Below are 72,089 nucleotides of genomic sequence, written 5' to 3' on the forward strand. Positions count from 1 at the left end.
AGAATAACAGAATTCCCAAATGAAGTCTTCACGGGCTCATTGAAAGAACACAGTAGATATTTACTATATGTGTTTTATGTGAAAACCACCATAGAAGATATAACGATGAAGCTGTGTTCCAAAATGTAACAGATATGTTTACAGTCCTGTTTACAGTCTCAGTACAGCTCTGGTTCTCCTGAGTTCTTACTTCTGAAACATTTGCTAAGTTGTGGCCAACTCTTTGTGAACCTATGGACTGTAGCCCGCCAGGCGCCTCTGTCCATAGCATTTTCTGGGCAAGAATACTGGAGTGGGCTGCCATTTCCTTTGGCAGGGATCTTCACAACCCAGGGGTTGAGCCTGCATCTCCTGTGTCTCTTGTATTGATAAGTGGATTCTTTAATACTGAGCCACCTACAGAAGACTAAATGGGACGTAGTAGCAAAGTAACAGAATTTATTCTCCTGGGTCTCACTCAGGATCCTGAGGGGAAAAATTCATTGCTTGTCTTGTTTTTGCTGATCTACCTTGTGACAATGGTGGGCAACTTGTTCATTATGGTGACTGTTTTTGCCAGCCCTTCTCTGGACTCCCCCATGTACTTCTTCCTTTCTTATCTTTCACTCATGGATACAGTTGATTCCACTGCCATTTCACCCAAATTGATTATAGACTTACTCAGTGGTAAAAAGACAATTTCTTTCCCAATTTGCATGGGACAGCTCTTTCTAGAACACTTATTTGGAGGTTCTGAGGCTTTCCTTCTGGTGATGATGGCCTATGATCACTATGTGGCCATCTGTAAGCCACTGCACTACTTGACCGTCATGAAGCGACAGGTTTGTATCCTGCTGCTGGAGGTGGCGTGGGTGGGAGATCTTGTGCCCTTCATGGTTCAACTCCTCTGTCATTGACTGCTTCATCTGTGACATGTACCCATTTTTGGACCTTGCCTGTACTGACACTTCCGTTGCAGGTCGCGGGGTGGTTGCTAACGGTGGAGCAATGTGTACGATTATCTTCATCCTCCTGCCAGTGTCCTATAGGGTCATCCTAAATCCCCTTAGAGCTCGCAGTCAGGAAGGAAGGCACAAAGCCCTATCTACCTGCAGCTCCCACATCACAGTGCTGGTCCTCTTTTTATTCCCTGTATTTTCATGGATGTGAGAACTGTTTCCAACTTTCACATTGATAAATCCATAACTTTGGTTTATACCATCATCACTCCCATGCTGAACACTTTAATATACACCTTGAGAAATTCAGAGGTGAAAAGTGCTATGGCAAAACTCTGGTATAAAAAGTTAACTGTAGGTAAAAATAAGACTGCGTCACACACTTTGAATGTATCTGTTACTAATCCTAAAGCAATAAATGGGCAGTCGATTCTACAAATGGATGATTTAGTCAATTCAACGAACTCTACAGAAGGATTTTTTCCATTTATACAAAAGCACCCAAAAAGTAGAACTAATCTATTAGAGAATCAATCTAATAGAGAAATTCCTCAAGATGAATAAAAGGCACCAGTGTTTGTGCTATTAGCAGAAAAAAAATAAAGTTCACCTTCTAACTTAATTTTCTCAGTTTTTATTAAAATCAGACTTTAGTAGAAAGAATTCCTTCTTTTCAGAAGTGAAAAACAGGCTAATCTTGAAAATACATTTTTTATCCAAATTAATGGCTGGATGGCATCACCGACTCAATGGACATGAGTTTGAGTGAACTCCGGGAGTTGATGATGGATAGGGAGGCCTGGCGTGCTGTGATTCATGGGATCACAAAGAGTCGGACACGACTGAGCGACTGAACTGAACTGAACTGGATGGGAGAAAGTCATTTTGGCTAATAGTTAGAACATAGTTCTGAGGCCAAAAAAAGTGTTTTTAAAATTTTAAAATGTTAAACTTATTCTTTCAGCACAGTAACTTTCTGTGGATGCATTATGCATTTGTATTTAAGACAATTTCTATTCCTCAAGTCAATGTCTATGTGTTTGCAGTTCAGGATATTTAGACAGGAGAAGATGCTGTGTTTGGCTAAAGATATTTGTGTTTCTCCTTACTATTATATTACTTGATACAGAAAAACCCAAGGTAACAACTGTGAAAAGAGGAAATTTTTATTCATTTATAGCTTCAATAGGGATGCTTGTGGTATTCTTCTATAAAAATGTGTGTATTGGGAGGAGGGAGGTGGCAGGGGGGTTCAAGAAGGGGAACACATGTACACCCGAGGTGGATTCATGTCAATGTATGACAAAACCAATATAATATTGTAAAGTAATTAACCTCTAATAAAAAAAATAAATAATAAATATGATAACCCCCACCTGTATGTCAGTGTGCTGACAGGAACAGATACTAGTCCTCAAAGAAACAACGGAAAGCTATTCACAAAGTTTTCAAGATTAAGAGACTTTTAAAAATGATGATGTACCTACTGCTAGCAACAGTGAGAAGTCACTAGTATCCAAGCTATGAAGGGGCCAAAGGAGGAAATTTTTTTTTTTTTTTTTTTTTTTTAGAGGATGGTAATGCTGCTGCTACTGCTAGGTCTCTTCAGTCGTGTCTGACTCTGTGCGATCCCATAGACTGCAGCCCACCAGGCTCCCCCGTCCCTGGGATTCTCCAGGCAAGAACACTGGAGTGGGTTGCCATTTCCTTCTCCAGTGCATGAAAGTGAAAAGTGAAAGTGAAGTTGCTCAGTCCTGTCTGACTCTTAGCGACCCCACGGACTGTAGCCCACCCGACTCCTCCGTCCATGAGATTTTCCAGGCAATAGTACTGGAGTGGGGTGCCATTGCCTTCTCCGACAAATTGTACTAGGAGTTACTATATTTTTCATCACCATGAACTTGTTACAAAAAATCAAAAAAGCAAGCTTAACTTAAAGTGTCCTTAGTGACAAAATGGGAAGCACACATAAAGCATTTCTGCATACTGAAGTACAATAGTTATGTGGAAAAAGCACTCATATGATGAGTTGTGAGTTGAATTAGCACTTTTCATGGAAAGCCATTTTTGCTAGAAAGAATGACTAAGTTATTCTGAGTTGGGCATTTGGTGGACATTTTCTTGAAAATGAATGAAGTGAACCTGTTACTGCAGGGAAAACAACAGTTTGCTGCCAAAGATAAAATTTGAGTTTTCAAATGAGAATTAGAAATTTGTTCTCTTTGAGCCTGACATCTTCCCAACCTGGAAAGATTTTTCTGATGAGATCAGTGAAGTAACCAATGTGATTTTTAAATAATGTCTAATGGAATGTGTAAATATTTGGAATATTTGTATAATTCAGAGCATCAATATTTTTCAAATAATCAAACCATGGATGATGTCACAACATGGGTAAAAAATTCATTCAGGAGCAAGAAAGACTAATTGAATTTAATGTAAAAAGAGTACAAAAAATTCATTACATAGTTTCAGATTCCATATTGCAACTTTTAAGAAACTCCCACTTAAGTCTGGTATAATACCAAAGAAAACTACCCACAATAAAGTGAAAAGGTAAAAATACTCCTTTTTCTAACTACATTTTCTGTGTAAGGCATGGTTTTCTTTATATACTTCTATCAAAACAACATATTGTAAAGAATTAAATGCAGAAATGAGCATGAGAATCCAGCTATCTTCTGTTGAGCCAGATAGTAAAGAGAACAGCAAAATTTTAAAATAATGTCACTCCTCACATTTTTCTTGGAAGTTATATTTCATAAACATTATTCATGTTAATATGCAATGAGTTTATTTACGTTATTAACTTAATATTTTTAAAAGTTCTTAGTTTCAATTTCTAATATGGTAACCTACATAAACAAAAATTTAGTCCTCAATCATTTTACGAATGTAAGGAGAACTGAGACCAAAACGTTGGACAACTTCTGCTATTATGTTACTAATGCTTCTGATTTGCTAGAAAGTCTCTGCTTTAATAACAGTTCTACTCATCAAGGGGCCAGTTTCCTCTTTATCCACCACAGGTTCTACACCGATCATTTGATTAACTGTAAATGATTACTTTTCTGATTTATGACTTCATAATGCACAGTTTAAGGTGTAAACAAAAACGTGAAGCACTGGATTCTTTTCAACAAGCATGCATAAATTACACATTTTTCTGAAAACAGTTTTCTCTATGTAAACGATGAATTCATATAAAAAATCTGTCAATACCTGCTTTGTTGCATCGCGTCTTAAAAATGTCAAAAAGTTGGCCTCTCTTTGCATCTAATCGGCATTTTTATCTACACTATTACTTCAAAGTTTTGTGAGTCTGGGGACTAATAGCTATAACTAAAGAATAAGGGTCATTGACAGGAGCCTTGGCTTGATTAGACAGGTATGATCATTCCAAATCATGGCTCTTAAGGGAAAGTGCTAGGGAAATTAAAACATTGGTGATTTTAATTTTCACTTTCAGATCTCCTATTTGCTCCATGAGTGGGATCTAACCAACAGCTAACTGGCAGTTTATAGGCATAAAATGCACTATATAGGCACTTTGTAGACATCAAATTCCTAAGGCCCAGAAAAATTTGCAAAGATTAGAATTGCATCTGTAGGAGCAAATGTAGAATGTATCCCTAATGGTCAATGCTTTTTGCTCTTATCATTCACATTTTGACTATTGGACAAGAAGTAAAGCCCCACCTCAAACATGGTGAAAGTACAAGTTCCTTTAACTTCCTTGCCATCAAATAATTTCAACTCACACATACTCACACCTCATATCTACATTGAAATATGAGCCATCGATGTTCTTCATATGCAGTTTAGTTAAGTTCACTCAGTCGTGTCAGACTCTTTACGACCCCAAGAATCGCAGCACGCCAGGGCTCCCTGTCCATCACCAACTCCCAGAGTTCACTCAAACTCATGTCCATCGAGTTGGTGATGCCATCCAGCCATCCCATCCTCTGTCGTCCCCTTCTCCTCCTGCCCCTAATCCCTCCCAGCATCAGGGTCTTTTCCAATGAGTCAACTCGTCGCATGAGGTGGCCAAAGTATTGGAGTTTCTGCCTCAGCATCAGTCCTTCAAATGAACACCCAGGATTGATCTCTTTTAGAATGAATTGGTTGGATCTCCTTGCAGTACAAGAGACTCTCAAGAGTCTTCTCCAGCACCACAGTTCAAAAGCATCAATTCTTCGGTGATCAACTTTCTTCCCAGTCCAACTCTCACATCCATACATGACCACGGGAAAAACCATAGCCTTGACTAGATGGAGCTTGTTTGGCAAAGTAATGTCTCTGCTTTTGAATATGCTATCTAGGTTGGTCATAACTTTCCTTCCAAGGAGTAAGCGTCTTTTAATTTCATGGCTGCAATCAGCATCCACAGTGATGTTGGAGCCCCAAAAAATAAAGTCTGACATTATTTCCACTGTTTTTCCATCTATTTGCCATGAAGTGATGGGACCAGATGCCATGATCTTCGTTTTCTGAATGTTGAACTTCAAGCCAACGTTTTCACTCTCCTCTTTCACTTTCGTCAAGAGACTTTTTAGTTCTTCTTCATTTTCTGCCATAAGGGTGGTGTCATCTGCATATCTGAGGTTATTGATATTTCTCCCGGCAATCTTGGTTCCAGCTTGTGCTTCCTCCAGCCCAGCGTTTCTCATAATGTACTCTGCATATAAGTTAAATAAGCAAGGTGACAATATACAGCCTTGATGTACTCCTTTTCCTATTTGTAACCGGTCTTTTGTTCTATGTCCAGTTCTAACTGTTGCTTCCTGACCTGCATATAGGTTTCTCAAGAGGCAGGTCATGTGGTCTGTTATTCCCATCTCTTTCAGAATTTTCCACATTTTATTGTGTGCCTGCTGCAATGGACTGTGCAGAGGCGCGGCTGAGGAGCTACCCATCGCCCAAAGTCAGGGGCCATGGCCGAGAAGAGCTACCCCACGTCCGAGGTCAGGGGCGGCGGCTGAGAAGAGCTACCCCAGTCCGAGTTTGGGGGCCGTGGCCGAGGGGGGCTACCCCACATCCAAGGTCTGGGGTGGTGACTGAGAGGGGCTACCCTTCATCCAAGGTAAGGAGCAGTGTCTGTGCTTTGTTGGCACAGCCGTGAAGAGATATCCCATGTCCAAGGTAAGAGAAACCCAAGTAAGATTGTAGGTGTTTCGAGAGGGCATCAGAGGGCACATTGAAATCATAATCACAGAAAACTAGTCAATCTGATCACACGGACCACAGCCCTGGCTAACTTAGTGAAACTAAGCCATGCCGTGTGGGGCCACCCAAGATGGGCGGGTCATGGTGGAGAGGTCTGACAGAATGTGGTCCACTGGAGAAGGGAATGGCAAACCACTTCAGTATTCTTGCTTTGAGAACCCCATGAACAGTATGAAAAGGCAAAATGATAGGTTACTGAATGAGGAACTCCCCAGGTCGGTAGGTGCCCAGTATGCTACTGGAGATCAGTGGAGAAATAACTCCAGAAAGAATGAAGGGATGGAGGCAAAGCAAAAACACTACCCAGTTGTGGATGTGACTGGTGATAGAAGCAAGGTCCAATGCTGAAAAGAGTAATATTGCATAGGAACCTGGAATGTTAGGCCCATGAACCAAGGCAAATTGGAAGTGGTCAAACAGGAGATGACAAGAGTGAACGTAAACATTTTAAGAATCAGTGAACTAAAATGGACTGGAATGGGTGAATTTAGCTCAGATGACCATTATATCTACTACTGTGGGCAGGAATCCCTTAGAAGAAATGGAGTAGCCATCATGGTCAACAAAAGAGTCCGAAATGCAGTTCTTGGATGCAATCTCAAAAATGACAGGATGATCTCTGTTTGTTTCCAAGGCAAACCATTCAATATCACAGTAATCCAAAGCCTATGCCACAACCAGTAACACTGAAGAAGCTGAAGTTGAATGGTTCTATGAAGAGCTACAAGACCTTTTAGAACTAACACCCAAAAAAAGATGTCCTTTTCATATGCAGTAGCAGGAGAAAAACAGAAAAGTGGAAAGGGCTAAAGAAACAAATGGAATTGAACATGTTTCTGAGTGATAGGGAAACCTAAGTTCAGTGAATTTCAGGATTATGGGTTCATTGTTTTGCTGTGATGCAATGTGAGATAACATTTCTGTTTTATATATCACAGAGTGTATGTGTCAATCCCAATCTCCCAATTTACCCTTCCCCAACTATACCCCTCTCTATAACCATAGGTTTATTGTCTACATCTGTAACTCAAATTCAGTTTTGTAGATAAGTTCATTTATAGTGTTTTTTAGATTCTACATAAAAGTGATGTATGATATGTTTCTTTCTCTATTTGACTTCACTCAGTATGACAATTGCTAGGTCCATACACGCTGCAGCAAATGACATTTTGTTCATTTTTTGGCTTTGTAATGTTTCATTATGTATATATATCACATCTTCTTTATGAATTCCTTTATTGATGGACAGTTAGGTTGCTTCCATATTCTGGCTATTGGGAATACTGGTGTAGTGAACATTGGGTGCATGTATTGTTTCACATTATGATTTTCTTCAGCTATATGCTCAGGAGTGGACTTGTAGGGTCATATGTTAGCTCAATTTTTGGTTTTATAAGCCGTCTCCATATTGTTCTTCATAGTGGCTGTAACCAATTTACATTCTCACCAAGAATTTAGGAGGGTTCCCTTTTCTGCACACCTTCTCCAGCACTTAATGTTTGTGGGTTTTTTTTTTTTTTTTTTTTGATGATAGTCATTTTGACTGGTGTGAGGTGATACCTCATTGTAGTTTTGATTTGCATTTCTCTGATAATTGACAAGATTGAACATGTGTTCATATGCCTCTTGGCCATCCAGGGTACCATACACAAGACATGGAAGCAACCTAAATGTCCGTTGACAGAGGAACAGATAAAGATGATGTGGTACATATATACAAAGGAATATTACTCAGTCATTCAAAAGAATGAAATAATGCCATCTGCAGCAGCATGGATGGACTATGAGATTGTCATACTGAGTGAGGTAAGTCAGACAGAGAAGGAGAAATATCATATGGCATCCCTTGTAAGTGGAATCTACAAAGAAATGATAAAATGAACTTGCAAAACAGAAAAAGACTCCCAGATTTACGGAACAAACTAATGGATGCCAGGGGAAAGGATAGGGGGAAGGGATAGTTAGGGAGTTTGGGATGGACATGTGCACACTGCTATAATTTAAATGGATATGACCCAGACCTACTGTATAGCACATGGAACTCTGTTCAATGCTAATTCGTTCGCAGCCTTGATGGGAGGGGAGTTTGGGGAAGAATGGAACATGTATATGTACGACTGAATCCCTTTGTTGTTCACCTGAAACTATTACAACATTATTAATCAGCTATAGCCAAATACAAAATAAAAAGTTTAAAAAAATTACTGTGATCGACTCTTTTACACGATTATAGCTATGCTGTATCTTGGAATTGCTACGTCCCTCTTTTCTTCTCAATACTCTCTGCAAGTTCTCTCTTCCCTCTCAAGCTTGGACCATAAACTCCAGATTGCACTGCTGAAATTTGATGCTTATTTATTTATTTAGAATCAATCTGGAATTTGTTTATTCTCAGTGTCTCAGTTACAATAAAGTGTTAGTTATATGTGATCTTATGTGCCTAGTCAATTGCGCTGTTTGTTTTAATAGACCATGTGTAGAGAGATTCAGATTTAAGGACTGGTTTCTATACTTCATTATAGTAATTTATAATGTCTTTCAAATTGTAAGTCCTAGTTACCTATTTCTCATGATGTACACTGCATATAAGTTAAATAAGCAGGGTGACAATATACAACCTTGACGTAGTCCTTTTCCTATTTGGAACCAGTCTGTTGTTCCATGTTCAGTTCTAACTGCTGCTTCCTGACCTGCATACAGGTTTCTCAAGAGGCAGGTCAGGTGGTCTGGTATTCCCATCTCTTTCAGAATTTTCCACAGTTTATTGTGATCCACACAGTCAAAGGATTTGGCATAGTCAATGAAGCACAAATAGATGTTTTCCTGGAACTCTCTTGCTTTCTCCATGATCCAGCGGATGTTGGCAATTTGATCTCTGGTGCCTCTGCCTTTTCTGGAGATCCAACCAGTCCATTCTGAAGGAGATCAATCCTTAGTGTTCACTGGAAGGACTGATGCTAAAGCTGAAACTCCAATACTTTGGCCACCTCATGTGAAGAGTTGACTCACTGGAAAAGATTCTGATGCTGGGAGGGATTGTGGGTGGGAGGAGAAGGGGACGGCAGAGAATGAGATGGCTGGATGGCATCACCGACTCGATGGACATGAGTTTGAGTGAACACCTGGAGTTGGTGATGGACAGGGAGGCCTAGCGTGCTGTGATTCATGGGGTCGCAAAGAGTCAGACGTGACTGAGCAACTGAACTGAACTGAGTTACCTATTTCTGCATTTCTTTTTAAGAAAGATTACTTTATTCTGGACAAAGTTTGATTTCAAATTTTGTATGTGGATGTTATCTAAGTTAAATGGTACTTTAAGTCAAGTGATTAGTGAGAATCTTATTAAATATGTCTATCATACAGAAAGACAGACTTTTACTTTACTGCCATCTTAGACTTGAGAGTTTCAAATATACACTGATTAACTGAAAACAAAGGATTCTTGTTTAAGCAACCTTGTTGCTGCTACTGCTGCCAAGTCGCTTCAGTCGTGTCCGACTCTGTGTGATCCCATAGACAGCAGCCCACCAGGCTTCCCCGTCCCTGGGCAAGAACACCGGAGTGGGTTGCCATTTCCTTCTCCAGTGCATGTAAGTGAAAAGTGAAAGTGAAGTCACTTAGCGACCTCATGGACTGCAGCCTACCAGGCTCCTTCATCCACGGGATTTTCCAGGCAAGAGTACTGGAGTGGGTTGCCATTTCGTTCTCCGTTAAGTAACCTTACTGCTTTGCTATTAATAAGAGATGAGCATGCGTGCTAAGTCTCTTCAGTTATGTACAATTCTTTGCAACCCTATGGACTCTAGCCTGCCAGGCTCCCCTGTCCATGAGATTCCCCAGTCAAAAATACTGGAGTGGTTTGCCATGCCCTCCTCCAGAAGATATTCCCAACCCAAGGATGAAATCATCATCTCCTACATGTCCTGAATTGGCAGCTGTGTTCTTTACCACTAGTGCCACCCAGGATTTCAAAATAAGGCTTATTCTTTGCTATTAGAAGGCTCTCTTTTCACTTCAGTTCAGTTCAGTTCAGTCGCTCAGTCGTGTCTGACTCTTCGCGACCCCATGAATCACTTAATTAATTCCCCTAAAATGATTGGCCAGGAGAAGCCTCTGAAAATATACTGTGCACTGAAAAAAATCTCTCAGTCCTCTAGAGCATGATTCCTCAGTGAATTTAATCTGGAACAAACCTTGGGGAAAAACTGTTTTTAACAACTCAGTGAAGTGACTTATTGTTCATTGTTGATTAATTGCCCATTCTTATCTTCCCTTACCTGGGAGATTTCTCCTTGGGTATTAATGTCACAGTCGGGATGTAAAATAATATCTGTTAGTTCACTAGCCATGAACCATATTAGAATGGTCAAATAAATGTTTTAAAATATCCAAAATAAAGTCTGTTTCTGTAATACTCCAGTGGTCTACAGTTTTGACTAAAACATTGTTAAAATTATTCCATTTATTTATTCATGAAGTTTTAAATGTGTTCTTGATATATTTTCAATGACAACTTTCAAATTCAATGACATCAACTGTATAATTTTGAAGCCAGTTCTGAGTAATTCTACAATCCAGAGTGCAAAAAGGTTATAAAAGTTGAACAAGATGTTCATTCTTTGTGCAGGCAGAGAGATGTATCCTATATAACAAAGCACTTTCAGTTGCAGGCACTAAGTGTGTCCTGATCTTTTCTCTGCACTCACTCCTGCCATATTTTCATCAAACTAAACACCCATTGTCAAGAACCAAAGATAAAATTCGATAAGCCTGTATTTGGAACAGAGACAAAAGAAGAAATAGAAAACCCAGGTAACACATTCATAAAAATCTTCCTTGCTATGAAAAGAGGGCAAAATAGAGTTATTTGAAATTAATCATGTGTATTTCTTAAGGAGCTATTTTACTTATTATTTGACTTTAATTATTTTATGCCAAAAGTTCCAGGAATAATATAGTATGTACATTTACTCCATTTTACAAAATACTATTGGAATAAGTCCAATGACAATGTTCGCCAATATTTTGTATTAAGGTTGTTTAAATTCAAACTGAAATAGAATCTAAATATAACAGAGTATAACAGGACATGCATATGGTCTGCACAATAATTTTTTACAATGTTTCATATAATTCAGAAAATCAAATAATTATTTATTTTGCATCTTCATATATTGAAGATAATGATAATAAAGATTATGATAGCCTTTCCCTTCTCCAGGGGATCTTTCCAACCGAGGGACTGAACCCAGGTTTCCCACATTGCAGGCAGATTCTTTACCAGCTGAGCCACAAAGGAAACCCAAGAATACTGGAGTGCATAGCCTATTCCTTCTCTAGCAGATCTTCCCAACCCAGGAATTGAACCAGGGTCTCCTGTACTGCAGGTTATGAGCTCTGAGGGAAGCCCAAAGATTATGATAGTTCTTTACAAATTGCTACTTTGTACAGAGCATATTTAATGTTCTTGTTCTGTGTAGATATTTAACTCCTTTTCATATTTTTTTTTTTTTAGTTGTGGTAAATTATACAACACTCTCAATCTAACGGAATTTTTCATCATCTCAAACTGAAACTCTATGCATAAAAAAGTAATTCCCTGTCTACTCATTCCTCCAGTCCCTGTTGTACTGTGTACTTTCTATCTCATTGAATTTGACTATTCTAGGTACCTCATAAAGGGGAGATCATAAAATATAAGTGTTTCTGTGTCTGGCTTCTTGTGCTTAGCATATTTTCTTCAAGATTCATCTGTTACTTTAATTTCATCATCTGTTACTGTTAATTTCTTCAAGATTCATCTGATAGCATGTATCAGAATTTCCTTCCCATTTAAAGCTGTATGATTCCATTGTCTGTATATACCACAGTTTGTTTGCACATTCACTAATTGATGGCCATTAGAGTTGTCACCACCTTTTGGCTATTGTGAAAAGTGCTTCTATAAACACTGGTGTATAAATATTAACGTCTCTGCTTCCTATTCCTTTGTGTATAAACCCCAAATAACATTTTGATATGTAAATCAATAGCCTCTTATTATAAAAGGGAACTCAAAACTTGAAATGTAAAAACTTACATTCAGAGACCTTTAGTTACTTGTTAGACTCATCAATTTGTACTTATACCTAGCTGGAGAGTGAATTTTAGTGTCTGTGGAAATACAATTATTGAATTATGTTATATACAAGGCCTATTAAAGTCTTAGATAAAATATCAGCATCTATATCTTCAGGGGGTTAATGAACTGGATATTTTCTCACTTTTAGGGTCTTATGAATATTGTGAATGAAACAAGAGACATGGCATTATGCAGTCAGCTGACCTCATAATTTATGGAAAGAAGATCCCTCAAGTTAAATTTAAATTTATTGATACATTTCAAAGAGGAGAGTGAGATATGGAGAAAGACATAAAAGGGAATTTCCATACCATCATGTGAGTAGTAAAACTGGACATCTTCCAAAACTGCATATGATAATGACCCAGTCAATCTCTCCATCCCTCAGGAAAGCCTCTTTGGATAGTTATATAAAAGTGCAGATTTTGAGAAAACTCAAGTAAAACTAATTATAGAGATTTGGCACTAAAGTTAAATGGCGAAACAAAAGAATAATAAAAACATATTTTGAACTTATTTCATGCCTATTATTTGCTAGAAAATTTTTGACAATTTTGAAGATCTTCATTTGCATTATTCTATTGAAACCCTAGTATGTTAGATTCTATTATGTTTCATTACAGAGATTATGTTGAATGATTTACCCAGGTCACAAACTTTGTAAGTTCAGATTTTGAGGCTCAAATTCCAAACTAGAGTTTAGAACCTGCACTCTCAAAAAGTACATTGCAAGCATTCAGGGTCACAATGTTTTTAAAACAAATTTTATATTTATAAAACAAGGCAAAACTTATAAAACTATATATAAGTTAGGCAATATGACATCTCTGATAGTTTTATTTTGTGTGTGTGTGTGTGTATTTGTTTCCAACGTTTGTTCAACCATATTCAGGGTTTAGAAGTAACACTTTTATTATAAAGAAACTGATTTTGAAAATGTGATATTTCTTTAAAATTTAACTCTTTTTAACCTAATGAACTTGTTAGGCATTTTTTAGAACCTCAACATTTTTGCTGCATCATTTTAGTGGTCACTATAACTGACATGGGAAGCAGGTTTTACTATGACAGTGACCAGCGACAGTGTTAGTCTCTCAGTTTTGCCCAAATCTTTGCGACCCTGTGGATGGAGCCCGCCAGGCTCCTCTGTCCATGGGATTTCCCAGGCAAGGACACTGGAATGGGTTGCCATTCCCTTCTCCAGGGGATTTTCCCGACCCAGGGCTTGAACCCAGGCCTCCTGCATTGCAGGCAGATTCTTTACTGACTGAGCTACAAGGGAAGCCCCAGGTTTTACTATATAGACACTTAAAGAAAGACATATTTAGGCATGAATTGCAATCACATGTTTCAAAAGGATATGTACTAAAATCTCAGAAACTGAAATTTCAGTCTATAATTTCCAATATATTGCTGAATTAAAATGTTTCTTAGTATTTTACACTTTGCATATCATGTAGATGTTTTGTTTTTCCTCCTTATGTTGTTGAATTTGTCATTGTGTAGGCCTACTTAGTTTATCTTATTTCATTTATCATTGTGGAATAGTTATGGATTTACGTGTTCTGAGAATTCTTTAAAGATTTATTTGTTCCAGTTGATTATATTAAGAAGTTTGAAGACTATCCCAAGTGTTTGAAGCAGATATATTTATTTTAATAAAATATTTATAAAGTATAGAATTTTGTATCATGTCTTGTCAAATTTATGGTTTAAACTGTTTAGAGGAATAAATGTGTTCATAAGAATATTTTAATAGTGAACTATTTCTTGATCACTTAAAATATATGAGTCACACTCAGATTCCAGAGAAACAGTTATTAAGACACATTTATTGTCCCAAAAAATTCAACAGATGACAACAGAAAACCAGCTATAAACACATAGATGTTTTAAGTGCTCAGCAGGTCAAAGGGTTAGACTCTCCTACTGGAAGTTATGTTTTGAATGTAAGACAAAGTCTAAGAACTGCGAGTATTTGTTTTCCGTTACAAATAAATATGTGGCTATGTCACTGCGAGTGGAGATATTTAACTATGTATGTATAAAATGAACAGCCAAAACCTTGAAGATGGAACTCTTTTAGGCAATTGGTTTCTTCAATTCACATATGTTCAGAATTTTATTTTATTTTCTTTATTTAATCTAGAAGTATAAAGATTCTGAGAGGCAAATCCTGATGCTGATTCTGAGTTACCCTCCAATCCATCTCTAGCAGGACAGCTCAGGAAATCCTCCACTCCCTATTCATTCAGTACCCCAATCCAAACTGTTGACTGATTTCAAAGCATATTTTGTTTAGTTTCTAGTCTTTGCTGTTTTGCATCTACCTTTTCTCAGTCATCTCTTATTTTCTCTCTTCCACACTTTTATTTTACCTCTGATATCTGAGCATAAATTGAATTGCCAAATGCACAAAGAAGAGAACCATCTTCCATCTTTCACAAATGGCAGTCTGTAAATTAGACACTGAGATGGAGCACATTTAAAATAATTTTGCCAAAATGAAGTTACACACATTACATGTAAAACTGGCCATGGATCTATTTTCCTCAAGTGAGAAGGATTGTCCTGTTTTCCACATTGACTCAAAAAACGAAGAACTTACAATATGAACCAAATAATGAGCTTAATTTATTGATTACTATAAGAGTTAAATAGCCTTCAATACACATTCATTAACTCTGGTTAACATAAAGATGATCTACCAGCAAAAGTGTTAGCATGTCATTTAGGATAAAGGCTTCAACGACAAAAATTCAGAAACTCACAGCATCTGGAAATATCTTTCATAGATAAAAATCTTTTATCTATCTGTCATAATAAAAATCTTTCCAAGAAAAGTATGAGTTTTCCTAAGATGCCTGAGCAAAATCAAATAATAGCTCTAGATTTTTGGCATGGAATTTTTTCTACTATACCAAGATTCTGCCTAAAATTTTTATTTTGGCTTTCTGAATTGAGCTATGGCTAGCAATAATCAAATCTAAACAGTTTTGTAAATCAAGAAACATGCCTATGTAGTACTCATTAACATAGATTTGCATTGTCTATTGTTTTCATTCAATAACCTAGACTATAATAAATGTCTATTTAGTGTGTCTTTGGAAGGGCTGGGGCAGGGTGGGGGGAGCTTCCTAGGTGGCTCAGTGGTAAAATATCTACTTGCCATTTCAAGAGAAACAGGAGACATTCCTGGGTCTAGAAGATCCCCTGGAGGAGGAAATGGCAACCACTCTAGTATTTTTGCCTGAGGAATCCCATGGACAGAGGAATTTGGCATGCTACAGTCCATGGAGTCACAAAGAGTCAGACCGAACTAGTGACTGAGCACACAAGTTGTGTGTGTATGTGTGTCTCTCTGTGTGTGTATTTACAAACAAAATATTGCTTTCATTGTACTTTCTTGGATGGGAAGAAGTTCATACATTTATCTGTTCTCAGTTGCTTTCTTATGTGTTTTGAAATTCATTGTAATTAAGTGGAATCTTATCAGCATTTATTGAGCACTTATGATGTCCTTGGTTCTTTCACTGCAGAGGGAGACTGACTGATTCTGGAGCTCATAGCAACTCAGAAAGGCTGCTATTTAGGCATCAGTTTACAATTTTATGCCCCATGCCTAGGTATTACTTTATATAAATATGTAAATAAAGCTATTAGGGATGCGATTGTTTTCATGGTATATTTCAGAATGCCAAAATTGCTCAAAAAAAAAAAAAAAAAAGAAAGAAAGAAAGAAAAGGAAAGAAATGATATATAAAGTTAAAAATTTGGTCTTTGTGACAGGTATTCTAGAGAAAGAAACTTTCTTGTCATTTGGTACGTCAACTCACACCCACTCATATATACTTCCCAGTTAGAATACTGAAGTCTCACTACTATAGTTGAAGCAAGGAATTTGATAAAATGATTGAAGTACTTGTGGGAAAAGAGTTCAATTCTGATATTCTATAATTTTTCTGTGTGAGATCTCACGGAGCCAACATTGTTGATCACAAAGCTTGTGATCCTCTGAAAGTCATTACTGGCCATTTGTTTGCAGCCTCTGACACTCGATTCACAGCTTCAGAAGAACACATGGAAAATAGGAACAACGTGACTGAGTTTGTCCTCCTGGGGCTCACACAAAACCCTGAGATGCAAAAAGTTCTATTTGTCCTATTTTTATTCATCTACATTGCAACAATATCAGGCAATCTGCTTATCATAGTGACCATTGCAGCCAGCAGGTCACTTGGTTCCCCCATGTATTTTTTCCTGGCTTCTTTATCATTTATAGATGCTGTCTATTCTACTACCATTGCTCCCAAAATGATCACCGACTTGCTTCATGAGAAAAAGACTATTTCCTTCCAGTCTTGTATGACTCAAGTTTTTATAGATCTTTTATTTGCTGGTGCTGAAGTCATTCTTCTATTGGTGATGGCCTATGACCGGTATGTAGCCATCTGCAAACCTCTTCATTATTTGATCACCATGAGTCGGAGGGTGTGTGTCCTCATTCTGCTGGTGGCCTGGACTGGAGGCTTCCTGCACTCACTGGTTCAATTGCTTTTTATTTATCAGCTCCCTTTCTGTGGCCCCAATGTCTTTGACAACTTTGTGTGTGACATGTACCCTTTACTGAAACTTGCTTGCGCTGATACCCACCTCATTGGACTCTCTATGATAGCTAATGGAGGGGCAATTTGCACTGTTGTCTTCTTCATCCTCTTAATGTCCTATGGGGTCATATTACACTCCCTGAAGACTCATGGTTTGGAAGGGAATCACAAAGCCTTCTACACCTGTGCATCCCATATGATAGTGGTCATTTTATTATTTGTTCCCTGTATCTTCCTGTATGCCAGGCCTAATTCAACCCTACCCATTGATAAATCCATGACTGTGGTTTTAACTTTCATAACTCACATGTTGAACCCCTTAATCTGCACCCTGAGAAATGAAGAAGTGAAAAATGCCTACAGGAAACTTTGGAGTAAAAATGTGACCTTAGTTGGAAGAGGTCGTGTAGGACACAATATTCTTTTTTTTTTTTTAGAGAATCAAAGAATATTATCAATATCAGTGATTACAACTAAAAACTAATTTTCTCTGGGTCACTTAAATTGCTTATTCCTGAAACAGCTATATGAACTAATCCTTATCCTAGTGGAATAGTTTATAGATCTTAAGTATCAAGAGAATTGCATAGCTTCAATCTCTTTTAGATGTAATCATACAGTGTTAAGATTCTATAGTGGAATCTGATAAAAAAAATAATTTAAAATTTCACACACATGATCATAGCTGCATTTTCAAACTTGTGAAAAATGAAATTTGTTAACATATACTATGATTGTGCCATATGGTTGATTTTGTATATTCTGATCAAATTTTGAACTGAAAAATTAAATTGTTCAACCCCAGTCTCTGTATCTGGATCACTTGGCCTCCTCCAATTATTGGAATACATATTTAAGTCATTCACATCACATAAGGCCCTGGAGTCTGCCTGCATTAAATTAAAATGTCTGGGTACATGTTTGTTTAGCGCAATGAATGTTGAACATTTTGGAAACAGATTATTTTGCTTTATATAATGAATGCTAATCTGATTCTCTGTAAGCTGTATGCTCTTGATGTAAATAATTAATTAAAAGTTGTGTTTCTCTTTGCAATTGCTCTATATCAGACTTGGGGATCAGATACTATATTATAAACATTCTATTTAAGACTCTAGAATTACATGTTTCCTGTTAGAACTCAATTTACAGCATAGATACTAAGCCCTAAAATATGCCTTCATCCTTTTCTAATTCTAATTGGATTCATCTCGTGTACTTAGCAATATTAATGCCTCCACATACCTGACACACATTAAATAAAATTTCCTTTATTTCTCAGTGGAAGAAACAAACAAAAAAAATGCTTTAGATCTTTTAATCAGAAAGAAATCTAGGACACTAGCTTCAGGATCAGGAGATGTGGGTTTTAATTCTCACTATGTCATCATTTTATTCCACAACCTTTAAAATTCTAAAAGTAATTTACTTTACTTAGGTGACTTGGAAGCTGTTTCCAAGTTCTGTGATTCTTCCATGTTATTAATTTGTTATAAATATTTTTATATTTGCTTATATTTCTATTAGAAGTGAAATTATCTCATTCCCCCAAACTTTTCTATTTCTGATAGATAACAAAAGAAATACCCTCCTTCCATTCTGTTCAGTCACTCAGTCATGTCCGACTCTTTGCGACCCCATGAATCCCAGCACGTCAGGCCTCCCTGTCTATCACCAACTCCCGGAGTTCAAAGTGTCTTAGGATTGGATTAAGACGTGTTGCCTCTGGGTGACAGGATGAAATGGTTGGATGATATCACTGAAGCAATGGACCTGAGTTAGAGCAACCTCTGGGAGATATTGAAAGATAGGGAAGCCTGGTGGGTTGCAGTTCATGGGGTCGCAAAGAGTGAGACATGACTTATTGACTGCACAACAATGAAACATACAAACTCTGCTCTTGAGTGCTTTGTTGTTTTGAGAAAATGTTCTTGCACCTATCCAAGTGCATAAAGCTGCCAAGAGAACACTTTGGCAGGTACCTGGTTTTTGTGAAATTAGTCCCTGAGCCTATCAAAGGTCAAAGCACAACTCAATTAGTTTCTGATCAACAGTGATGAGATCCATATATAATCCCTCCTGCTTTCATTCTGTTTTACCTTTCAAGTGTGAGAATCTGTGTTGCTGTCTTTTCACAATTTTGAACCATTCTGTCCTTGGATTTGTATTCGGGGAACAAACTTTCCTGAAACTCCTTTTTGAAAAAATATTTTCATGGACATGAATGGTCAATAAATTAAAAAATAAAATATCATAATGAAAAATAAAAAAATGGTTACCCAGTTCAGTTCAATTCAGTCGCTCAGTTGTGTCTAACTCTCCGCGACCCCATGAATCACAGCACGCCAGGCCTCCCTGTCCATCACCAACTCCCGGAGTTCACTCAAACTCATGTCCACAGAGTCGGTGATGCCATCCAGCCATCTCATTCTCTGTCGTCCCCTTCTCCTCCCGCCCCCAACCTTTCCCAGCATCAGAGCCTTTTCCAGCGAGTCAACTTGTCGCCAATACTTTCGTTTCAGCTTTAGAGTCAGTCCCTCCAATGAACACCCAGGATTGATCTCCTTTAGAATGAACTGGTTGGATCTCCTTGCAGTCCAAGGGACTCTCAAGAGTCTTCTCCAACACCACAGTTCAAAAGCATCAATTCTTCGGCGATCAGCTTTCTTCACAGTCCAACTCTCACATCCATACATGACCACGGGAAAAATCATAGTCTTGACTAGACGGACCTTTGTTGGCAAAGTAATGTCTCTGCTTTTTAATATACTACCAAGGTTGGTCATAACTTTCCTTCCAAGGAGCAAGCGTCTTTTAATTTCATGGCTGCAATCAGCATCTGCAGTGATTTTGGAGCCCCCCAAAATAAATTCTGACACTGTTTGCACTGTTTTTCCATCTATTTCCCATGAAGTGATGGGACCAGATGCCATGATCTTTGTTTTCTGAATGTTGAGCTTCAAGCCAAGCTTTTAACTCTCCTCTTTCACTTTCATTAGAGTCTTTTTAGTTCCTCTTCACTTTCTGCCATAAGGGTAGTGTCATCTGCATATCTGAGGTTATTGATATTTCTCCCAGCAATCTTGATTCCAGCTTGTGCTTCTTCCAGCCCACCGTTCCTCATGATGTACTCTGCATATAAGTTAAATAAGTAGGGTGACAATATACAGCCTTGACATACTCCTTTTCCTATTTGGAGCCAGTCTGTTGTTCCATGTACAGTTCTGACTGTTGCTTCCTGACCTGCATACAGGTTTCTCAAGAGGCAGGTCAGGTGGTCTGGGATTCCCATCCCTTTCAGAATGTTTCAGTTTATTGTGATCCACACAGTCAAAGGCTTTGGCATAGTCAATGAAGCAGAAATAGATGTTTTTCTGGAACTCTCTTGCTTTCTCCATGATCCAGCGGATGTTGGCAATTTGATCTCTGGTGCCTCTACCTTTTCTAAAACCTGCTTGAACATCTGGGAGTTCACGGTTCACACATTGCTGAAGCCTGGCTTGGAGAATTTTGAGCATGACTTTACTAGCGTGTGAGATGAGTGCAATTGTGTGGTAGTTTGAGCATTCTTTGGCATTGCCTTTCTTTGGGATTGGAATGAAGACTAACATTTTCCAGTCCTGTGGCCACTGCTGAGTTTTCCAAATCTGCTGGCATATTGAGTGCAGCACTTTCACAGCATCATCTTTCAAGGCTTGAAATAGCTCAACTGGAATTCCATCACCTCCACTAGCTTTGTTTGTAGTGATGCTTTCTAAGGCCCACTTGACTTCACATTCCAAGATGTCTGGCTCTAGGTCAGTGATCACGTTATCGTGACTATCATGGTCGTGAAGATCTTTTTTGTATAGTTCTTCTGTGTATTCCTGCCACCTCTTAATATCTTCTGCTTCTGTTAGGTCCATACCATTTCTGTCCTTTATCGAGCCCATCTTTGCATGAAATGTTCCCTTGGAATCTCTAATTTTCTTGTAGAGGTCTCTTGTTTTTCCTATTCTGTTGTTTTCCTCTATTTCTTTACATTGATCACTGAGGAAGGCTTTCTTATCTCTCCTTGCCATTCTTTGGAACTCTGCATTGTATGCAATATTAAATATTCGTACTCCATATTTAAGCTCACTTACTATCAAATATCTATTGGAGAAGGAAATGGCAACCCACTCCAGTGTTCTTGCCTGGAGAATCCCAGGGATGGTGGAGCCTGGTGGGCTGCCATCTATGGGGTCGCACAAAGTTGGACATGACTGAAGTGACTTAGCAGCAGCAGCACTATCAAATATCTAATTTCATATATGGTAAACCTTTTTTTTTTTTTTTCCTCTCATCATGTTTTGTTCTCATGTAGACATCAGGACATAGATGTATGCTGTAAAATTCTTCTCTGATGTTCAGTTACCTTACTTGAGATAATTGGCTTGTTGGCAAGGCCTGGTAATGATGGTGAAATATCCCTTGGGTTTAATTATTCACAGATAAGTAACTTAATGGACTTTGCTGCCAAACAGGATATGTGGTAGCACTTTTAAGGCTCAAGAGAAAGGTCTTCTCCACAGGTACTCCTTATATCTCAAAAAAAAAAAAAAAGAAAAAACAAAACTTATTAGTATCTGAATTAGTTGACGCTTTTAATATTGAAATTTACATCTTTCTTGGTGCACTAACAGTTGCCTGGGGCCCTGGCTGTAGACCTGTCAGACAAGTTCATGGGTGAGATTCCCCCCTACCCTGCCCCCTGCCAGGAAATCATAGAGTCATAGCATATCAGGTTTAAACAGATTTTACAAATCATATAATCACTTCTCACCCCTACCAGTCTAAGATTTAAATCTCTTTTAAGCATGTCACACATCAAGAAAAATAGATTCAACTACAGTGCTATCAATTTAGAAGTAAAAATATTTCAGACTTTCTCTTGCTGATATTTATTTAACACCTCTGTTAAAACTACACATTATTCAAAACTATGCAATGTATTTTAGTTATCCACTTCTCCAATGTTGAGCATTCTGTGTGGTTTCTAAATTTTCCACAGCTCTTAATAACTGTTTTGAACATATTTGAACATTTAATTTTTCTGTTTTTAAAATATTTTCCATTAGGTTGTTTCTAGAAAGAGTATTTTGGAGTCAAAGAAAAAAGGACAGAATAATTTCTATTTTTTCACAGTTATGTCTGAATAGCTTTTATTAATTACGTCTAGTTCTTACTTTCTATTCACTATACTTTTTATGGTCTGCTGAGAAACTCCACCTCAGGATAAGGAAATGCAATGAAGCTGTTGTACTTTGTTTTTGCATATGTATAGAATTTTCATCTTGGAAAAGGAGTAGTTTTATTATTATTATTATTATTATGTTCATGTTTATGTTTTCTTTTTTCTTTGAAAAATTTATGTCTCAACTTTCCTCATCCTATTAGCAATGCAGTATCCTGTAACCTAGAATGATTGATGATGAATGCTATGGGAAGATAGGAGAAGAAGGCAGGGGAATGCCTGTAACAGAAGCATAATGGAGTGGAAGGGTGGCTCATATCAAGGATGGATGCCCTGCTGTTTGGAAATGAAACATCAGGGAAGGGGTTACAAAGACATTTAGCAGGCACAGTTTTTATGCTCTGTGTGAACACATATACATTACTGTACATAGTCATATCCAACAAATATTTGTTGGATGAATGAACTTGTAATATTAATAATTACTTATACTAACAGATTTTATATGTGTTTGAGTATATATGCATAGTACTTGATCTCATCCAGCACAGTCTATTTTTCACATCAAATCTCTAGTTTTAAAACTTTGAAAATAATGATTTTCTTTGCTTGATAGATCTTATTTTATTGCACACCTATGTCACAGTTTTTTGTATGTCTACTGAAGCTGTAAATTTACTGAATGTGACCATGTTAAATTGTATGTGGAACAGGATTTTGAAGAATTAAACATATTAATGAATAAATATTGTAATTATCCTGAAAGTAAAATGACCCAGTAATACACTCTTTCCTAGAGGCAATTAAAGAGAAGGCAATGGCAATCCATTCCAGTATGCTTGCCTGGGAGATCCCATGGACAGAGGAGCCTGGTAGGCTACAGTCCATGGGGTCGCGAGGAGTCAGACACGACTGAGTGACTTTACTTTCACTTTTCACTTTCATTCACTGGAGAAGGTAATGGCAACCCACTTGTTCTTGCCTGGAGAATCCCAGGGACAGGGGAGCCTGGTGGGCTGCCCTCTATGGGGTCGCACAGAGTCAGACATGACTGATGTGATTTAGCAGCAGTAGCACCAGAGGCAATTAATATTTTCATACTTACCCCATAAAGTGTGTCAGAAATTATTAAAGTGGAATGCAGCTTCCTTTCAAAGGTTTATTTATGTTTTTCATAAAAAGTAATGATAAACAGAACTGGAGGATAAGAACACTTGAATTCCTCCGGGATTATAGTCTAGGGAAGAAGGCTACTCTTACCCATGAAGAACAACAATTCAGAAAGCATTTACTCATCATCTAACAGGTTTCAGACACTGCAGACATCATGCCAGGCACTGTGGTAGGCACAGTGAGTAAACACACTTGAATAGCATATGCACTTTGGTAGGTAAAAGGGACAGTGTGTTGCCAAGGACTTATGTTCATTTCCCTAAACTGCCTTCTTGTGATAGATTTATTGATGTGTCTTTCTTTGCACAGTTAGACCTAAGAATTCAAATGTAGATCCTCGCGGAAAAGAGAATAGCTCTAACCCCTGCGGGACACCTCTCAGCTTTCGAGATACATCTGAAAATTACAATTTGTAATCTCACGTACGCAAAGGAGGACTTGAAATCAAGGAACACCAAGATGACATGGCAGAGTTGCAAGCAGCTGAAATCAGGAGGAGAATCCAGGTCTCATGTAGGGAGCCCAGTGTTTTCTCAGTAAATTACACATCACGTGTTTCCCTCCAGATGTTTTACAGGTGACAGATGCTGGGTGTCTGAAGAGATGGAAAGCATCATGAAGAAAATAAGAATGATTTGAAACAATTACTTGGGCAAAATTCCCAAGGACTTAAGCCACAGATATAGTGATTGCTCTGTTTTGTTCTAAGAAATTCAGACCACAAACCTGTCATGATTAACAGGTGCCACGTTTTATTCCTTTGTAGGAAATTCAGGCCCCAAGAAGGTATTACTTCCTAAATGGATGTTCTTATACCCCCCAACAATGTGACTGAATTTGTTCTCTTGGGACTCACACAGAATTCACACTTGCAGAAAATACTCTTCATTGTCTTTTTGTTGATTTTCCTATTCACTGTTCTGGCCAATTTGCTCATTGTCATCACCATCTCCCTCAGCCCCACACTTTCTGCTCCCATGTACTTCTTTCTCACTTATTTGGCCTTCATAGATGCCTCCTACACATCCGTCACCACCCCTAAATTGATCACTGACCTGCTGTACCAGAGGAGAGCCATCTCCTGGGGTGGCTGCCTGACTCAGCTCTTTGTGGAGCACTTCCTGGGAGGGTCAGAGATCATACTCCTAATCGTCATGTCCTACGACCGCTACGTGGCCATCTGCAAACCTCTGCACCACACGACCACCATGCGACAGGGGCTCTGCCAGCTTCTGGTGGTGGTGGCCTGGACCGGGGGGCTCCTGCACGCCACTGTGCAGATTATTTTCATGGTCAACTTGACCTTCTGTGGTCCCAACATCTTTGATCACTTCATGTGTGACCTCTTTCCACTGTTAAAACTTGCCTGTGGTGACACCTACAAGCTCGGTATGGTGGTGGCAGCAAACAGTGGGGCCATGTGCTTGCTCATTTTTGTCCTGCTCCTCATCTCCTACACAGTCATCCTGAGCTCCCTGAAGTCCCAGGGCTCAGAAGGACGGCGCAAGGCCCTCTCTACATGCGGTGCCCACTTTACAGTAGTGGTGCTCTTTTTCGTTCCTTGTATATTCACCTACATGCGTCCTGTGGCCACATACCCTCTGGACAAGTGGGTGGCTGTGTTCTTTGCAATCCTCACTCCCATGCTAAATCCTATCATTTACACAGTGAGAAACACAGAGGTAAAAAAGGCCATGATGAATTTGATGACGAGGAGAATAACGTAGACTGTTCATGAAGCCAATAGTGTGATGATTTATTTATGTAGAGAGGATTATATCTATTGTAAAATATGAAAAAAAAAACAATTAATAAATTTTGCAGATCATTGACATGAAAAAAGGCCCAGAAACTAAAATTTGTTGAATGCTTAATGGATAGGTACTTTGCTAGGTGCTTTTTATAACGTTTAATGTACCCTGCCAAGGCTTTAACATTCATGTGCATAGATTTAGTATGTGCAATAGAAAAAAAAAAAACTATGAATCCCTAGTGAGATGATTATAGAGTATGTATTTCTACTGTACTAAATTCTTCATACAAATGTTGCTTGGATGAAATTGGCTTTTCCCTAGGGCGTGCCTTCATTTCAGATCTTTTATTTTTACTTAACCTGTGGTAAAGCAAATAGATCCTAGAAATTCTTAGATATATAGGGAAAGGATACTTACGGAGTGAAAGAATCACTGTTGAATTTTTTTGGTACTATGAATTTATCAAAAGCAAAAATAGAAACACTCACTAAAGGAGGAAGGAACAGTTCTCAATCTATCTTTAATTCTTTTTGTAGTATAAAAAATAAACCAGAAATTTAAAAATTATTCTTAATTTGGTCTTATTTTCTTAAATATCCTATCACTTACAGTTTCTTATTGAATATAAAGGAATTGTTCTCTTTTCTTCTTACCAAGACTTGAGGAGTCTTTTGAATAAAGCTGTGATTCATGGGGTCGCAAAGAGTCGGACACGACTGAGCGACTGAACTGAACTGAACTGAACTGAAACATTCTTTAATCACATGTCAGCAACAAGCAGAAAACATATCTAAGAGTTTTAGCTACAACATTTCAATCCACGTGTTCCAAATCTCAGTTCTACTTTCTTCAAATAAAACACAGTTTTCATTGATACCTTTCAGTTCAGTTCAGCCACTCAGTTGTGTTCAACTCTTTGCGACCCCATGGACTACAGCACGCCAGGCTTCCCTGTCCATCACCAACTCCTGATACATTTATGTTTATAGATAAGAAATGTATCTGTAATGTTAATGATTCACTTTCTCCTTTAAGACAGTCAAATTTGCTGTAGCCTTGTCACATGTAGGGCAATATAAGAATACCTATGCTTGGAAATATTTCCACTAACTGAAAGAAATCAGAAGAGAAATTTTGCTCTTATGAACAAAAGCATTACTGTACAAATGTTGGCCTTTTATGAAAGCAAAATTTGACAAAAGTTTTCATAACACAAACTTTAGGAAAGTGATGATACCTGTAATGCTCCTCTAGACACATGGAGAATACCAGATCATTCTACATTACCTAACACTTTATAAGTCAAAGCTTCTCTGACTATAACACTCCAACTCGTGCTATTTCAGAAATATTCTCTCAAACTCAGTAGTCATCTCTAGCCATTTTTTCACCATAATTTGACCATATAGTGATGCCAGAGCATTCACACCTATTTTTGGGTTGACTGTTTACTAGCTCATGCATGGTGCCTCAAATTCATAAGAAATAAAAGCTTTTCCCACAACGTCTAGGCTTGGAAGATAATATTATAAGCACTTAATCTATTAAAGATGATCAATTTTGCAGTTGATGGTGAGAATTAAGCACTGCAATAGAACCTACACTAAATAACATACTGTTCATTTTGCCTTATGAGTGTTAGATAGGAGTTGAGAGTAACTCAAGGGTAAAAATAGAAAAAGTATTAAGTAGATGTCATTTCTACTCAAAGATGAAATGAATGATTTGAAGAGGAAAATAAGACCGAAGGGGTTATACCAAGGGCTCAGTGTCAACAGTAAACCTGGAAGAAGAAGAAAGAAATGTAAGGCACTCTCATCTCAGTGTATGGAATTTCGCTGATTTGTAAATAATTCTAGGGAATTTAAGATATTTCTTTGCACTCATCATAAAAAATCTTACAAGGTCAACACCATTTGATTATGTCTGACTCTTTAAGAAACATAAAGAAATATGTCTCTCCTAAAAATCAATGAGATAAATAATGTTTGCATCTGTTGTTAAGAATATTTTCATTTAATCTGGACTGTTAATTTAATGAAAGTATCAGGCATTAAATGAGGAAGGTGAGCTCATTGTTGAAGGCCAACTATGAGGCATACATTTTGATAGGTTCTTTACATACTTTAACTCTCTTAATGAAGCAACATGTATTATTAGAGAGTTTGATACTTCATTTTATACAAAAAGAAAATGTGACAATGAAATTAAGCAATACCAAACCTTTGAAACTCTGCTTCCTCTACTCTTTCCACTTCACAAGATTTTTTTCCTAGCTTGATGTGAAAATATAAAAAATACAGATCTGATCATTGGCCAAGTTGTGAAGATTGTCATTGAAGTTTTCAGCCTTTATTTTGGGATGAGGGGAGGGATGGGGTATTTTCTTCCTCTCATTTCTGCATTGATCTTCACTTCCCAGGCTACTTGCACCTTCTTGATTCCTCTTGTATCAGAGAAAAACCAACTGATCTCATTTGTGCAGATATGTTACCCTTTATGCACATCGTGAATAGCGAAGTGTAATGGACTTAAATAAAAATCAAATAGTTGAATTTCGAAGAAGAGTGGCACTCAGATGAAAGAGATATCTGTACAAAAAATGAGTAGCTCAGTCATTGAGGAGACTGATGCTTTGTTTGAGCATGAAGGTAGTACCTTGAGCAACTATAGAGGTACTGTTTCCTCAGGGCTTTCACATTGTTCTCCCATAGTGTTAACAAATACTACTGGAAAAATGTCTCCACGGGCAATCCAGCTTAGGACATCTTGACATATTTAATTTGTCCAAATAATGCTGTCTAGTACCTACAGTATGTGAAAGAGTTATAGGAACTGGGTATACAACTATTACAAATAAGAGTTGTATTTGTGTGAATGCTGTCTAGTCCCTACAGTATGTGAGAGAGTTATAGGAACTGGGTATACAACTTTTACAAATAAGAGTTGTATTTGTGTGAAAGTTAAATTCCAGTGGGGAGTAGATGTATAATAAATAAATAAATGAAAAATATATTATAAGAGGGTGCTGCAGGACAGAAGAATTGGATAGAGATCTGTGTGGTTTTTAAAGTCCAACTAGAATTGTAGCTAGGGCCAAGTTTAAATAATCACATTATTCTTCTCACCCTTTTAAAGAATAAATAGGTTACTCTAACACATACATTTGAAATGAAAAAAATATATCCCTGAAGCATGTAAAAGTGTTTTCTTAGAGGATGAAAATGTCAAAGTTTTTATATATAAAACACAGAGATACATAAAACAGACAAATGGGCAGTATATTTGTGGTTATAATATTTTAAGGGGAGTGATTAAGGAAAAATGTTTAAAATGTGCCTTTAAAAAGCACTATTGATAGAAGATTAAGGACTACAGCCCTAGCTTATGTCGGAATGGTTAGGTAAGATAACTACTCATGGAGCATCTAGAAAACGCCCTCCAAGCACAGAGGTTGGCCCATCACCTGTGCGGATCATATTCAGTAAAACTGAGAGGCTCTTCCTTCTCAGGAGGCTTCCCAGAGTACATTGTCAACTACGTTAACAAACAAGTTGTAGTCTGTGAAGCATATTATATATGCAAGATATTTATATTGCTAACTATCAAAGGTTGAAAATAAGGAAGGCCATAACCCCAAATATTTCTAAATTCAAAGGATGTCGATTGAGAATACTGTTACAGAGTTAGAGTTTAGTCCTTATTTTTTTCTGGCTTAGAAACATTTTCAGTTCAGTTCAGTTCAGTCGCTCAGTAGTGTCAGACTCTTTGTGACCCCATGAATCACAGCACGCCAGGCCTCCATGTTCATCACCAACTCCCGGAGTTCACTCAAACTCATGTCCATTGAGTCGGTGATGCCGTCCAGCCATCTCATCTCTGTCGTCCCCTTCTCCTCCCACTCCCAATCCTTCCCAGCATCAGAGGCTTTTCCAATGAGTCAACTCGTCGCATGAGGTGGCCAAAGCATTGGAGTTTCAGCTTTAGAAACAGTCCTTCCAATGAACAGCCAGGATTGATCTCCTTTAGAATGGACTGGTTAGATCTTTAGAATCATTATAATGGCAACTCTCCTGAAGTTAGACGTGATATAACTTTAACAAATAGTCTTGAAAGATGTAGGGAACACCAGGTTAGGCGATACAAGAATTCAGTCTTGATACTGAAAGGTTGTTGCGGAATGACACAAAGACACTGGGATTATTGGCCTCCGGAGGAGAAAAATTCAATCTGGGGTCAGGGACGGGGCTTGATCGCTCAGAGTTTTTGTGTAATAAAGTTTTATTAAAGTATAAAGGACTGATGCTAAAGCTGAAACTCCAATCCTTTGGCCACCTCATGCGACGAGTTGACTCACTGGAAAAGTCTCTGATGCTAGGAGGGATTGGGGGTGGAAGGAGATGGGGATGACAGAGAATGAGATGGCTGGATGGCATCACCGACTTGATGGACATGAGTTTGAGTGAACTCCGGGAGTTGGTGATGGACAGGGAGGCCTGGCATGCTGTGATTCATGGGGTCGCAAAGAGTCAGACACAACTGAGCGACTGAACTGAACTGAACTGAAAGTATAAAGGAGATAGAGAGAGAGCTGAAACAAGATGGCGGAGGAATAGGACAGCGAGACCACTTTCTCCCCCACAAATTCATCAAAAGAACAATTGAACACTGAGTAAAGTCCATAAAACAACTTCTGAATGCTGGCAGAGGACATCAGGCACCCAGAAAAGCAGCCCATTGTCTCCAAAAGAAGGTAGGAAAAAACATAAACGATAAAAAAGAGAGACAAAATAAGTAGAGAGAGAGTCCGTCCCAGGAAGGGAGGCATAAAAAAGAGAGAAGTTTCTGAAACCAGGAAACACTCTCACAGGTGGTGGCGAGCCTTGGAACCTCAGAGGACAACACAACCAACCAGGAGAAAAAGAAATAAATAATTAAACCTCACAGCTTACGAGTCCAAAAGTAACTCCCAGCGGAGAAGCAGAGCAGGCATCCACATCTGCCGTTAACAAGTGGGGCCTGGGCAGGGAGGAGCCAGCTGAACTGCTTAGAGAGAGGACCGGGCCTGAATGCAGTGAGGGCAGTCTGGGGGAGCTGACTGGAGATAGCAGAGCAGACTGTGGGGTAGCTACCCTGCGAAAAGGCGAAAAGCCCTAACTTAAGACTTTGCCAACCCCGCTCACAGAACAAAAGACTGAGCAGAGCTAGCTGGCTGCGGACGGCCCATTCCCTGCAGACACAGGCAGGGGAGGGCAGTCAGAGCCAGAAAAGGGGCAATCACAGTCCCAGAGAGGCATCCGATACCAATCTGCAGGCAGGCTTCAGAGTTAACCAAGATTTTTTGGGTTTCTGGCTGCTTAACATCCGCCTGAGAAGGTGCGCCGGTTGTATACACAGAAAACCGAGCGGGAGGGAACGGGGAGGTGATAAGTCGCAGCGACTGCGCTCTCCAAACACCTGGTCACTTGAGCTGCTCGGTCCGGGGAAGGCACAAAACGCAGGCCCAACCAAGTCTGTGCTTTTGTGGGGTACCCGAGTATCTGAACCTGAGTGGCTTAGACCTGGGACGTGCATGCAACCCAGCGCCAGCCTCAGACAGTTATCAGCAGAGCAACTTAGAGCCTGTGCAGTATAGACTGGGACAGCTCACACGCCATGAGAGGGGGCAAACCCAGTGTAGCTGGGACACTTCGAGCACTCCCCACAGATGCCAGAGATATTTCTCTGCAGTGTTCCTCCCTTCCCAGAACAGGACTGAACAAGTGAACTTTAAAAAGTGTCCACCACCACCCCCCAGTGTCAGGGCTGAAATTAGACACTGAAGAGACCAGTAAACAGAAGCTAAAACAGAGGGAACCACCTTAAAAGTGACTATACAGGTTGTTCAAAGTCATTCCAAACCTATTGACATCTCATAATTCATTATTAGTCACTTCATTGCACTCCAGAGAGAAGAAATCCAGCTCCACCCATCAGAAGACTGACACAAGCTTCCCTAACCAGGGAACCTTGACAAGCCACCCGTCCAACCTCACCCATAGCAATGAAACTCCACAATAAAGAGAAATCCACAAACTGCCTGAAGACGGAAAGGCCACCCCAAACACAGCAGTATAAGCAAGATGAAGAGGCAGAGAAATACCCAGCAAATAAAGGAACAGGATAAATGCCCACCGACCCAAACAAAAGAGGAAGAGATAGGGAATCTACCTGATAAAGAATTCCAAATAATAATAGAGAAATTGATCCAAAATCTTGAAAGCAAAATGGAGTTACAGATAAATAATCTGGAGACGAGGATTGAGAAGATGCAAGAAAGGTTTAATAAGGATCTAGAAGAAATAAAAAAGAGTCAATATACAATGAATAATGCAATAGATGAGATCAAAAACACTCTGGAGGGAACCAATAGTAGAATAACGGAGGCAGAAAATAGAATAAGTGAGTTAGAAGATAGAATGGTAGAAATAAATGAAGCAGAGAGGAAAAAAGAAAAATGAATTAAAAGAAATGAGGACAATCTCAGAGACCTCTGGGACAATTTTAAACTCCCCAATATCCGAATCATAGGAGTCCCAGAAGAAGAAGACAAGAAGAAAGACCATGAGAAAATACTTGAGGAGATAATAGTTGAAAATTTCCCTAAAATGGGGAAGGAAATAATCACCCAAGTCCAAGAATCCTAGAGAGTCCCAAACAGGATAAACCCAAGGCGAAATACCCCAAGATACATATTAATCAAATTAACAAAGATCAAACACAAAGAACAAATATTAAAAGCAGCAAGGGAAAAGCAACAAATAACACACAAGGGGATCCCCATAAGGATAACAGCTGACCTTTCAATAGAAACTCTTCAGGCCAGGAGGGAATGGCAGGGCATACTTAAAGTGATGAAAGAAATAACCTATAGCCCAGATTACTGTACCCAGCAAGGATCTCATTCAAGTATGAAGGCGAAATCAAAAGCTTTACAGACAGGCAAAAGCTGAGAGAATTCAAGATTACCAAACCAGCTCTCCAACAAATGCAAAAGGACCTTCTCTAGACAGGAAACACAGAATAAGTGTATAAACTCGATCCCAAAGCAATGAAGAAAATGGCAACAGGATCATACTTATCAATAATTAACTTAAACGTAAATGGATTGAACGCCCCAACCAAAAACAAAGACTGGCTGAATGGATACAAAAACAAGACCCCTATATACATTGTCTACAACAGACCCACCTTAAAACGAGGGACACATACAGATTGAAAGTAAAGGGCTGGAAAAAGATATTCCACGCAAATAGAGATCAAAAGAAAGCAGGAGTAGCAATATTCATATCAGTTAAAATAGACTTTAAGACAAAGGCTGTGAAAAGAGACAATGAAGGACACTATATAATGATCAAAGGCTGAATCCAAGAAGAAAATATAAAAATTATAAATATATATGCACCCAACATAGGAGCATCACAATATGTGAGACTAATACTAACAAGTATGAAAAGGGAAATCAGCAATAACACAATAATAGTGGGAGACTTTAATACCCCACTCACAGCTATGGATAGATCAACTAAACAGAAAATTTACAAGGAAACACGAAAGTTAAATGATACAATAGACCAGTTAGACCTAATAGATATCTATAGGACATTTCACCCCAAAATAATGAATTTCAGCTTTTTCTCAAGTGCACACGGAACCTTCTCCAGGATAGATCACATCCTGGGCCATAAATCTAGCCTTGGTAAATACAAAAAAAAAAAAAAGAAATCATTCCAAGCATCTTTTCTGACCACAATGTAGTAAGACTGGATCTCAATTACAGGAGAAAAATTATTAAAAATTCCAAAATATGGAGACTGAACAACACGCTGCTGAATAACGAACAAATCATTGAAGAAATCAAAATATGCATAGAAATGAATGAAAATGAAAACACAACAACCCAAAACCTGTGGGACACTGTAAATCAGTGCTAAGGGGAAGGTCCATAGTAATACAGGCATACCTGAAGAGACAAGAAAAAAGCCAACTAAATAACCTAACTCTACACCTAAAGCAACTAGAAAAGGAAGAAATGAAAAACCCTAGGGTTAGTAGAAGGAAAGAGATTTTAAACATTAGGGAAGAAATAAATACAAAAGAAACAAAAGAGACCATAGCAAAAATCAACAAAGCCAAAAGCTGGTTCTTTGAGAGGGTAAATAAAATTGACAAACCACTAGCCAGACTCATCAAGAAACAAAGGGAGGAAAACCAAAGCAATAAAATTAGAAATGAAAAGGGAGAGATCACAACAGACAACACAGAAATACAAAGGATCATAAGAGACTATCAGCAATTATATGCCAATAAAATGGACAACTTGCAAGAAATGGACAAATTCTTAGAAAAGTACAACTTTCCCAAACTAAACCAGGAAGATGTAGAAAATCTTAACAGACCCATCAGAAACATGGAAATTGAAACTGTAATCAGAAATCTTTCAGCAAACAAAAGCCCAGGTCCAGATGGCTTCACAGCTGAATCTACCAAAAATTTAGAGAAGAACTAACACCTATCTTACTCATACTCTTCCAGAAAATTTCAGAGGAAGGTAAACTTCCTAACTCATTCTATGAGGCCACTGTCACCCTAATACCAAAACCTGACAAAGATGCCACAAAAAAAGAGAACTACAGGCCAATATCACTGATGAACATAGATGCAAAAATCCTTAACAAAATTCTAGCAATCAGAATCCAACAACACATTAAAAAGATCATACATCATGACCAAATGGGCTTTATCCCAGGAATGCAAGGATTCTTCAATATCCACAAATCAATCAATGTAATACACCATATTAACAAATTAAAAAATAAAAACCGTATGATTATTTCAATAGATGCAGAGAAAGCCTTTGACAAAATTCAATATCCATTTACGATCAAAACCCTCCAGAAGGCGGGAATAGAAGGAACATTCCTCAACGTAATAAAAGCTATATATGACAAACCCACAGCAAACATTATCCTCAATGCTGAAAAATTGAAAGCGTTTCCCCTAAAGTCAGGAACGAGAGAAGGGTGCCCACTCTCACCATTACTATTCAACAGAGTTTTGGATGTTTTGGTTACAGCAATCAGAGCAGAAAAAGGCATAAAAGGAATTCAAATAGGAAAAGAAGAAGTAAAACTCTCAGTATTTGCAGATGACATGATCCTCTACACAGAAAACCCTAAAGACTCAACCAGAAAATTACTAGAGCTAATCAATGAATATAGTAAAGTTGCAGGATATAAAATCAACACACAGAAATCCCTTGCATTCCTGTACACTAATGATGAGAAAATAGATAAAGAAATTAAGGGAACAATTCCATTCACCGTTGCAACGAAAAGAATAAAATACTTAGGAATACATCTACCTAAAGAAACAAAAGACCTATATATAGAAAACTATAAAACATTGGTGAAAGAAATCAGAGAGGATACTAATAGATGGAGAAACATACCATGTTCATGCATTTGAAGAATAAATATTGTTAAAATGAGTATATTACCTAAAGTAATTTATACATTCAATGCAATCCCTATCAAGCTACCAACGGTGTTTTTCACAGAGCTAGAACAAATAATTTCACAATTTGTATGGAAATACAAAAAGCATCGCATAGCCAAAGCAATCTTGAGAATGAAGAGTGGAACTTGGGGAATCAACCTGCCAGACTTCAGGCTCTACTACAAAGCCACAGTCATCAAGACATTATGGTACTGGCATAAAGACAGAAATATAGATCAATGGAACAAAATAGAAAGTCCACAGATAAATCCATGCACCTATGGACAGCTTATCTTTGACAAGGGAGGCAAGAATATTCAATGGAGAAAAGACAGTCTCTTTAACAAGTGGTGCTGGGAAAACTGGTCACCCCCTTGTAAAAGAATGAAACTAGAACACTCCCTAACACCATACACCAAAATAAACTCAAAATGGATTAGAGAGCTAAATGTAATACCAGAGACTATAAAACGCCTAGAGGAGAACATAGGCAAAACACTCTCTGACATAAGTCACAGCAGGATCCTCCAAGACCCACCTCCCAGAATATTGGAAATAAAAGCAAAAATAAACAAATGGGACCTAATTAAAATCAAAAGCTTCTGCACAGCAAAGGAAACTATAAACAAGGTGAAAAGACAGCCTTCAGAATGGGAGAAAATATAGCAAATGAAACAACTGATAAAGGATTAATCTCAAAAATATACAAGCAACTCCTGCAGCTCAATTCCAGAAAAATAAACGACCCAATAAAAAAATGGGCTATAGAAAGCACTAAACAGACATTTTTCCAAAGAAGACATACAGATGGCTAACAGACACATGAAAAGATGCTCAACATCACTCATAATTAGAGAAATGAAAATTAAAACCACAATGAGGTATCATTTCACGCCAGTCAGAATGGCTGCTATCCAAAAGTCTATAAGCAATGAATGCTGGAAACGGTGTGGAGAAAATGGAACCCTCTTACACTGTTGGTGGGAATGCAAACTAGTACAGCCACTATGGAGAACACTGTGGAGATTCCTTAAAAAACTGGAAATAGAACTGCCATATGACCCAGCAATCCCACTCCTGGGCATACACACCGAGGTAACCAGAATTGAAACAGACACATGTACCCCAATGTTCATTGCAGCACTGTTTATAATATCCAGGACATGGAAGCAACCTAGATGTCCATCCTAAGACAAATGGATAAGAAAGCAGTGGTATATTTAAACAATGAAGTACTACTCAGCTATTAAAAATAATACATTTGAATTAGTTCTAATGAGGTGGATGAAACTGGAGCCTATTATACAAAGCGAAGTAAGCCAGAAACAAAAACACCAATACAGTATATTAACACACATATATATGGAATATAGCAAGAGGTTAACGCTAACCCTGTATACGAGACAACAGCAAAGACTTGGATGTGTGGAGCAGTCTTTTGGACTCTGTGGGAGAGGGCGAGGGTGGGATAATTTGGGAGAATGGATTGAAACATGTATATTATCATATGTGAAACGAATCTGATGTGGTTGGGGGCTCCCCACCTCAACACTCTGTGGATTTAAGAGGCCGTTTCTTCCGTAAGTCTGTAAATTAGCCTGGGATAGAACCTGCACACTGAATTTACTAATTAAGAAATGAGAAACCAGAACTATAAAGGTAGCATAGAAATACAAGAAATTATTCTTAAGTGATTTTTTAAAACTTTCAACAGGGTTACAGATTTTGCCATTTGTTATAAACTGGTATATGTAATTTAACCAGAACCATGAGAAAGTTGGTATTGTGTGAATTCTGAGGCACTTTCAACATGTTGTAGGAGTGATGTGGACTTTTTGGAGTTTTACACTGTGCAGAAAGCTGATCGCCGAAGAATTGATGCTTTCGAACTGTGGTGTTGGAGAAGACTCTTGAGAGTCCCTTGTACTGCAAGGAGATCCAACCAGTCCATTCTAAAGCAGATCAATCCTGGGTGTTCATTGGAAGGACTAATGCTAAAGCTAAAAGTGCAATACTTTGGCCACCTCATGTGACGAGTTGACTCACTGGAAAAGACTCTGATGCTGGGAAAGGTTGGGGGCGGGAGGAGAAGGGGACGACCGAGAATGAGATGGCTGGATGGCATCACCAACTCTGTGGACATGAGTTTGAGTGAACTCCGGGAGTTGGTGATGGACAGGGAGCCCTGACATGCTGTGATTCATGGGGTCGCGGAGAGTCGGACACGACTGAGCGACTGAACTGAACTGAACTGAAGTGAATGGTGTGTATCTCGTGCCTTTGTTGGTTTTTTGTGAGCTGTAGTTTCTGAGAAATGAGCAGCTCTCATATCTGTAACTCTTGTAACCCAGTCATTCGTGTGCCTCCTTTATGAGGATTCAGTGTGGCTGTGGTGCTGTTATCCTCTGATAGGAACTCGAACTCAGTGTAAAGACCCAAAGATCTGTTACTTATTTTTATTTTATATTTTGCTATATTTTACGTATAGTGTTGTGTTTGTTTCAGGTGTATAGCAAAGTGATACAGTTATATATATATATATATATATGAATTAACAAAAGCAGTTCCCGTATTTTGATGGGGAGTTCATGGTTTATAATATAAATGGCATTATTTTGAGAGAGGGATAACTTAGGTAAGGCATTGGGTTTTAAAATAAAATTAAAAAAAAAATAAAGGAGATAGAGAAAGCTTCTGACATAAGCATCAGGAGGGGACAGAAAGAGTACCCCCCTGTTAGTCTTCAGCTGGATGTTATATAGTCACTAGCAGTCTGTTAATGAAAGAAAGGAATATCTTAAAAATCAGAATGGCACCAGGCCCCTCACCCGGAAGATGCATTTTGGGATAATCCTGACACTGGACGATTCATCCTGGGCCATAAAATGATTAACTTGAATCTTGTAGAAAGGCAGATTACGATACAAATAGTCTCGTTTTACATAAATTAGGGGAACAATATTTGAGTATAACATACTGGTTTGTTAAGTAGGTTCTGAGCCATTAGGGGAACCGACTTGAAGACAGAGTCTGGGGTAAATGCAAAGTACATTAACATAGCTTAAGACCAACATTTCCATAAGAAAAATGCATTGGTTAACTCAAGATTTGAGAATAGATAACTTCAAGTGAAACCAGGTGCCATTATGTCAACACAGTATTTAAGAGAAACTTCCTTTTAAATTTGTACAAAAAAAAAAAAAAATATATCACTAGTTTGTTTCCTCCTGCCGCTTCAGAAAGACACTTGCAGCCTTTTTTCTCCATTTGGAGACCCCTGGCCTTTCTGCCTGTTACTCTCTAAATACTAATTAGGTGGCCAAGAATAAATCCTACTGATTTTTCTTCATCTCTACTATCAGGCAGGCAAGTTAAGAAAAAAATTTAGTTGTTCAAAAATTACTGAACGGTTATTATTGTGATATGGCTTTGTATTTGTGGAGTGTCAGCTTGGCCTGGCTCCAGTAAACCTCTGCCCCTGGGAAAAGTGGATCATTGCAGTGGTGGATTGGAATTGACTGGTATGGTGATTAGTGCCTCAGTCAGCAGAGACACAGCCTCAAAGGGGTACAGTTGAAATGGTGCAAATCTGAACTTGGAAATGGCACTTTGCCTCTTTCAGCCCAGGTTCTGTTACCCAAAGGAGAACATATCAATAATGATGTGTCTGCTAAGGTGTATATTAAAAACTGTTTACAAATTAAACTCAAGTATAGCTAAACGGCAGGCACAGTTCCATGAACAATTTTGTAAACAGCTTAGCTAGCTGCCTTATTTGGCAACCTTTCCTATTTGGATGAAGTCTGAATTACTTTGCCACATGCAAGTGGTTTCTTATGTAAATCCCTGGGCACTTTATATCATCTGTTTAAAATCTTTCTTTAAAATCATTAGAAATTCTGGTCCTATCAAAATAATTCTCCATTATGTGATTGCTCCCAGTGTGGTCCTAACTTATTTGCTGCTGTCCTTGGATTTGCTAAGTTGTAACTCTAATGTGTCATGAGTCCAAGCTCCTTTTTTAGAGGAAAGTTCTCATAACTACATCCTGGATGGAGCCAGATCTTTGGTTACCCTGACATGGTCCTAAAAAATTTACTTCCACAATATCTGCCTTTTATTTACTGGAACCATCAGGTAACTGGGTTTTAGAGATTACGTGAGATGACATATGTCACAGAGATGACATGAGACTGAGTTTTGGAAGTGATTTTAACAAATATTTGAGTGTTTAAGACAGAGCCTTATTAATTTGAACTATTATTTTAAAATCTTTAAATAAGGATTTAAAGATTTAAAGGTGAATTATTTATATGCACACACATGTAAGGTCGAAATGGCCCAATGATGTTAAATAAAAGAACCCAGATGCCAAATAGATAATGTAACAGGCTTTAATGGCTAGGCGCCCCCAGGAGGGATTCCAAGACCCAACAGAGTGAGGTCGAGGAAGTCCACGCCAAACAAAGGCAGAGAGCAACTTTATAGCCTCACAGTAAGGCACAGCAAAAATCTTCCCAAAAAAGGCAAGGTTTGGGATGGCGGTCTCTCATAGGTCAACTAGTTGAGGTGGTGAGACCGGGTTGGTTGCTCCGGAGGTCTAAGAGGGAGGGTTGATTTCTGTCGGAAGCTGTTTCATCAGAGGCTCTTCAATGGTCTGGCGGGACTTTTTCCCACCAGAGGGAAATGAAGAGGAGAAGAAGAAGCCAAGATGGCCACCGGGGTCCGGCCTTACAGTCGGACCCTTTTGATAGGATAGGGGGCAATGTTGTTACCTCTGGCTACTTCCTGCTGGAAAGGGGCATCGTGGGCTTTTGGGTCATGGCCGAGCCCCAGTGTTCCCAGGGGCTCAGGGTCTTTAGGCAGGAGTCTGGAATTGGCGGTCATCATCATTTACTGTCTGTTGGCATTTCAGGTCATCTTTTGCAGCTGTTGGTATGTGGGCTGAAGAGCAATGTGAGTAAAGTGGCTGCAAGAATAAAATCAGGTTTAATTCCGACAGGCTAACATAGTCTTGGGTCTGTGGCCTGTCATTCCGTCGTTGTTGTTTGAGCTCTTCAACTCTTTCCTCCCTCACCAGTAGCTTATCTAGATTCAATCCTGGGTCTCTGTTAATTGCGTAGGCTGGTACTGAGACCTCAGGACCATAAGTTGAACTGAATTTACCCGTTCCCTAACAAAATTAGTCAGCTTGTTGATGATGCAGGGCCCGATTGTTAACAAGAGGAGGAAGATAACAAGTGAACACGTCAAGGCTGAGATTAAAGTCGTCAGCCAAGGAGACCCGCTGAACAATTGTTCGTACCATCCACTCTCTTTGGGTTCTCTCTCTTTAATACGGCATCTCAGCAAAGCCATGGAGTCTTTAATGACTCCAGAATAGTTGACATAAAAACAACATTGTTCTGCCAAAGCTGCACAGAGTCCCCATTGTTGCATAAAGAGGAGATCCAGCCCTCATCTGTTTTGTAGGGTTACCTCCGCTAGGGAATTTAGAGATTCTTCTAATTTAGTCAGGGACTGTTCTAAATGTTTGAGGTCTGAGTCAATGGCAGACTACAGAATTTTATAATTTCTGTCTTGTAGGATCAGAGTTGAGGTTCCTACCCCTGTAGCCCCAGCTATGCCCAGCTCCACCATGGATGACAAGAGAACCGAGGCTGCACCGATAGCTCATCTAGTCCTAGACAGGAGAGGGGAAAACGCCAGTTCCATCTGAGTCTCTTCATGCTGCTGCTGCTGCTGCTAAGTCACTTCAATCGTGTCTGACTCTGTGTGACCCCACAGACGGAAGCCCACCAGGCTCCCCCGTCCCTGGGATTCTCCAGGCAAGAACACTGGAGTGGGTTGCCATTTCCTTCTCCAATGTGTGAAAAGTGAAAGTGAAGTCGCTCAGTCGAGTCTGACCCTTAGCGACCCCACGGACTGCAGCCTACCAGGCTCCTCCATCCATGGGATTTTCTAGGCAAGGGTACTGGAGTGGCTTGCCATTGCCTTCTCCGGAGTCTCTTCATAATAGGTCATTTTAGGAAATAGCTGGACCATCACAATAGCCTTTTCCAGAATTTAAAACAGTGCCATGAATACAGCGAATAAGACCTGTTGAGCAAGCCCACCACCCAGTGGGGGCAGAATAGTAAGAACCGTTGGACACCGAAAGGATACTGCTACATAACCCAGCAGGGGCTCGAGCTTCTGGAGATATAACACATGTGCCTGCTCCCATTACCTGCTGGAATGAGATCTTTCCCTGTTGTCCCCATGGGCATTGAGTTCAGTTGCCCACAGTGTGGTTGTCAGATATGGCTATCCCTAAATAGAAGGGTGGGTGTGCATCTAGGCAGAGCCAGCATTCTCTAGTGAGGTTAGGTTGGGAAGCATTAAGGACTTCAAAGGTTTTGACGACGAGGTCCCAGACCGGGTGGTCTGGAGATGAAGAGGACCTGGTGGGGGCAACAGTCATTGTGGTGGGTGATGGAGGCCCAGTCAGGTCTTGGCCTAATGAATGAGCTGTGGGCGCTGGAGGAGGGACTAGCACAGGTTTGGGGCCCATGACTCTGGTGGTCTGCTGATAAGGGGGTTCCTTTTTGAGGAGGATAGTGAATAAGCCTCCAGGGCTGTGATCATAGGTTCTCAATCCCCAGGTTTTGCCTGTTTCCCAAGTTCGGTCTTGTTGGCCCCAAGAAGTAAACGTAATTTTAACGGAGTTACACCCATTTTCGGCTTGTTTTGGGCAAGTTTTTCCCTCCGGCCATTATAATAGCTGACTTTAGTATCATTTCGAGCGACCCGGATAAGATCGTCCTTGACTGGGGGGTCCCAGTAAATGTCCCCTGTACTCACGCAGGACCAAGATTTACAGAAGTAGTCATTGGCTACCCCACATTGTTTCCTCCAGGCTTTATCAGAGGAACCCCTCCCGAAGTATTTCCCGGGACACACATAGAAGTAATTATGTTGTGTCCCTCAAGCAATCTGGTCTGGGAGCAAATCTTATAGGTCAAATCCTAATTCTGGGAACCAGATATTTTCAGGGGTTATATTTGATTTTTGGACCAAAATTTCACCCGTTGAGGTATCTTTTATCATCCAGGTGAGGTTAAAGTGTTGGTGGGGGTTGGCAATACATTCAGCTAGCAGTATGGTCAGAATTAGGAGCGCTTGACTTAAAGTAGTCAGAAGAGGCCGCAGAGCAAGCATGGCTGATTAAGATATTAGGCAGAGGAGAACCACGGTATAAAAGTTGATCTGGGTGTTGGTATGAAGAAGGAAATTTCCCTGTAGCCAAAGTTCAATGATAGCCTGGATGAGAGAATCAAAGTCAGTTATAGGAGTGGCAAGCCAGAGGTCTTGCAGGAGGTCAGACAAAGTTTTCAAGACTGGCTAAGGTGAGAGACATGTAGAGAGGTAGGTCACTACAAGAAAATAGTAGCACCCCAGAAGTATAGTGTCAGTAGTTCACCTGTTTTTTTCTATATAAACAATTTGTAGTCTCAGGATGAAGAGCTTTGAGCTATCAGCAATTTTTAGCTTAATTTACTTACTCTCTTTTGGCAATTTACCAAAATGTTAGTGTCTCCCTTTGGTCTCTGTCCAGATCATGAGATTATCAAATAAAATAGTGTGTTTATGTTTCAGAGATTTGTTTTAGAAAAGGGAGGAACAGAAGTAGCTGATATATATAGGATACTTTAAGATAGATTTTGTGTTTCCCTTCTTTTGTGCAAGTTTCTGTGTGATATATACACATGGATATATTCCTTTTTCCTCTTGTACCAGTTTCCTTTAACTTATTTTTTCTACTAATCATCTCTGAGAAAGACTTTTTATCATGATTTTCTATTTGGATTGATGAATGATTCCAGTTTTTCAGTGATACTAAGGAGTTGACTTTAGAAATATATCTATCTATGTAAAAATACATTCCTTTGTGAGCAGCTCTGCCCACAGGGATGGTGTTGGCTTTGGTGCTGAGGGTGATGTATTATTATGAGATTGGTATATTTGTTTAGATGATATATCTCTATATAAACATTACATTGCTTGCAATTTAAATGTATCTGGAGGCAAATAATATATTTTTTCTTTATGCCATTAGCAAAATTCTATGAATGAGTACAAATTAAAATGAGGTGAGTTTTCACCTAATTTGTTTTAAATATATTAGTTTAATAATGATAATATTTAGAATTGGCAAGGCTGTGGGGAAAATTACTGTTTAATACTCTGTAACACACAATTTATGACAATAGAAGATGTTTCAAAACTTTGAGAGAGGAATGTTACAGAGTCTATCAAATTTAAAGATATGCATATTTTTGACTTGGTGATGATATAGATTCCTTCAACAGAAATATGCAAACCACAAAGTAAAGATTTCTGTAAGGGATGTTCCTTATGGCCCTATAGGTGACCCAAAATATTCTAAATAAAATAAATTCCAAGCAAAAATGGACTGGTTAAAAGAACTATGTTGTAACCATAAAATGGAATAATGTTTGTATGTGTGTATAAGTTTCTCAGTCATGTTCGACTCTTTGTGACCTCACGGACTGTAGCCTACCAAGCGCCTCTGTTCATGGGATTTCCTAGGCAAGAATACTGGCTTGGGTAACGATTACCTTCTCCAGGCGATCTTCCCAATGCAGAAATCAAACTCGGGTCTCCCACATTGCAGGCAGATTTTTAACCATCTGAGCCACCAGGGAAGCCCTGAATAGAATAATATGTAGCAATTAAAATGAAGGAGAATTCATAAATACTGACAAATAATGTTCATACAAATTTTAATTAGAATTTCATGTATATTATTGCATTGCATGTACTTTCATGTGGAGTAAAGCACATTAAAGAATGTACATGTGCCTGCACACAGATGCACATCTGACATGCGTGCACTAGACTGTTCATTGAGGATCCGTGAGTGCTTGCGGTTGGGAGAGGCCCTGTGACTGTAAAGTTGTGTCACTCTATTTGTATGTACTATTTTCCAACGGTGATAACTTACAAAAATAAATGCTTTTTATTTAAGTTATTCTTCTTTTGCTCAGAACTATTGAAGAAGGAATTCATAGGGCCTGGACTCCATCTTAGGCCTATTCATGCTGATCATGCTCGGCCACCTTTCCAATGGACTCTGAACTCTGTGTTTAGTGCCTATGAAAATGACAACAGAAGGATAAGACCCCCTCCAGACAGGGGAACATTGAAGATCGTATCTAGGTTACTCATCGCCTAAGAGAAAATGTACACTAATCACCCCTTCCTCCAGACAGGTGGTAAATTTTTCTGTATCTATCAGAGTGTAACCTCGGGCTTATTGATTATTGGCTAACTGTTTGACTGTTTGAGCACATGAGCACATAGCACGTGAATGATGGAATTACTGGGGTTGTATTTTCCTTGGTTTATGTAAGTCTCAAATAATTTGGAGTGGTGGGTTCAGACATGTACGCATGGGGTATAAGATTTTCATAAATGTTGGTCGGGGTCCTTGGCTAAGAGAAGACTCTGCCTTGGGTCCGCTGGTGTAATAAACTACACTTCACTATCTGCATTGTCTTACTGAGTGAGTTTGTTTCCCAGAACATGTGGCTACATTATGTTTTTTTTTTTTTTTTTGTAATTAATTTATTTTTTATTGGAGGCAAATTATTTTACAATATTATATTGGTTGGTTTTGCCATACATTGACATGAATTCGCCCTGGGTTTACATAAGTTTCCCCTCCTGAACACCCCTCCCACCTCCCTCTTCCCTTTATCCTCCCTCTGGGTCATCCCCGCATGCCAGCCCCGAGCATCCTATAACATGCATTTACCCTGAACTAGGAATGCAAAAGTAGGAAGTAAAGAAACACCTGGAGTAACTGGCAAATTTGGCCTTGGAGCACGGAATGAAGCAGGGCAAAGGCTAATAGAGTTTTGTCAAGAGAACTCACTGGTCATAGCAAACACCCTCTTCCAACAACACAAGAGAAGACTCTACACATGGACATCACCAGATGGTCAACACCGAAATCAGATTGATTATATTCTTTGCAGCCAAAGATGGAGAAGCTGTATACAGTTAGCAAAAACAAGACCAGGAGCTGACTGTGGCTCAGATCATGAACTCCTTACTGCGAAGTTCAGACTTAAATTGAAGAAAGTAGGGAAAACCACTAGACCATTCAGATATGACCTCAATCAAATCCCTTATGATTATACATTGGAAGTGAGAAATAGATTTAAGGGACTAGATCTGATAGATAGAGTGCCTGATGAACTCTGGATGGAGGTTCGTGACATTGTACAGGAGACAGGGACCAAGACCATCCCCATGGAAAAGAAATGCAAAAGAGCGAAATGGCTGTCTGAGGAGGCCTTACAAATAGCTGTAAAAAGAAGAGAAGCGAAAAGCAAAGGAGAAAAGGAAAGATATAAGCATCTGAATGCAGAGTTCCAAAGAATAGCAAGGAGAGATAAGAAAGACTTCCTCAGTGATCAATGCAAAGAAATAGAGGAAAACAACAGAATAGGAAAAACAAGAGACCTCTTCAAGAAAATTAGAGATTCCAAGGGAACATTTCATGCAAAGATGGGCTCGATAAAGGACAGAAATGGTATGGACCTAACAGAAGCAGAAGATATTAAGAAGAGGTGGCAAGAATACACAGAAGAACTGTACAAAAAAGATCTTCCCGACCAAGATAGTCACGATAACGTGATCACTGACCTAGAGCCAGACATCTTGGAATGTGAAGTCAGGTGGGCCTTAGAAAGCATCACTACGAACAAAGCTAGTGGAGGTGATGGAATTCCAGTTGAGCTATTACAAGTCTTGAAAGATGATGCTGTGAAAGTGCTGCACTCAATATGCCAGCAGATTTGGAAAACTCAGCAGTGGCCACAGGACTGGAAGAGGTCAGTCTTCATTCCAATCCCAAAGAAAGGCAATGCCAAAGAATGCTCAAACTACCGGACAATTGCCCTCATCTCACACGCTAGCAAAGTCATGCTCAAAATTCTCCAAGCCAGGCTTCAGCAATATGTAAACCGTGAACTCCCAGATGTTCAAGCAGGTTTTAGAAAAGGCAGAGGCACCAGAGATCAAATTGCCAACATCCGCTGGATCATGGAGAAAGCAAGAGAGTTTCAGAAAAACATCTATTTCTGCTTCATTGACTATGCCAAAGCCTTTGACTGTGTGGATCACAATAAACTGTGGAACATTCTGAAAGAGATGGGAATTCCAGACCACCTGACCTGCCTCTTGAGAAACCTGTATGCAGGTCAGGAAGCAACAGTTAGAACTGGACATGGAACAACAGACTGGTTCCAAATAGGAAAAGGTGTACGTCAAGGTTGTATATTGTCACCTTGCTTATTTAACTTATATGCAGAGTACATCATGAGGAATGCTGGGCTGGAAGAAGCACAAGCTGGAATCAAGATTGCTGGGAGAAATATCAATAACCTCAGATATGCAGATGACACTACCCTTATGGCAGAAAGTGAAGAGGAACTCAAAAGCCTCTTGATGAAAGTGAAAGAGGAGAGTGAAAAAGTTGGTTTGAAGCTCAACATTCAGAAAACAAAGATCATGGCATCTGGTCCCATCACTTCATGGGAAATAGATGGAAAAACAGTGGAAACAGTGTCAGACTTTGTTTTTTTTGGGCTCCAAAATCACTGCAGATGCTGATTGCAGCCATGAAATTAAAAGACGCTTGCTCCTTGGAAGGAAAGTTATGACCAACCTTGATAGTATATTAAAAAGCAGAGACATTACTTTGCCAACCAAGGTCCGTCTAGTCAAGGCTATGGTTTTTCCCGTGGTCATGTATGGATGTGAGAGTTGGACTGTGAAGAAGGCTGATCGCCGAAGAATCGATGCTTTTGAACTGTGGTGTTGGAGAAGACTCTTGAGAGTCCCTTATACTGCAAGGAGATCCAACCAGTCCATTCTAAAGGAGATCAATCCTGGATGTTCATTGGAGGGACTGATGCTAAAGCTGAAACTGCAATACTTTGGCCACCTCATGCGACGAGTTGACTCACTGGAAAAGACTCTGATGCTGGGAAAGGTTGGGGGCGGGAGGAGAAGGGGACGACCGAGAATGAGATGGCTGGATGGCATCACCGACTCTGTGGACATGAGTTTGAGTGTACTCCGGGAGTTGGTGATGGACAGGGAGGCCTGGCGTGCTGTGATTCATGGGGTCGCGGAGAGTCGGACACGACTGAGCGACTGAAATGAACTGAACTGAACTGAACTGAGTGATTCGTTTCACATATGACAACATACGTGTTTCAATGCCATTCTCCCAAATCATCCCACCCTCACCCTCTCCCATAGAGTCCCAAAGACTTTTCTATACATCTGTGTCTCTTTTGCTGTCTCGTATACAGGGTTATCATTTGCATCTTTCTAAATTGCATATATATGCGTTAGTATACTGTATTGGTGTTTTTCTTTCTGGCTTACTTCACTCTGTATAATAGGCTCCAGTTTCATCCACCTCACTAGAACTGATTCAAATGTATTCTTTTTAATGGCTGAATAATACTCCATTGTGTATATGTACGAAAGCTTTCTTATCCATTCGTCTACAGATGGACATCTAGGTTGCTTCCATGTCCTGGCTATTATCAACAGTGCTGCAATGCACATTGGAGTACACGTGTCTCTTTCAATTCTGGTTTCCTTGGTGTGTATGCCCAAGAGTGTGATTGCTGGATCATATGGCAGTTCTATGTCCAGTTTTTTGAGGAATCTCCACACTGTTCTCCATAGTGGCTGTACTAGTTTACATTCCCACCAACAGTGTAAGAGGGTTCCTTTCTCTCCACATCCTCTCCAGCATTTATTGCATGTAGATTTTTGGATAGCAGTCATTCTGACTGGTGTGAAATGGTATCTCATTGTGGTTTTGATTTGCATTTCTCTGATTATGAGGGATGTTGAGCATTTTTTCATGTGTTTGTTAGCCATCTGTATGTCTTCTTTGGAGAAATGTCTGTTTAGTTCTTTGGCCCATTTCTTGATTGGGTCACTTATTTTTCTGGAATTGAGCTGCAGGAGCTGCTTGTATATTTTGGAGATTAATCCTTTATCAGTTGCTTCATTTGCTATTATTTTCTCCCATTCTGAAGGCTGTCTTTTCACCTTACTTATAGTTTCTTATGCTGTGCAGAAGCTTTTGATTTTAATTAGTTCCCATTTGTTTATTTTTGCTTTTATTTCCAATATTCTGGGAGGTGGGTCATGGAGGATCCTGCTGTGATTTATGTCGGAGTGTGTTTTGCCTACGTTCTCCTCTAGGAGTTTTATAGTTTCTGGTCTTACATTTAGCTCTCCAATCAATTTTGAGTTTATTTTTGTGTATGGTGTTAGGAAGTGTTCTAGTTTCTTTCTTTTACAAGTGGCTGACCAGTTTTCCCAGCACCATTTGTTAAAGAGACTGTCTTTTCTCCATTTTATATTCTTGCCTCCTTTGTCAAAGATGAGGTGTCCATAGGTGCGTGGATTTATCTCTGGACTTTCTATTTTGTTCCATTGATCTATATTTCTCTCTTTATGCCAGTACCATGCTGTCTTGATGACTGTGGCTTTGTAGTAGAGCCTGAAGTCTGGCAGGTTAATTCCCCCAGTTCCATTTTTCTTCCTCAAGATTGCTTTGGCTATTCGAGGTTTTTTGTATTTCCATACAAATTGTGAGATTATTTGTTCTAGTTCTGTGAAAAATATCGTTGGTAGCTTGATAGGGATTGCATTGAATGTATAAATTACTTTGGGTAGTATACTCATTTTTACAATATTTATTCTTCCAATCCATGAACACAGTATATTTCTCCATCTATTAGTGTCCTCTTTGATTGCTTTCACTAGTGTTTTATAGTTTTCTATGTACAAGTCTTTTGTTTCCTTAAGTAGATATATTCCCAAGTATTTAATTCTTTTCGTTGCAACAGTGAATGGGATAGTTTCCTTAATTTCTCTTTCTATTTTCTCATCATTAGTGTACAGGAATGCAAGGGATTTCTGTGTGTTGATTTTATATCCTGCAACTTTACTGTATTCATTGATTAGCTCTAGTAGTTTTCTGGTAGAGTCTTTAGGGCTTTCTGTGTAGAGGATCATGTCATCAGCGAACAGTGAAAATTTTACTTCTTCTTTTCCAATTTGGATTCCTTTTATGTCTTTTTCTGCTCTGATTCCTGTAGCCAAAACTTCCAGAAGTATGTTTAACAGTAGTTGTGAGAGTGGGCACCCTTGTCTTGTCCCTGACTTTAGGGGAAATGCTTTCAGTTTTTCACCATTGAGGAAAATGTTTGCTGTGGGTTTGTCATATATAACTTTTATTATGCTGAGATATGTCCCTTCTATTCCCACTTTCTGGAGGGTTTTTGTCATAAATGGATGTTGAATTTTGTCAAAGGCTTTCTCTGCATCTATTGAGATAATCATATGATTTTTATTTTTCAGTTTGTTAATGTGGTGTGTTACGTTGATTGATTTGCAGATATTGAAGAATCCTTGCATTCCTGGGATAAAGCCCACTTGGTCATGATATATGATCTTCTTAATGTATTGTTGGATTCTGATTGCTAAAATTTTGCTAAGGATTTTTGCATCTCTGTCCATCAGTGATATTGGCCTGTAGTTCTCTTTTTTTGTGGGGTCTTTACCAGGTTTTGCGATTAGGGTGACAGTGGCCTCATAGAATGAGTTTGGAAGTTTCCCTTCCTCTGCCATTTTCTGGAAGAGTTTGAGTAGAATAGGTGTTAGCTCTTCTCTAAATTTTTGGTAGAATTCGGCTGTGAAGCCGTCTGGACCTGCGCTTTTGTTTGCTGGAAGATTCCTGATTACAGCCTCTATTTCCGTGCTTGTGATGGGTCTATTCAGATTTTCTATTTCTTCCTGGTTCAGTTTTGGAAAGTTGTACTTTTCTAGGAATTTGTCCATTTCTTCCAGGTTATTCATTTTATTGCCATATAATTGCTGACAGTATTCTCTAATAACCCTTTGTATTTCTGTGTTGTCAGTTGTGATCTCTCCATTTTCATTTCTAATTTTATTGATTTGGTTCTTCTCCCTTTGTTTCTTGATAAGTCTGGCGAGTGGTTTGTCAATTTTATTTACCTTCTCAAAGAACCAGCTTTTGGCTTTGTTGATTTTTGCTATGGTCTCTTTTGTTTCTTTTGCATTTATCTCTGCCCTAATTTTTACAATTTCTTTCCTTCTACTGACCCTGGGGTTCTTCATTTCTTCCTTTTCTAGTTGCTTTAGATGTAGAGTTAGGTTATTTAGTTGACTTTTTTCTTGTTTCTTGAGGTGTACCTGTATTGCTATGAACTTCCCCCTTAGCACTGCTTTTACAGTGTCCCAGAGGTTTTGGGTTGTTGTGTTTTCATTTCATTCATTTCTATGCATATTTTGATTTTTCTTTTGATTTCTTCTATGATTTGTTCATTATTCAGCAGCGTGTTGTTCAGCCTCCATATGTTGGCATTTTTAATAGTTTTTCTCCTGTAATTGAGATCTAATCTTACTGCATTGTGGTCAGAAAAGATGCATGGAATGATTTCAACTTTTTTGAATTTACCAAGGCTAGATTTATGGCCCAGGATGTGATCTATCTTGGAAAAGGTTCCATGTGCACTTGAGAAAAAGGTGGAATTCATTGTTTTGGGGTGAAATGTCCTATAAATATCTATTAGGTCTAACTGGTCTATTGTATCATTTAAAGTTTGTGTTTCCTTGTTAATTTTCTGTTTAGTTGATCTATCCATGGATGTAAGTGGGATATTAAAATCTCCCACTATTATTGCATTATTGTTAATTTCCCCTTTCATACTTGTTAGTAATACATTATGTTTTAGAAAATAATTTTGGCATATTTTTCCTTTCAGGCCAATTCAAAAACTTACATTCTGCTGAAGTGTTGAGGAATCATTAAACCACTATCTTGCCAGTAAATGGAACATTTATCAGATGCATATGTAAACACATGATTCAAAGGAGGGGAAATTTTAAAAATAGTGTGTTGTCAGTAGCGTTCTTCTCATGCTGGGGAAACAAATGAGAATGCTGATCTAACCCCTTTACATTCATAAAACCATTCAATCTTTAAAACAACATTTTCGGATGGTAATGTTACTTTCCCATTTTACAGAGAATGAAACTAAGGCACAGAGAGGTTGTCTGACATATTGCAGGTACTTAGAGGAAAGAATCAACTGAAATGTGAAAAATGATGTATTTACATAGATTTCTTTAAGATGAAAGTTGAAAGTGTTACTCACTCAGTCGTGTCCGACTCTTTGTGACCCCGTGGACTGTAGCCTGATGGGCTCCTCTGTCCTTCGAATTCTCCAGGCAAGAATACTGGAATGGGTTGCCATTTCATTCTCAAGGGCATCTTCCTGACCCAGGGATTGTACCCAGGTCTCCCACATTACAGGCAGATTCTTTACTGTCTGAGTCACCACTAAAGCTTTTACTAATTATTCTCAGTTGAACTCCAGTCTGGTTATATGTCTCAAAGGAAAGCTATGACCAACCTAGATAGTATATTAAAAAGCAGAGACATTACTTTGCCAACAAAGGTCCGTCTAGTCAAGGCTATGTTTTTTCCAGTGGTCATGTACGGATGTGAGAGTTGGACTGTGAAGAAAGCTTATCGCTGAAGAATTGATGCTTTTAAACTGTGGTGCTAGAGAAGACTCTTGAGAGTCCCTTGGACTGCAAGATCCAACCAATCCATTCTAAAGAAGATCAATCCTGGGTGTTCATTGGAAGGACAGATGCTAAAGCTGAAACTCCCATACTTTGTCCACCTCATGTGAAGAGTGGACTCACTGGAAAAGACTTTGATGCTCGGAGGGATTGGGGGCGGGAGGAGAAGGGGACGACAGAGAATGAGATGGCTGGATGGCATCACTGACTCCATGGAAATGAGTTTGAGTGAACTCGGGAGTTGGTGATGGACAGGGAGGCCTGGCGTGCTGTGATTCATGGGATCGCAAAGAGTCAGTCATGACTGAGCAACTGAACTGACTGACCAACTGACTGACCTAAGATACCTCCTACCTGGGATTGGTATGGGTATATGTAACTAACTTTCATGAGACACACAACATATACCAGGACATTATTATATTTAAAAAATATTTAAGGTATAATTTAAGTTCACATTTTTATCACATTTGAATATATATAAGGTTGAATATTAAAATTTAAACTATAATACCAGGAAATTAATTTAATGTAACAACTCTGAAAAAAGCAACTGATATATGCTTAGTCATTGGTACATCCCTGGAAGGTCCATAATGAAACCAAAGTTTTCTGACCTCAAAATCCATATAATTTGATTCTACACACCATGTATTCATCCTACTTTCTCTGTGCCTTGACCATGCCATTGCCCTTATTCATTATAACTTTATAAATTTAGAATTGTCTAAATTCTTGTGTCAAAGACTACCTTATAGTATCTCTGAAGTCTGCATATCATACTGTTCTTTTCCCTCTGAAAGTTATTTTGTACATGCATTGTTTTAGGAGTGCACGTTCTCTCTCCCTCTTTTGGAGAAGGCGCTGAATTGTATTCCTTGCACTATCAGACATGCTATTCAGTGAGAAATAGATACAGTGTAGGTTTTATGTTATCATTTTATGAGCAATGGTATTTCACAGGCACACTGGAAAGAAATAGACGTTATTACAAAGAAAGTCTGATGGTAGTGACTGAACACTGAACTTGGAATTCTAAGGTATGAAGAAGCTCTTGATTTTGGATAACGTATGTTTGTGAATAAAACTAGCAAAGACAAAGGAAAGTTACTGGGATTCTTCAACCTGATTGTCGGGGGAATAGTGACCAGGCTCTGAGAGTGGCACTCTCTCATTTCTGGAAGCAAGAGCTGGAACCGGTTTGCCTGGGCCCCAGGGTTCAATAAAGTTCCCTTTGGATGAATTCAGTTTTATGAATGTTATTGAATTTAATTAAATGACTTTGCACACAGCACAGCATTTGATATTTGGTGGAACATGACTTAACCTAATCTGGAGGTTTTTCAGCTAACATATTCTAAGTGCTCAGTAGGTATACAGAATAAATGAATGACAATTTATAGGAAACCTTCCAAACTATTGGCTATTTGGTGTGTCTAGGACCACTTAGCCTGGTAGGCTTCAGTCCACGGGGTCGCTAAGAGTCAGACACGACTGAGTAACTTCACTTTCTTTCTTTTTTCCTAAATTTTTTATTTAATAAATGATACAAAGCACAATGCCAAAAACATTAACAGTTAAAATTTCACCAAATGAAAAAATACTATATAATACACAGTTGTAAAAAGCTACATTGTTATTTTAAAACTGCCTCAGGCTGCAAAAAGAAAAAAAAAAAAAACCCAATGCCATACCTAAGTTATCCCTCTCTCAAAATAATGCCATTTATGTTATAAACCATGAGCATGCCATCAAAAGACAGGAACTGTTTTTGTACTGTGGTGCTGGAGAAGACTCTTGAGAGTCCCTTGGACTGCAAGGAATCCAACAAGTCCATTCTAAAGGAGATCAATCCTGGGTGTTCATTGGAAGGACTGATGCTAAAGCTGAAACTCCAATGCTTTGGCCACCTCATGCGACGAGTTGACTCACTGGAAAAGACTCTGATGCTAGGAAGGATTGGGGGTGGGAGGAGACGGGGATGACAGAGAATGAGATGGCTGGATGGCATCACCGACTCGATGGACATGAGTTTGAGTGAATTCCGGGAGTTGGTGATGGACAGAGAGGCCTGGAGTGCTGTGATTCATGGGGTCGCAAAGAGTCGGACACGACTGAGAGACTAAACTGAACTGAACTGATGACTGTATCACTTTGCTATACACCTGAAACAAACACAAGACTGTAAATAAAATATAGTACAATATAAAATAAAAATAAGTAACAGACCTTTGGGGCTTTACACAGAGTTAGAGTTCCTATCAGAGGGATAACAGCACCACAGCCATACTGAATTCTCATGAAGGAGGCACACAAATGACTGAAAAAAAAAAAGAGTCAGACACGACTGAGCGACTTCACTTTCACTTTTCACTTTCATACATTGGAGAAGGAAATGGTAACCCATTCTAGTGTTCTTGCCTGGAGAATCCCAGGGATGACAGAATATAGTGTGCTGCCATCTATGGGGTCGCACAGAGTCGGACACGACTGATGGGACTTAGTAGCAGCAGCAGCAGTCATTACGTAAGTTCAGGTTTCTAACTTGAGATTTCTAAAAGGCAGAGGCTGAGAGAAGGGCTTGTGGGTAAGTGGTTCATTTTGGAAAACAGAATGAAGGCCATAAATGGGGGTGAGCAAGACAAGGAATGAATGTAAGTGAATCTAAGACTGTGATAAGATGGCTACCATTGATCCCCTGGCTCCTATCTACTGATGATCTAGGTTTTTGTTATAAAATAATATAAAATAAAGGGCTTTCCTGGTGGCTCAAATGGTAAAGAATCTGCCTGTAATGCAGGAGACCTGGGTTGGATCCCTGGCTCCGGGAGATCCACCGGAGAAGAGAATGGCTACCCACTCTAATATTACGGCCTGGAGAATTCCATGGACAGAGGAGCCTGGTGGGCTGCTGTCTGTGCAGTTGCAAAGAGTCCTCCTTAAGATATGTTAATTCTTTAAAATGCCATCTGACTGAGGAAACAGAATCTTCTAAGTGTCTCAACCAGCAAGTGTCAGGAAGGAAAGCAGGAGATACCCTGCTGAGATGTGTTGTAGAGGGAAACATAAGGATCAAGCTGTTATCAGGATATAATTGTTAGCAGCTGGTTGTTGTACACACGGCTGGAGAAAAACGTAGGTTAGGAGGGTGTAACAATGTAAACAATGTCCAACACATTCAATGATTACTAACTAAAAACAATATTATTTTGTAGCCTTTTCAGCTTAGAGAGAAGCTTACATCAGCCCATAGTAAATGGGGACTCCTAACAATGTGACGGAATTCATTCTTGTGGGCATTGCAAAGAATCCAGAGCTGAGGAAAATCCTCTCTGCTGTGTTTCTAATCATGCATGTGTCCATCATTTTGGGAAACCTCCTCATTGTGGTAACTGTAGTCACAAGTCAGTCTGAGATCACCCATGTATTTTTTCCTTACCTTTTTATCCCTTTTGCATGCTGCCTATTCTTCTGCCATTGCCCCTGAGATGATTGTGGACTCCCTCTCTGAGAGCGCTACCATCTCCCTGGAAGGCTGCATTGCCCAGCTCTTCGCTGAACACTTCTTTGGTGGAGTGGACATCTTCCTTCTCACTGTGGTGGCCTATGACCGCTCCATGTCAATCTGTAAGCTCCTTCACTATGTGACCATCATGATGCCTCGGATGTGCTGCCTTTTGCTGGGAGTGGCTTGGCTGGGGGGGTCCATACATGCAACAATACAACTTCTCTTTATGTATCAAGTACCCTTCTGTGGCCCTAACATCACTGATCATTTTATGTGTGATTTGTTCCCACGGTTGGAACTGGCCTAAATGGACACACACGCCCTGGGCCTCTTAGTCATCCTCAAGAGTGGGGTGATGTGTGTTACCATCTTCCTGATTCTCATCAGCTCCTAAGTGGTCATTCTCTGCTCTGTGAAGTCCTACAGCTCCAAAGAGCGGCATAAAGCCCTCTCCACCTGTGGCTTCCACCACATGGTGGTCATTATGTTCTTTGTGCCTTGTATTTTCTTGAATTTGAGGCCTGTTGACACCTACCCCATAGACAAGGTGATGGCTGTGTCTTTTACCATCATTGCTCCCATGTTAAATCCCCTGATCTACACCTTGAGGAACACAGAGGTAAACAATGCCATGAGGAAACTGTGAATGAAACAAGGGGCCTTGTGTGGTCATTAACTTACATGCTAAGAGAAATTCTTTCCTGAAGGACAATGAGGTCTTACCTCCCATTCATTATAACCCACTCGGGACACAACAAATAATGCAAATCTGGTTAAGAATGCAAATCAATTTAAGGTAATAAAATTAGGTATTGCCTACCTCCCAAAAACATTTTATATTTCATTCCTTTTCTTAAGGCTCTTTATCTCTCTCTCTGTTTCTCCCTTCCTTTTTAACCTGTCTTTTGCATAATTCAAGTCTTCCTCAGTTCAGAACTTTTGTTTATCTGATTCCATTTACTGCTGGAATTCTCTTCCCAACACTTTTGCTTGTCTCATTCCATCTTATTTTATCTACTTTCAGAAGAGTTGCCATCTTGTTAGACAAATTTTCCCTGATGACTTTTTCTAGTCATTCCCCTTTGCCTGCTGCTGCTGCTTCACTTCAGTCGTGTCCGACTCTGTGTGACCCCATAGACGGAAGCCCACCAGGTTCCCCCGTCCCTGGGATTCTCCAGGCAAGAACACTGGAGTGGGTTGCCATGTCCTTCTCCAATGTGTGAAAGTGAAAAGTGAAAGTGAAGTCGCTCAGTCGTGTCCGACCCTTAGCGACCCCGTGGACTGCAGCCTACCAGGCTCCTCCATCCTTGGGATTTTCCAGACAAGTGTACTGGAGTGGCTTGCCATTGCCTTCTCCGCATTCCCCTCTATTATTCCCTAATTCTCCATCTAATTGTATCCTTCACATTAATGATCACAAGCTGTACTTTAAAAATTGTTTCTTTATTTTCTGTTTCCCCCATAAGATTATAATCCCTGTAAAGGCAGGCATTATGTGTATTCATTCATGCTGCATGTAGAACACTGCCAGCCACTTACTAGTTGCTCAATAAATATTACTGAATGAATATAAGTCTAAAAGAAATAGGTTTTTACATATCTGCAAAAGGTAAAAAGTAAGGAAGAATACATAAATATTAACTTCCTATTTTTTTGGAAGATAGAATCACCCTATGGTTTTCATGCTGCCAAATGCCCTTTATGGAAGTTCTAGAAGGAAGTGTAATTTCAAGTTAGTGGTTTATTGTTTAATATTGAAGACACCACTACAAACATTCTCTACTACTTCATTTTCTTCATTTAGATGAGCTGAATAAGAAATAGCCATGTCAGCATAATTCAGAATCTGTTGTCTATATCTTAAAGTTATAGAATCCTTTATGAGAAGAGAACAACTATATAGACATAAATTTTTCTTTAACTATGGGAAGAACTATCCTTGCTGTTAAATCTGAGAGTTAAGTTTCTAAATCCAAAAGATGTTATTTCTTCCAGATCTTGCTTTGTTTGTCACTAGAGACACATTGATGCTTTTCAAGACTGCATTGCTTAAATAGGTATATGGGAAGACTAAAGTTTTAGTCTAACTTAGTGTTCCATTATGGTTTTCTTACTTTTTAAAAATATATGATGTTTATGATGATAATAATTACAATATCAGTTTATTATTTCATACAAGCATGACATATAAAACAGTATTTTATCTTTAAACACAGAATGTGTATGTGCAAAGGTATTTCACATTAATTGTGAACTATTTTCAATAACTGGGAAGTACATATACTTTCTGAAGTATCTTTGCCAAGCATCAGATACTCTTATAGGATTGGGGTTTGACTTTTGCCCTGGAGTTGACTTCCTCCAGAAGTCAAGAATACTAAAGATACTAAAGAAGACAAGAAATTAAAATGAAAATAAGGTCAAAATTTGATAACTGATATTCAGAAAATTTTAGTGAAGTGGTGCATGTGTGACTGGATAGCTCTAGTTAGGTGAACTAAGGGGGCTTTTCTGAGAGTGTACGTTAAAACTGAGGTCTGAATGATGAGATGGGACCATCCTTAGGCACATCAGTGGGAAGAACATTCAAGGCAAGAGAAAAGTTTGGGGATGATCGCTAAGATAGAAACCACCCTGAAGTGAAGATCAAGGTAATCTATATACAGAGAACAGGGGAGAACCTGGTAGAAGGTGAAAGGTGAAAGTTGAAAGGTAGGCAGAGCTGTGATAAGAGAATCTGCTATTTTCTAAATCTCAGGTTCAAAAGAGCATGGACTTCAAAATAACTCTATTAGAATAATAACTAAAAATCAAACCTTTCATGAACTTGTGGATGACATAGAAAATTGCTGTCAAACATCTTTGCACATAACTTCCATTTGAATTTTGCTGCATCAATAGCAGAATGTAATATTTACTGTCTGCTTACAATATCTAAAATTTGAATTTCTAGATTCACTTTATAACTCTTTTCCCTGCTTCATGTCAAAGAAGAAGAAAAAATTCATGGCAGTGTAATAACTTTGAACTGTGTAAGAACATTTATGGAATATTTTTCCGTTTTAATTGTGGATTTAAAGAATAGGGAAGATCACAATGAGATCCCTAACCTTAAATATTTGTAATATTTTGGTAATTTTCCAGCAGCAAGGTTAGATATAGAATTTATCTCTTCTCAATCCTAGATGTTCATTGGAGGGACTGATGCTAAAGCTGAAACTGCAATACTTTGGCCACCTCATGCGACGAGTTTACTCACTGGAAAAGACTCTGATGCTGGGAAAGGTTGGGGGTGGGAGGAGAAGGGGACGACGGAGAATGAGATGGCTGGATGGCATCACTGACTCTGTGGACATGAGTTTGAGTGTACTCCGGGAGTTGGTGATGGACAGGGAGGCCTGGCGTGCTGTGATTCATGGGGTAGCGGAGAGTCGGACACGACTGAGCGACTGAACTGAACTGAACTGAATGTTTCCCAATAAGTTTCATGCTTGCAACAGTTTTTTCTTTTACCAATACTCTCCTTCAAATTAAAGTACCATTTTATTCCTACATTTTGATATTTTTGTATCATAAGTACTATTGAATTTTTCAATTCTGATATAGATATCATATGGTTTACAATCTAATATTAGCAACAGCAAGTTTCTATAAAAATAAGCAGTAAAACCAAGGTTTATTTCAAAAGATAAAAAATGTCATCCATCGAGCTGCTAAATAAATGTTTATTGAGTAAAGCTATTTTGTGTGAAATAATCAGGGGGACCTATAGAACAGATTAGAGAAAAATATTGTGGTTTCTAAATGACAGGAAATAATTTCTGCATGAATGGCCAGAAGAGCTCTTACCTAAGCAATCAGTTCAGTTCAGTTCAGTCGCTCAGTCGTGTCCGACTCTCCGCGACCCCATGAATCACAGCACGCCAGGCCTCCCTGTCCATCACCAACTTCCGGAGTACACTCAAACTCATGTCCACAGAGTCAGTGATGCCATCCAGCCATCTCATTCTCTGTCGTCCCCTTCTCCTCCCGCCCCCAACCTTTCCCAGCATCAGAGTCTTTTCCAGTGAGTCAACTCGTCACATGAGGTGGCCAAAGTATTGGAGTTTCAGCTTCAGCATCAGTCCTTCCAATGAACACCCAGGATTGATCTCCTTTAGAATGGACTGGTTGGATCTCCTTGCAGTCCCAGGGACTCTCAAGAGTCTTCTCCAACACCACAGTTCAAAAGCATCAATTCTTCGGCGATCAGCTTTCTTCACAGTCCAACTCTCACATCCATACATGACCACGGGAAATGACTAGACGGACCTTGGTTGGCAAAGTAATGTCTCCGCTTTTTAATATACTATCTAGATTGGTCATAACTTTCCTTCTAAGGAGTAAGCATCTTTTAATTTCATGGCTGCAATCAGCATCTGCAGTAAACATTAGATGAACTTATTTCCTATTTTGGTTAGAAAATGTAAGCCATCAGAAGAAATTTCTCCAGACTCTTACAACTTTATCTACTCATTTGCCAGCACCCACTCGGTTTTACATACAGGCTTCCCTGGTGATTCAGATGGTAAAGAATCTGCTTTCAATGCAGGAAACCTGGGTTCAGTTCCTGGGTAGGGAAGATCCCTTGGAGAAGGGAATGGCTACCCACTCTAGAATTCTTGTCTGGAGAATTCCATGGACAGAAGAGCTTGGTGGGCTACAGTTCATGGGGTTACAAAGAGCCGGACACAACTGAGTGACTAACATTCAGTTATATGACCTCTTGATTCTTCTAAATGAATTTTCTGTTCTATCCGAAGGCAACCAATATCATACACACTGGACTTCATCTTATACTTCACATGAAGACGTTGGTCAAAAATATCTTCTATCTCTATTAATTCATCTGCATTTTCCTTTTTCTGAATCATTTTATGTCAGCAAAGAATTAATCTATTATTTAGCTCATCCTTACAAATAAAATCTTTTGATCGTATTTCCTTTATTGTCTGAGTTCATTTCATTCTCTGCTTTGTAACAAAAATCAGAGGATTCTGTAATATCTGTCTCCAATTTCTCTCCTTCTATTCTCTTTAACCATATTCATTCACACTTCAGTATTGTATTAACACTGAAAATACTTTTTTCAATGTCATCTGTGACCTCTATGCCATTAGATACAGCACTCATCACATGCTTCTCATATTACGAAATCCATCAGCAACATTCATGCAGTCTTCTTTGGCACACTCTCTTTAAAAGACCACAGTTCCCAAATTAACACCAGGTCAGATGACTTTCCTGAGGTTAAAACCTGGAAATCGAAGTTCCTCCATAGAATTCCTCCTGAGACTAACAGATTTCTTAAACTGAATAAGGCTCAAGCTGTGCCCTGGTTTTTCCTTCATCCCCAAACCTACTTCAGTTACAACATTCTCTGTATCAGCTGGTGGCATATCTGGTCTCTCATTTTCACCCCACGTCTATCAGAAAATCTTTTTGGCTCAAACTTCAGTGGTGGTAGTGTTGGTTTAGTCACCAAATCATGTCCGACTTTTGCAACCCCAGGGACTGTGATCCACCAGGCTCCTCTGTCCATGGAGTTTTCCTGGCAAGAATACTGGAGTGTGTTGCCATGCTCTCCTCCAGGGGATCTTCCTGACCCAGGGATCAAACCAACATCTCCTGCATTGCAGGCAGATTCTTTTCTACTGAGCCACAGGTAAAGACTTAAGACCTGTTGCTGCTACTGCTGTTAAGTCACTTCAGTCGTTTCCGACTCTGTGTGACCCCATAGACGGAAGCCCACCAGGCTCCCCGTCCCTGGGATTCTCCAGGCAAGAACACTGGAGTGGGTTGCCATTTCCTTCTCCAATGTGTGAAAGTGAAAAGTGAAAGTGGAGTTGCTCAGTCGTGTCCAACCCTTAGCGACCGCACGGACTGCACCCTACCAGGCTCCTCCATCCATGGGATTTTCTAGGCAAGAGTACTGGAGTGGCTTGCCATTGCCTTCTCCGTAAGACCTGTTACCTAGTATCAAACTGCTGTCATTTTTCACCTGAATTATTGAAATGCCTCAAACTGTTTTGCTGTTGTTCAGTCACTCGGTTGTGTCTGACTGTTTGTGACCCCATGGACTGCAGCACACCAGGCTTCCCTTCCCTTCCCTTCCCAGCACACACCTTCCTTCCCTTCATCATTTCCTGGAGCTTGCTGAAATTCATGTCCATCAAGTCAGTGATGCCATCCAACCATCTCATCCTCTGTCATCCCCTTCTCCTCCTGCCTTCAATCTTTCCTAGAATCAGAATTGTTTTAATGAGTTGGCTCTTCGCATCAGGTGGCCAAAGTATTAGAGCTTCAGTTTCAGCATCAGTCCTTCCAATGAATATGCAGGTTTGATTTCTTTTAGGATGGACTGTTTTTATCTCCTTGCAATCCAACAGACTTTCAAGAGTCTTCTCCAACACCACAGTTCAAAAGCATTAATTCTTCGATGCTCAGCATTTTTCGTAGTCCAACTCACATCCATGTATGACTACTGGTAAAACCATAACTTTGACTAGACGGACCTTTGTTGGCAAAGTAATCTCTCTGCTTTTTAATATGCTATCTAGGTTTATCACAACTTTTCTTCCAAGAAGAAAGTGTCTTAATTTCTTGGCTACAGTCACCCTCTGCAGTGATTCTGGTGCCCAAGAAGATAAAGTCTGTCACTGTTTCCACCATTTCCCCATATCTATTTGCCATGACTTGATGGGACCAGATGCCATGATCTTAGTTTTTTAAATGTTGAGTTTTAAGCCAGTTTTTTTCACTCTCCTCTTTCACTTCATTCCTACTCTTCCTATGTTTATTTTGGCATCTTCTGTTCTAGTAGTCTATCTCAACACAACACTCACTGTTATACATTAAACTAGTGAGTCATATTGTATCACACTTTACAAGTCCTCTCCGTGTCACTCAGGGTGAAAGCAAAAATTCTTACAATTAGTAAAGCCAGGTAGCTCTAACTGGCTGCCCTGCTGTCTCTCTGAACCTGACTCTTATGAGCAACCCCTTACTGGCACCAGTCTGTCCCTCATACTGGCCAGTGTGTTCTTTCTGTGGAGTCTTTACATGGGCTCTGCACTGTATATTTCTCTCTGCATGGTATAATTTGTTCCAGCCATCAACATAGCTAATTCACTTTACATTTATAAATGGGAAGAGCCGATATTTTAGGTAGTACTGCCCTTGAGCCCAGACAAGCAGGGCCACTATTCTTCTCTCCATATGTTGAAGGTCTTCTGATAATTTTTCTAAACTCTCTTCTGGTATCTGGGACTAGAAAATAGCTTCTAGTGGGACGTTCCAGCCAGGGTTAAACTGCATGGTTCTCATATCTGTCTTTCCCTTTCTGGGTTCTCTTTGATGCTCTATCCCACCCATGGGGTCCACCAGATATTCTCCAACGCTCTGTATTCTTCACCTGTGAAGCTATATATGGCCCCGTGGTCAGGATCTTTGTTCCAGAAGGGCAATTTAGCAAGCAAATAGCTTTCACTATCTGGTTCTTTGTTTTTGTTTTTCTTGTGATATTGTATTCAATTGATTACTAGGATGGTGTTCACATTGCTGACTTGGGGGACACAAGGCCCATTAAGGATCTAAACTATATGTGGTCCCTTTCTGACCCTTGACTTGGGCCAGATGTCTGGCCCTTCTTGGCTCTCACCTGTCCATGGCTGACTGCAGTACCACCATATACAGTGGTATAGGCACACATCCTATATCCTGTTCATTTTTCCTACTGACACCCAAGAAGGTCAACCCACTGTTTCTGTAGGCTCTATGCTGTGCATCTATCAGTTGTTCAGAGGCGGCTGTGCTTAACTCCTGCAAGGGCTTTACATTGCTCTGTATTGTGGAATGGTCCTCTCTTGCTTCCATGGACGTAGTGGCACTGTGCTCTCCTGTGCTGGTGCTAAACCATGAGTGATGAGGAATATAACTAGCATGAATGGAAACGCTTTTCTTTGTTTTCCAGTCAGGTCTTTCACCTGTTGTGCCTACTGGTGGTGGTGAGTGGAAGGCAGGCTGTGGTCAGTGTGGAGAAAATCACGTTCTAGGAATGCAGTGATTATAACCTAAGGAATTTAAAGGATGACTTGGTTGGAAACTGAGCAATTCATTACTTCTGCTGTGCAATTCCTAGTATGACCAGGAAATGAATTAGTGTTCACATTTTACATCAGACTCTAGTCCTCAAAATTTGTGTTTCTGCTCATTAATATGGTTAATAGGAAATATGGTTGAGAAAATAATTGGCCAGCAATAACTGTGGACAATCCAATAAACAATGCAGCTTATCAGTTATGATATAAAGCATAATAAATATATGGTAAAAAGGAACTTCAGAGGCATTATTCCAAAATACAAGGGTTCTAAAGAGAACAGAAGGAAGTGGGCTCTAGAACTGAAAAGGAAGAGATGCTTGGGCACCAGGAAGTTTCTTTCTGTGCTTTTATTGGATAAAAAACAAATACATAAGTACATCTTTACCTGTGATTCTAAGTTCCCAGCACTAAATCACTATATCTCACACACCCATTAATTTTGTAATATATTTTAGTCATATTATTATAGTGGAGTCCTTTACAAATTATATGGCTTGTTCTGTACACCCCAAGAGAGACCCTGATTTAAGAGACTACTGTTCTGTGATGAACTAACAGCACATCCCTAAATGACAAAGTATATTTTCATGAGAACTGATAATCCAGCTCTAATATTTATAAGGGAGTATGCCTGGATTTGCATAGCCTTGATGATAAAACAATATGAAAAAAATAGAGATAGGGGACTAGACTTATCAGACGACAGGCATATCATAAAGTTTTTTTTTTTTTGTAATTTTTTTTTTGTGTGCCCAGTTAAGAAAAATTCTAAAGAACAGAAGAAATGGCCCAAAATTGAGCCATCAATCTTTGGAAATACACATTTTGTAATTTAATTAATGATGAAGGTGGAACTTTAATCTATTAGGAACTTTGTCAGGAAGTGTGTATTATTGGATAAATCCCAGAAGGGCATCTTGTCATTGATCTTCCCTCTGCCTCATCCCCTTATTTTTGTGCTTTTCTATGTACGTCTTTCTCTCTTTCTCTGATTTTAGAGTTTTTTAAGTTCACCTTATTTTTTTCATAGATAACCTGCTTGTTATATGATCTTCCCCACTCCATTTTATGCTATCATTTCAGTGTTGTCCCACTCACTTCCTCTAACAGAAACAAATAATAAAGAATTAAGCAAAGGAAAATATGGAATAAGGTAGAAGAAGCTAAGTGTGCTTTCAAGTTAGAACCAGGGTTCCAGGATTAATTGCTGGAGTCCTGCAATTGAGTCATAACTTCAAAATATCATCTCCTTCCGGAGTGTGCCCTACTGTCAGATGGTTAACACTTGTCCCTTAACAGCATAGTCAAATGAAACCTAGAAATTTATGGGCTTTCACTTTTCTGATGAATCATTTCAGAACTGTTTCTTTCTATGGGGTAGAAGAGTATATAGGGCAACAACTCCTCACTGTGGCCTGTCTCTACAGGGACCTCATGAACTAAGTCTAGACTTTACTAATCCTAATGCTACATTCTATCAGAGTAAACAGACGTGTCAGTCCTCCCATTTTTTTTTTTTTTCTGAGAGAAGAAAATAACATCTTGGATTAATGTATATGTTTTTTGTACATTTATAAGGTTTGTTGTTCTTTAATCAGTACAATTACATTATTGTTCTGAAATGGTGTGTGTCTTCATTGTCTGATGCTTTGCCTAGTCTCAGAACTCACCTTTTTGCATTTAGTGCACACAAGCAATTCATCCCAATTCTGCAGAGACACTATATTTTGTCTCAAGCTATGATCTATTCCGTAAGAGCTTAGAGAAATATCTGAAAAAACATTTTGGTCAACCCAATACAAAGTTTTCCATTTCTGAATATGAAGGAAAATAAAAGCATCTTTAAATACAAACACTAGGATCATTTAAAAAAGAAAGGAAAAAAAAGCCTTAAATTGGTGAGGGCCATAAAAGTTTTGCAAACACTCAAGTAAGTCAAACCACAGATAACTGTGTCTTGGAAAATCATAATGATGGGAAATTGCTAAACCCTGAGGGGGACTGAGGGTTAGTGGTGCAGGTTTATGACCTCACAGGGAAACCTCTTTAAATTCCAGTTGGAAGTTAAGCAGGAAAGTTTGCTTCTTTCTTTATTTTAGGGACCATGTTGAAGACAGCCCTTGAGAAGCAGGAGGAAAAAGGCTCTACTTCATCTGCCAGAGCTGCCCTTCCCCTCTCTCTTGGCATCGAAGTAAGACTTGGAAACATCCGTCACATTCTGGCCAGCTATTGAATAGACTTCTCTCCATAGAGAACAGAAAACTGCCATTATGAGAATTTTCAAGAAGCTGACACATCATGAGATTTAGAATTCAATTTTTTGCGTATTCAGAGAGGATTTTAAATGGGGATATAGTACTTAAAAGTAAGGACATTGTGAAGAAGGCAACCAAGTCTAAGGCAAGGTAGAATCTATCACTTAACTGTCTACTCTGGGACTAGCTATATAACCGTGTTTGGCCTTAGAATTTTATCTTATTAGTTTTTAATAATTTAGTTTATTTATTAATTTGACTGCACCGGGACTCTGCTGCTGTGTGGACTTTTCTCTAGCTGTGGGAGAGGGGGCTGCTTTCTAGTTTCGGGCTTCTCATTGCAATCACTTCTCTTGCTGCAGAGCATGGGCTCTAGGCTGCGTGGGCTTCAGTATCTCTGCTCCTGGGCCCCAGAGCACAGGAGCCAGAGTTGCGGGCAGAGTCTTAGCTGCTCCGTGGCACGTGGAATCTTCACCCATCAGGGATCAAACCTGGGCCTCCTGCATCACCAGGTGGATCCTTGACCTCTGAGCCACCCAGCAAGCCCCAGAATTTTTATCTTCAATGGGGATTATAGTTTAATTACCTAAAGACTTGGAAACAAATAAAATAATAACTAAGATTTGATTTGACAGTGCTTGACACATAATAATTAGCAACTGTTTGAATGCTGACATTTTGGAGGGTTAGGAAAACCTATTACTTGAAATCTAATGAAATTAGACCTCTCTTCAGATTTTCTTCAAGTTAAATCCAGATAACTATTAAATACAACAAGTGAATATTTTGTCATAACTAATCAATGGTATTTATTTTTTCTTTTTTAGTATATTCTCATTTATCATGCATTCTTTAATACTGTCCATCATCCTATTGATTTAGATTTAAAACTGAAAATTTTCTGAGGCTCTATAAATAATATCAGTATAGGAGAATGGCAATTCAAGTACTGTTCACCATTTACAGTGTTATTGACAATAATATAGTACTTAATATTCTTACCAAAAATGCTAATGAATGGCTCAAGGAAGGACAAGAAGGGTAAGAAAGTGTGTCTTAAACCACAGGGAAGAGTCTTCTGACTTTAAATTTGTTCACTTAATTTTTCTAAGTGCACTCGATGTCAAATAGCACTGTATTTCCCCTAGAATTGTTCAAGCATTTAAATGGATGAAGTTCTGAGCTGCCCTAGAGCTAGTTATTGTGGCTTTGTCTCTTTCCTAAAATGAACTAAATTACCAAGACAACAGAGGAAAGAAGTCTCAGGTATCCATTAGGAAGGACACACATAACACTGAAAGGTTGTTTGAAATTTCAGAAATAGTTGATACATTTAGGAAAATCAGCAGAGCAATATTGAGAGGCAAGAAAAATATTTGACATCTACAAAGAACACATTCCTCAGATTGTCAAGGAAAGGAATATGTTTAATTAGATAGATAGGGAAAGAATAAATCTTTCCTAGTTGAAATGAATAATAATCCTAGACCAAAAAGACAGTGATTTTGATGAACTGGGAAGTTAATTAAAATGGGGTAGTATCTTAATTTAAGTTTGAAATATAATTGATGTCATTCAGTTGCTAAGCTGTGTCTGACTGTTTGTGACCCTGTAGACTACAGCACTCTAGGCTCCCCTATCCTTCACTGTCTCCCAGAGTTTGCTCAAATTCATGTCCATTGAGTCAGTGATGTCATCTAACCATCTTATCCTCTGCCTTCCCCTCCTCCTTTTGCCTTCTATCTTTCCCAGGATCAGGGTTTTTTCCAATGAGTCCGTTCTTCACATCAGGCAGCCAAAGTGTTGGAGCTTCATTTTTAGCATCAGTCCTTCCAATGAATATGCAGGTTTGATTTCCTTTAAAACACTATTTATAATGACCAGCTTACTATTAGTATCTCATATAGTTTTGAATATTGTATATATTTCAAAGTTGAAACAGGAATTCATATATTTTCAGAATGATATTGGAATAGTATTATTGCCAAAATGAATGGAAAGTAACAGAAGGAAGTAGAAATAGTGGGGAGGCACCATTCCTGGATGGATCAGAGGTAAAGGATCCACCTGCAATGCAGGAACCACAGAAGATGCTTGTTCCATCTCTGGGTCAGGAAGATTCCCTGGGAGAGGAAATGGCAACCCACTACAGTATTCTTGCCTGGAGAATCCCTTGAACAGGGGAGCCTGATGAATTATAGCCCATGGAGCCACAAAGAGTTGGACACAGCTGAGCAACTAAGCATGAGCACGCTCCCCAAGCATGGCCCAGAGTCACTAGCTCATGGTTTGAGGGCTCTGTGCAGTCTCTGGTGCAGTCGCAAAATCTAAAGGGTATGGTTATCAAGAAAGATCATGGATCCTTCCAGTAGAAATGTAAAAAGAACAAACTGTTTCCTAAAGAATTATATGAAATGAAAGTTGATATCACAGTAAGTACAGAGGATGGGGAAGGCTGGATCCATGACTCAGCTCTTTGCAGATGGTTTAGAGTAGCTAAAAGTGTTTAGTATGTTCATTCCACCTATGAAAATTAGTTATACTGAACAGATAGTAAAATTATCCTCAAACCCCATCTTTTTCTGAACTGTTTCGGTGATGGAGAAGATGGTATTAGGGGTTTTAACCTTGATTTTTAATGTCAAAACTTCTTATGTCAAGAAGTGTATATGCTTATATACTTATTATATCAAGAAGTATATACTTAATATATGGGTACTGAGAAGAAATTCTCTACCATTTTCAAATGTTCTCTTCTTGCTTTTAAAATTGTATTGAAATGTCTATACAGATCAGCAGTTATTACAATTTTTATTTTTGTTTTTCTCATTTAACATATTGTAAAATGCTTCACCATCTATATTATTGACTAGCATTTGAATTATAGAATATTATGTTATTAAGTTGTAGTGGTCTGATTTACATAAGCATCTTATTATTAAGCATTTCAGATATTTCTGAATTTTCACTATTATAAATGACATGCAATCATCTTCCATTATAAAACTTACAGCATTTCATTTCACTTTTAGAATAAATTTAAGTGTTAGGGTTACCAGTATAATGAATACAAAAACATTTATGATTCTGAAAAAATTTGCTATTTGTCTTCATAATAATTATTAAGTATGTTTGTCAAAACGGTGAAATGAGCATTAATAATTACTGTTAGCACCATATTTTTTCATACTTCACTAATTTTCCTACTACGATCTCTTTTCTGTTCTAGGATTCAGTCCAGGCCAACCCATTGTATTTAGGACAATTGCCTTTTAAATGACGTCAAATCATACATCTTGTGATCATAAACTAGGAATACACTGTATTCTCCATTGTCAATGTTTTAATTCTATTTGTGGAAATTCCTCTTGTCTGAAAAAAAAGATGGTGGTGGATTGTTTATATTTAGTGAGCACTTTAATTTTAAAATGATATTTATCTTAAAACTCCCCAGATAAGGGAGACTAACAGCCCAAGAATTATTTAATCATTATGTTAATATAGAGCCTTGTTCTTCCCCCTCACCCTTTACATTATTTGATTTTTTTTTTTTTTTTGGTACAATGATGCTACCTGAAAAAGAAATAGAGACATGTGGATCTGAAAGTCACAATGATTAGTTCAGAGAGTATTATGAATATTTAAATGTGTACTCCAATATCTGAAATAGTGCATAACATATAGTAAGTACTCTGTAAATTTATTGGAAGGATGAATGAATAGGTAAATGAATGAATCTTCTTTCTTTAATAAAAGTTTAAGCATTTAAACATATCTGCACTATAACCAATAAAATATTTTATATTTGTGAGTAAGTAAAAGGATGGGTACAAACATTTCCCATTCTTGATCCCGATAAAGCAAGAATCAGAAGTAAAAACTGTCACTCCTACTCTGCCAGCGGCTCTGAGGATGTGCTCTCACCATTCACTGAGATTCTCTTCTGTGTCTGTGACTGTGTAAATGCTTTTATCAGTATCGCTTTATTGGATCCTCACAAGAACCTTATCAGTAGACATTTTAACTACATTCAGTTGCAGAGGTAGCATCCAACCCTTAGATTTTTAATTTGCTTTTCCCCATCACATAATACAACTAAGTAGAAGAGCCTAGATTTGAACCTAGTTTGGTATGAACCTGGAATTGATATTCTTCCTCATTTCATTTCATTGTGTCTCTTGCCTTCATCCAAGGATAAGCTGTAACTGCTAAATCATATGTTTAATATATGTTTTTTTCTCCTTTTAAAGGCCATAATCCTAGATTTTTTTTTACTTTAATTATTTTTTAAATGTTTTTCTTTTTCTTTTTTAAATTATGAAAATATGATAACACACTTACAGGCAACTTAGAAAATACAGTATAAAGTTACATATAGTTCTACTATATACTACAATTTTTTTAAAGTAGATAAATTGGAGTTTCAATATCAAACTCTCAAAAATTGACAGAATGAATAGAAAGAAAAGTAGAAGGATATAGTAGACCCGAAAAGAACTATGAACCAATTCAAGACAAGCCCAACATAATTAAATTTGCACAGTTTTCACACAAAAGCAGGATACAAACTCTGATAAATTGTTATTGACTGCTCTGATGATCTTACATGGTTTGCTTTATGTTTTTCTATTTGTGGAGATGACTCGTAACTGAGTATGAAGTTCATAGTGCAAACACTTTCAGAGTGTCTATCACACTGGAAATACAATGGAAATACATTTCAAAGTAAGTCAAAAGACAAATGTTCGTTAACATAAAACTGCGTATATGATAGTCTTTCTAATATTATAACTTGCTTTTGTTATCTGTGACAGTCACAAAAATCAGCTTATTTTTATTTCTCATAGTAACTTTAATTTTTGCTTTGTTCTCCTATTTAACACACACACACACTCACATGCCATTTGACTGATAAATTTCTGTTATATGTACAGGTGAGGACACAATCCTTCACAGTAGTACGTTGCTATGGAAAATGAAGTCAAAATGCGGAGTAATAATCTGAATGGCTCATGAAATCCTTCTGTGGGTAAGTTGTCTGGCTTTTTAAATGAGAGAATAGAAACTAAAATTGGTAAGGGCATTTTGCCATAAGCAACATTTTCATATTTTCCAATTTGACCCTCATTATAATCCTGAGTAGGGAAGTTAGTCGTGATCATCCCCATATTACAATGTGCGTGAATGTGTAGTCGTTGCTCAGAGGTGTCCAACCCTTTGGGACCCCAGGGACTGGAGCCTACTATGCTCCTCTGTCCATGGAATTTTCCAGGCAAGAATATTGTAGTGTGTTGCCATTTCCTACTCCAGCGGGATACAATAAAGTCATATAAATTTGAAACAGATATCCTTGGATCTTGATCAGATTGGGCCACATTATATAAATCGTTAGTAAAAAATAAAGCATTCAGACTCTGCTATATTCAGCATTCTGTTTCTATCCCTTACCTATGCAGTTGTTGCTTATCTGTATCTGTAAGTAACGGGGCCATTACCTTCTGATTCTATTAATACCTCATTCGCCCTGCATCCTTAACCAAGAGTCATCATTCAAACATGAACAAAGGAATCAGAAAGTTTTAACCTCTACAATGAATGGAGACTTTAGAAAGACCCCTGCTTTCAAGTTCTTGCTAGAAAATTTTTGCTTCTTTCCCTGTAGAGCCAGTGGGATGGACTTGAGTGTGAAAGTCAGATTTTGGGTTAAAATTCCAGACCCAGAATCTGCTATTTGTTATATTTTTATCTCCTTAAGAATGAATTTCCTACTAGTAAGATAGGGTAAGAAGATCTAACTTGAGCTGTTTTCTACCCACTAGACCCTGAAGAGTTGCTTCCTTGCATAATATAACTTAGTCATTATAACATACTCATTGGTACATATTATTCTATTAATAAACTTCTATTCTTGTTTTTTAAATAATGAATTAGGAAAAATACCAACTCAACACACACATACTTGTTATGAATGTTTAGTTTGCAGCAAGGTGCTTTCCCAATGAGATTTTTTAAAATATATATATAAAGAATGATTGAATTAATCTTAAAGGCTCAATTGAGTTCAGATTTTTAAAGACCTAATTCGGGGATTAGTCATGATTTTTAAGCACCTCTTTAAGCTTTGTCACATTTCTTCTTCTATCTGTTGATAAGGAAGCCACCTGATTAGGGATGTGGCAGGCATGACTAATAAACTGCCCTCCTCCTTTCCTCAGAACTTTGATGTGGCTTCAGAATCTTTCTAAGAATTGATGCTGGGAAAATACTACTATGGGATCAGAGTTGGCAGTTGAGATAAAAAAGGTTTCTCATCTCCACCAAAACTGGATCCTTTCTCTTCCCCTATATCGCAGCTCTGACGTCTTAAAGTATTTAATAATTTATATGTACCACAATTCTTCCTGACATCCCACACCACATTCAACAAGTTTCTAATTTTGTGTTCTCACTGACATGAAGATCATTAGCATGTAAGATAATTTTTCACATGCATGCACCAACTTGTCAATGATCATGATAGTAGTACAAACTGGTCTGAGACAAATTTTTCCTTTTCCTCATTGTAGATGCTACATGCTCACTGTGGTGGCTTTCGTCTTTTCCTTGGAAATCATGCAAAACCACAGCTTTGTAACTGAGTTTGTACTCTTGGGGCTCTCACAGAGTCCAAATGTGCAGAAAACAATATTTGTTGTATTCTTGTTCATTTACATTGCAACTATTGGGGGCAACTTGCTAATTGTGGTGACCATCAGTAGCAGCCCAGCACTCCGGGGCTCCCCCATGTACTTCTTCTTGGCTTTTCTGTCCTTCCTGGATGCGTGCTTCTCCTCTGTCATTGCCCCAAAGATGATTGTGGACTCTCTCCTTTGGAGGAAAACCATTTCCTTTG

At 38.8% G+C, this 72,089-nt stretch overlaps 3 protein-coding genes and 2 pseudogenes across 3 annotated transcripts in view; all 5 read left to right on the forward strand.

The window, feature by feature from the left end:
* Positions 1-410: 410 nt before the first annotated feature.
* LOC129560060 (putative olfactory receptor 4A4) lies at positions 411-1,502 on the forward strand (annotated as a pseudogene).
* Positions 1,503-16,359: 14,857 nt separating this feature from the next.
* On the forward strand, positions 16,360-23,696 carry LOC129560092 (olfactory receptor 4A15-like). The gene is made up of 3 exons (XM_055432006.2): positions 16,360-17,298; positions 21,557-21,599; positions 23,590-23,696. The coding sequence occupies exons 1-3, from the start codon at positions 16,366-16,368 to the stop codon at positions 23,694-23,696; spliced, it is 1,083 nt and encodes a 360-aa protein (XP_055287981.2). The 5' UTR covers positions 16,360-16,365.
* A 384-nt stretch (positions 23,697-24,080) lies between these two features.
* LOC129560091 (olfactory receptor 4C3D-like) lies at positions 24,081-25,007 on the forward strand. Its single transcript, XM_055432005.2, has one exon. It carries the CDS (start codon positions 24,081-24,083, stop codon positions 25,005-25,007), a length of 927 nt encoding a protein of 308 aa, XP_055287980.2.
* A 29,542-nt stretch (positions 25,008-54,549) lies between these two features.
* Positions 54,550-55,477, forward strand: LOC129560491 (olfactory receptor 4C6-like; annotated as a pseudogene).
* Positions 55,478-71,704: 16,227 nt separating this feature from the next.
* Positions 71,705-72,089, forward strand: part of LOC129560174 (olfactory receptor 4C15-like) — a 1,041-nt gene continuing 656 nt past the window's right edge. Inside the window, exon 1 of the mRNA XM_055432112.2 lies at positions 71,705-72,089. This exon is cut by the window's right edge and continues 656 nt beyond it. Within this exon, the coding sequence (XP_055288087.2) occupies positions 71,705-72,089 (385 nt within the window).

The sequence above is a fragment of the Moschus berezovskii genome, chromosome 16 (genome assembly GCF_049115385.1).
Source record: "Moschus berezovskii isolate FMDL1 chromosome 16, NW_MosBer_1.0, whole genome shotgun sequence".
NCBI classification, from domain to species: Eukaryota; Metazoa; Chordata; class Mammalia; order Artiodactyla; family Moschidae; genus Moschus; species Moschus berezovskii.

Bases quoted from the DNA above. Each gene is read 5' to 3' on its own strand.
- LOC129560092 (XM_055432006.2), top strand. From the start codon at position 16,366: ATGGAAAATAGGAACAACGTGACTGAGTTTGTCCTCCTGGGGCTCACA. The intron at 17,299-21,556 runs GTAGGACACAAT...GTGCACTAACAG, and splicing joins CCTTAGTTGGAAGAGGTCGT to TTGCCTGGGGCCCTGGCTGT. The intron at 21,600-23,589 runs GTGAGATTCCCC...TTCTTTGCACAG, and splicing joins CCTGTCAGACAAGTTCATGG to TTAGACCTAAGAATTCAAAT.
- LOC129560091 (XM_055432005.2), top strand. From the start codon at position 24,081: ATGGATGTTCTTATACCCCCCAACAATGTGACTGAATTTGTTCTCTTG.